Source organism: Phascolarctos cinereus, unplaced genomic scaffold (genome assembly GCF_003287225.1).
Source record: "Phascolarctos cinereus isolate Bilbo 61053 unplaced genomic scaffold, phaCin_HiC Scaffold_1;HRSCAF=81, whole genome shotgun sequence".
Classification (NCBI taxonomy): Eukaryota; Metazoa; Chordata; class Mammalia; order Diprotodontia; family Phascolarctidae; genus Phascolarctos; species Phascolarctos cinereus.
In genome coordinates this window covers 186659131-186731219 of record NW_027555514.1, presented here as the reverse complement: position 1 = coordinate 186731219, position 72089 = coordinate 186659131, and the positions used below count along the sequence as shown (strand labels likewise).

At 40.8% G+C, this 72089-nt stretch overlaps 1 protein-coding gene across 3 annotated transcripts; it reads right to left on the bottom strand.

The window, feature by feature from the left end:
* Positions 1-24209: 24209 nt before the first annotated feature.
* PEX5 (peroxisomal biogenesis factor 5) lies at positions 24210-62937 on the bottom strand. 3 transcript variants are annotated; one of them, XM_020994280.2, is made up of 16 exons: positions 62658-62928; positions 61710-61943; positions 61572-61607; positions 60934-61066; positions 60353-60484; positions 47964-48069; positions 47170-47260; positions 44239-44349; positions 43898-43990; positions 42425-42544; positions 32205-32348; positions 31604-31674; positions 29982-30194; positions 29125-29290; positions 25900-26057; positions 24210-25762 (listed from the first exon to the last, which is right to left on the bottom strand). In XM_020994280.2, the coding sequence occupies exons 2-16, from the start codon at positions 61854-61856 to the stop codon at positions 25561-25563; spliced, it is 1923 nt and encodes a 640-aa protein (XP_020849939.1). In that variant the 5' UTR covers positions 61857-61943; positions 62658-62928; the 3' UTR covers positions 24210-25560. The 3 variants fall into 3 exon arrangements, with proteins under 3 accessions (XP_020849939.1, XP_020849941.1, XP_020849942.1); XM_020994282.2 differs by lacking the exon at positions 62658-62928 and adding an exon at positions 62479-62503; XM_020994283.2 differs by lacking the exon at positions 44239-44349 and having other exon boundaries at positions 62658-62937.
* Between the last annotated feature and the right edge of the window lie 9152 nt (positions 62938-72089).

The following is a 72089-nucleotide window of genomic DNA, read 5'->3' as shown; positions in this document are numbered from 1 at the left end:
TGAGGATGGAATCTGGACCCCAGAAAGGAAAAACCCTGGACTTTCCCACATGGCCAAATCTCTGGCTTTTGCCTGAGGCTATAATCCCATCAATTGGCCTTTCTACATCCAATCTCCCAATTCTGTTACCCTTCACCTAGCCTGGCCTTCTTTTGTCTTACCTCCCTATGACCCCTGGCCATTTCCCACCCTTAATCCTAGCCAGGCTCTATTCTCCCTTGGCCTCAGGGTCCAAGTCCTAGGAGTTCTGTTCACCCCAGTTTACTGGCCACTCCTAGGTCCCTCCTACAATCTTTCTGTATATAAGGTCCAACTTGTCTCCATTAAGAGGCTTAGATTCTTATAATCTAGCCACTGCTCAGATTCTTAAAATCTATGCAATAGTTTACTAATGTTCAGACTCCTTAAGGTTCTGCCCAATATGATGGATGTTCTAATAAACCTTGTCTTTGGCTGAAAGAAGGCTTGGGTTGAATTCTTTTGGGCAGGCCTTGTGTGTTATGATTTTGGGGTTCCAGCACCCCTAAACCTCTAGACCTCATCAATCCCTCTGACTAAATGAGATAATAGCACAGTGCCTGACACATTGCTATATAAATGTTTATTCCCTTCCCTTCCCTTCTTCCATGTGCTAACCATCCTGAAATTCCTTCAACCACTGTTTAGATCAGGCCTACACAACATATGGCCCGTGGGCTGCAGTCCATGAAAGGATTTCAAGTGGTCCGCAAAAAAATGTAAAGGATGTAAAAGACAGTAAAGATGTAATGAGTGCTTTATCCATGCCCCACTAACCTGCCTTCCACAAGTCATTATAGTGTCCCTCTTATAACCTGGTGGGTATGTTGCCAGTGCCCACGCTGTCCCATTTGTCATGTGACCCACAGCAACCAACCATTGTCAGTCTGTCTCTAGTCTGAGAGGAGTGAGAGTCGTATCTTTTCACTGTGTTTTCTGTCATTACTGGCGTTGAACAGGGACAAGGTGAGTGCACGCCAATGCAGCTGACACCCACTATGTGGCAACCAAGTGAGGGCTTCTTCCCCACCTCACTGTGCAGTCGCCTTCCAAGTTATGTGAGTGTCTGGCACTCTCCAAGATCAGACACTCAGTTCAGTATTTCTTTGTAGGTGAGCCATTGCTGTGGAGATTTTTTGGTTCTAATGTTAAAGTTTTGGGGACGACTTTGTAAAATAGATGATAAAAAGAAATGGAAGATCGAATCAGAACACAGAGTGTTTAATCCAGAGTGGACAAATAGATACTTGTTTACTTACATGAGAGACAAAATATTGTGCCTTATTTGCTGAGAATTTATAGCCATTCCAAAAGAATACAATCTTTGTCACCATTTCGAATCAAAACATCCTGACTTAAGCAAACTGGACAATGAAAAACAATCAGTGTCCAAATTGCTGAAAAATCTCAGTAGGGAACAATGGTTTTTCAAGAAAGTAAACTTAGAAAATGAGATGGCTAGTAAGGTTAGTTTTCAGATTTCTAAAGAAATTGATTTTAAACATGATTCCAGAGTACAATAAACTAATTGCTGACAAGAAGTGAAATATATCCCATTAACTAAACATAAACAGTAAGAAAACCTGAAAATTTTTAAAACATTAATGTGATTGCATGATAAATAAAAATCTTAAGTAATAGGTATAATTAATTGATATTAATTGAAATTTCCATTTTTTTAATATGGTTTATGTGCAAAATAGTTTAATCATTAATTATACTTTTACTTGGAAAGTGAGCCACTGAAAATCTATCTGTGGCCTGAAGAAGTTTAGCCCATTTTAATTTTGGCCCCTACTTGCTGCTAAGTTGTGCAGATCTGGCTTAGATGCAGGGGTGTGTGCTGGTAATTAACAATCAGTTCTCTCTCTTTTTTTAATGTACACATGACACACTTTGAAGTTTAAATTGCATTATTAACATTTCCACCATTACTTTAAGTCTAGAGCAGAAGCAGCACCCATAACTGAATCTAATACTATAGATGTCACTGGACCACAGCAGCATAAAGAGGTACTGTTGTTGTTGTTCAATCATTTCAGTTGTGTCAGACTCTTCATGACTCCATTTGGGGTTTTCTTGGCAAAAATACTGGAGTGGTTTGCCATTTCCTTCTCCACAGTATTTTGTAGATGAGGAAACTGAGGCAAATAGGTATAAGTGACTTGTCCAGGGTCACATAGCTAGTAAGTATCTGAGGCCAGATTTGAACTCACAAAGATGAGTCTTCCTGACTCCAGGCCAAACATTCTATCCTCTGTGCCCCTAATCAGAATTTTAATGTCTTTAAAGGGTATCAATGGAATTAAAGAAGAAAAATAGAGGTCCTGGGGTGGGAGTAGGGGGAGGGGATTGATTCTTTTCCAAGAGTTTGAAAAGGAAAAAGAGAAAGGTTAGTCAAAAGATGATTACTCCAGTGTAGAAACAAGTAATGGAGTAAAAGGGGGTAGGACACTTACTAGCTGTGTGATTCTGGTCAAGTCACCTGAATTTTCTCAGCCTCAGTCTCCCCATTTGTCAAATGGAGATAACAGAAACTATCACAGAGGGTTATCGTGAGAATCAAGTGAGATAACATATTTAAAACACTGCAAACTTTAAAGTGCTACATAAATAAATGCTAGCTATTTATTATTGTTGTTACTGTACATAAGAAGAATCACATACAGTCTGGTATGGTACATGAGAAGAATATACAAGGTTCAGAGATAAATATTTCTGGATATGGCCATTATATGGATTCATTTTTCTTAACTATGTTTATCTGTTATAAGGGCTATTTCCCCCTTTCTTTTTCTAGGTTATTTGGAGGGAGGGGAAAAAGGGAGGGAGGGAGGCACCAGGGGAGGAGGGAATTCACAAAAGAGATGCCCCTCCCCAAATAGGGTCATTGTAACTTTTAATGCACAAAACAGAACAAAATTCAGAAGGAAGCACAGATGAGCAGGATAGCTTTGAAAGTAAAAAGCAAAAGGGATGAAATGAAGATTCATGGTTTCATAGAGAATCTTTTGCTTCGGTATGAAAATCCTCTTTTTTTAAGGTGTTTAAGGAAACATTCCAATGCCCAGGGCTGAAACAGAGGTGAGATGGGGCACCAGGGTGGGAAGTACCTTAGCAGGAAAAGATCCCAAGGGTTCCTTGAAATAACTCAGGTTGAAGGAACCAGAAGGCAAGGTAAAAATTTTTTGAAAAATCTATCAGTTACGTCCTGAAAGAAAATGCAAAATGAGGGGCAGCTAGGTGGCACAGTGGATAGAGCTCTGGCCTTGGAGTCAGGAGGACCTGAGTTCAAATCCGACCTCAGACACTTGACACTTACTAGCTGTGTGACTCTGGGCAAATCACTTGACCTCAGTTGCCTCACAAAAAAAAAAAGAAAAGAAAAAGAAACAGCAAAATGAAAACTCTCAGGAATATTATAGCCAAAATTCAGTGCTCCAAGGTAATACATATATTACAAGTAGCCAGAGAGAAAGAATTCAGTTACTAAGAAATCACAGTCAAGATCACACACAATTTAGCAGCCATACCTTTAAAGGAATGTAGAGCTTGGAATATGATATTCCAGATGGCTAAAGATCGAGGCTTACAGCCAAGAATAACTTACTCAGCAAAAATGAGTACAGACAGCTCTTGCTCTACATAAGGGATCATTTTGCAGACCTCTTTGTAAAGCAAATTTTACATAATGCAAATTCGCCCATGAATGTGGGGGAGGGAAAGAGGCAGAGAAGTAGGAAAGGAGTCACATGCCCTTAGAGGAAGGGGCTAGCACATGGTTTAAGAACACATAGGACAGAGAAATGAAAACAGGAGGAGGAACACACAAGAGCTGGGATCAGCCATGTGCAGGTCTTGCTAGAACTGAAGAATATGCTGGAAGCAGATACATGGGGGCCAGACATGGACACAGACAGGAGAGGATGGACAACATGTTGGGGCCAAGGATGGATATGTGGTACCTGAGCATGGACAGATGGAAGACAGATATTCAAGGCCAAATAGGTGAACAGAGCAGGGTAAAGGTCCCCTTTCTCAGACCAGAGATCTCAAGGCAAGTTTCTGATCTGTGGGAGCAATGATGGTCTCTCCACATATATGCTCTGCTTTCATTTGCAGGGTTGTTGCTTTTTTAAGGGTTTTTGTTTTGGTGGGGTTTTTTTTGGTGGAAGGGTGGGAGGCCCCAGAGTGCCAGGCTAAGGGGCAAGAATGGAGAAAGAGAGAACAGTACTGTACAAAGTAGTTAATTAACATAGGTATATTTTTGCAATGCAGATTTCTTTCAGAATACCTTAAACAAAGTCAAATTTACATAATGTGAATTTACATAAAGGGAGAACTGTCTGTATAACGCTACAGGGGGAAAATTGATATTTAATGAAGTAGAGAACTTCCAAGCATTCCTGATGAAAAGACCAGAGCTGCATTGAAACTTTAACAGACAAACATAGGAGTCAAAGCATAAAAAGGTAAACATCAATGAGAAATCATAAGGAACTAAACAAGGTTAAACATTCTTGTATATATAAGGAAATTATATATGTGTCCGCATAGAACTAATAAGATTAGGGGTCATAGAGGAGTCTAATTAGATAGAAGAGCTGGAAGTGGTTCTGTTATGTCTTGATGCTCTAAAAGAAGAATAAAAAGGGTCAGGTAGAAGGATACTCTGGGTATAGGGAAAGAAAGGAAGAGGAAAAATGGGGGAAACTCTCATATAATTGTGGTACATAAGTAGCAGTATAAACAGCAAAAAGAAGGTGATATAGGGGAGTGAATGACACTTGAACTTCACTCTCATCTGAACATACACACACACACACACACACACACACACACACACACAACACACACACACACACACACAGAGTTGCATACAGAAATACATTTCACCCAATAGGAAAACAAGGTTTTAGGGAAGCGGAGGAGGGATTAGTCTGAAGCAAAACAAATTCTTAAAGGGGAGAAAGAAAAGGAAAGAGAAGGAAAAATATAAGAGAATAGGAAGGAGGCAAGTACACAACCAGTGATTGTAACTGTGACTCTTAATGGGATGAAGTCATCCATAAAATGGAAGAGGATAGCAGAATGAATCAGAAACCAGAATCCAACAATATGTTGTTTACGAGAAACACAATTGAAACAGAAAAACACAGAATTTAAGGGGAGGAGGGTACAGCAGAATCTATTATGCTTTAGTGGACGTAAAAAAAAAGTAGGAGTAGCAATTGTAATCTCAGACAAAGCAAAAATAGACTTGATTAAAAGAGACAAACAGAAAAACTGTAGTTTACTGAAAGGTACCATAAGTAATGAATTAATGTTAATTCTAAACATACATGCAGTAAATGGCATGGCATAGAAATTCCTTTTTTTTTTTTTTTGGTTAGGCAATGGGGTTAAGTGACTTGCCCAGGGTCACAGAGCTAGTAAGTGTTATGTGTCTGAAGCCGGAATCGAACTCAGGTTCTCCTGAATCCAGGGCCAGTGCTCTATCCACTGCGCCACCTAGCTGCCCCCAGAAATTCTTAAAAGTTAAATGAGTTACAGGGAGAAATAGATAGTAAAACAGAAATAATGGGGGAACCTCAATTTAAACCATTCTAAGACATAGATAAATATAAAAACAACAACAAAGATATGAAGGATTTGAATACAATCTTTTAAAAGCTAAATGTGATAGATCTCTGGAAATAACTGAATGGGAATAAAAAGCAGTATACATTTTTTTTTAGCTGTGCATGACACCTTCCCCCAAATAGACCATATATTAGAGCTTTAAAACAGCACAAACAAATGAGAAAAACAGAAATATTAAACATGTCTTTCACCAATCAAAATGCAATGAAAACAACATTCAGTAAAGGCCCTTTAAAGCAAAGATTAAAAACTCATTGGAGACTAATCCTAAAGAATGGGTGAGTCAAAGAACAAATCATAGAAGCAATTAATAATTTCATCATTGACAACAATAATGAAATAATGACACAACATACCAAAATTTCGGAGATGCAGCCGAAGCTGTACTTAAGGAAAAATTTATAGTTCTAAAAATTTTCATCAATAACAAAGAACAGATGGATGAATTGACCATTCAACTAAAAAAACTAGAAAGTCAAGAAATTAAAAATCTTAATCAAAATAGAAATCCCGAAAATCAAAAAAGAAAGTATCAAAACTGAAAGCAAAAATAATACATAATACTAAAACCTAAGTTTTTGGGGAAAACAACAATAAAATATATGTCTATAGCTAATTTGATTTTAAAAAGAAATAAAAACAAATTGCCAGCATAAAAAAAAATAGAAAGGTGAATTTAGAACCAATAGGAAGAAAAAGAAATGATTAGGTCCTATTTCACCTAATAATATGCCAAGAAAACCAATACAAATGATGTAGATGTAGATGTAGAGCTAGGTGGCAGTTAATGCGAGTTTGAATAATACAAAATTTGATTTAGTGCAAATTATAAAATTATAGCAGCTGGCATTTAATATGAGCCAAAATTCAATTACAGCGATTCACATAAGCTATTTCATTGTTTTAATATGCTGATACTTCATCAGTCAGCACTTGCCTGTCATCTCACGTGGATGTGATGTGCCGCTGCATATCCTATTACCAACAGTTGTATTATTTTTTTTAAGAGCCCTTAACAAAATAGACAAAAGGAAGAATGCTTTAGATAGAAACACTGAAAGCACAAAAAAGAAGAGACTTATAATTACATTAGAACAAAAATGTGACTTGTAATTGAATGGAAAGAATGTAGCCATAGTAACTCTAAAATAGAATGAGATATTGGAACGCCTGAACCTACAGTACAGGATATAACAAAACATGCAGACGAAATAAAAGAAAAAGATAAAACTATGTCAGCTTTTTGTAGTTTGCAAACAGCTACAAGGAATATGTTACAATGACAGAAATGGAGCATATTTTAGCTGTATGGATTGAAGACTGATATCAAAAACATTCTTAGCAGAGCAACCTTTCCAACAAAAGCTGTAAATTTATTTAAGGCAGTGAAAGGAAATGGAAATGAAGTAGATAGTGAAGAAACTTTTTATTGCATGTGTTCCTTGGTTTTATCACATTAAAAATCAAGTTTAATTACATAATGTTGAAATTACTATAGAGGTGGCCATTGCAGATAAGACTGTGGCAACTAAAATATCCTGATGTTTTGAAGAAAATAATCAAAGTTGGATACACTTATCAACAAATTTTTAGTGTGTGTGAATAGGACTACTCTGGAAAAAGATGCCTCCCAGAACTTATATTTCTAAGAAAGAAAAAACTCGACCTGGATTTAAAGTGTCAAAAGATTGCCTAACATGTTTGTTAGAAGTTAACACCAAAGAGTATTTTAAATTAAAATCAATGCTTGCTTATCAGTCTCAAACTCTGAGAGGCTATAGCCATCATTCACTTCCAGTTCTTTGCAGTCAAATAGGGTAACTAAAGTTATATTCAAAGACTGATTTTTTTTTCAGTTATTTTATCCTAGTCATTGAAAAATACTTGCATTTAAAGCATTGCTGATTTTAGATAATGTTCCAGGTCCTTCAGCTATACTTGGTTCATCATGTGAGAATGTGAGAATGCAAATTCACAGAGATGTGAAGAAAACTCTTTACACCTACCAGTGTATGTATAAAGTTTTAAGGAGAAAACAGTTCAGTCCTCACAACTAAAATATTTTAAACAAAAATAATGATGTTTTGGTCACACTGTCAATGTGGGCTTATCTCTAGGTATGACATTCAGTACTTTTTAAATTTTTGCCTCCTGTAACTATATTTGTACTATACTGGAATCAGAAATACATCTTTCTTGTCTTTTACTGTTATATTAACAAACAGAAAAATGTTTTAAATTTTTCATTGCATTTTTTCATTAAGCCTATTCCCATATAGGAACCTACAGGTTCCTATAGAATGTATTACCACATTTTATATATAACTTTGAAAAATGCACATCTGAATAATGGGCCCATTTCATGTGGTTCATTATTTATGCTAATCAGGATTTAGCTGTAGATGTACAAGTGGCTCTCTGGTCTCAATTTCCCACAGCAACATCTCCTCAAGGTTCTAGGGGCACCTCTGGCTGTATCTTCTCTAATGCTGTTAGCTCTAGCCTCCATTCTGAAGTGGTTCCCTCTCTCCTACTGTTAACTGCCAGTAACTATCACACCAATTCCATTAACCAATGAAGCTTAAGTAGCTTTCAAAGGGACATTTATTTTGAAATTTTAGCAAGAAAAGAAATATAAACTCCAAAAATACCAGGGCAGGGTACACTCTTCTCTAAAGCATCTCATTCTCTGGAAAGAGTAGGCTCAGACTCAATCCAATTTCTAAATACTATTGGGTCTCACCAAGTGCATGCCCAAATGTGCCATTTTTGCTGGATGTGTCCTTATCTTGGATACCATTGGGCTAGATTCTGAAGGTTGCTCCTTTCTCCTTGAATCTCAAAGATAGATTGGCTGGATATAAACTCCAATGTGGACTTCACTCCTAGACCTCTGAGTGTTTCACTCTCTTGACCTTTCAAAACTCACAAGGTCATAATTTCATGAGGTCTAATCACTTTCATCTAAAAGAACAAATGCCAAGGCAAAAAGCTGAGGCACAAATTCATGGGCCATATGCAACCTTCGATGATGGCCTTGCATGAGGAAGGGACTAAGGCACCTCTCTGCTTACCATATTGCCTCCTTTCTATCACTGGAATGCCACCAGGAAGGGGATTGACCAAAAGAAAAATAGGTGCTGGTTGCCTAGTGCCATTTGAATGACTACCTGCCTTGTCAGTCCTTAGTAATTATTTATTAAATTGAATTGAATCTTTCCTGACTCTTTTACCCCAGAGAAAGGTACAGTGTTGTTCTTGGACCAATTGGGAATAAGTGGCAGTTTGAGACAGCAGCCCCCAGAGAAAGGAATCCATGTCCACAGCTACTCATGAGATAAGAGGTGTCCCCAGAACCATCTGCCACTCCATAAAGATAGTCCAGCTCCAGAGTACATAGCAGGGGGGAACAAGATACTTTGATTCTTGCTCTTCCCCAGGGGAAGGAGATTACAAGTTACTACGAGCTCCCAGATCAAGCTGGTGTGAAAGTAGACCTTGGCCCCTGTGCTAGACTAGAAGAGAGACTTCTGTACATTCCCAGATCAAAGTGCAGGTGGGAACAGACTTCTTGGACCACTCCAGGAACACGCAGTGTGAAACATTCAATGGGTAGCCTCTGGAGAGATAGGGTTGGTTGTATAAATCTGGGAGCCATATCCAAAGAGATGATAACCAAATCTACGAGAGTTGAGATCACTGAGAGACAGGAGAAAGCCTTGAAAGATAGACACAGTTAAGGCGTAAGGTAGAAAGATGATCCTAGGAAGATAACAGAGACAAAGCAGATGAGTAGGAGGGGAATCAAGAAAGAGCAGTGGCATGAAAATTCAGGGAAGCAAAAAAATTTGAGAGAGAGTGATCTAGCATCACATGCTGCAGAAATCAAGGATGAAGACAGAGAAAGGGTATCTTAATAAAAATCTGCAATGAAGAGAATCTGAGGCACAAAAGTCTGAGCACAATCTATTTATTAGCAAGGCTAGCAGTTGCCAGTAATAGAGGTCAATGGACCCTCAGTGACCAGAGACAAACCTTACAATCAGAGCAACTTTTTACATAGTTTGATGGTTACTTACATAAGGTCCAGTGAGTAAGACTGATTGGTCTATAAGAAAGACAAAGATGGGCTATACACCACACTTACTGGCAAGAGGGGTTCTCCAGAATCCATAGCAGCCATGGAGAAAACACAGGGTTGAACAACATTCTCTGGAAAGTCCCATGCCAGATGCCACTCAATACCAGAGAGATCCAGTGCTGGGCAAAACATCTTTTGACCAGGTTGACTCATCCACCACTCATGTTCCTTATCTCCCTCAAGAGGCAGGACCACCTTGTAGCCCTTAAAATTAGAGTACCTAAACTCTTACGAATTCTACAACGGAGAGCTATACAACTAAATCCAAATCTGATCCACAGATATTAATTTCAGTAATTAACCAAAAACTCTTAATAATCAATTTCTCAAAGGTCATTAGCTTTGGCAATTAAGATTTGATCACTGATCACTGGGAGTGAATGGTTTCAGTCTAGTGATAAAGTTAGAGACCAGATTGCAAGGGTTAGAGAAGAGAGGGGGCAGGAAGTAAAGGCAATGATTGTATAAAGCTTTTCCCATGAGTTTGGCTTTGAAAAAGAGTAAAGACATAGATAATAATTAAAGGGAATGGTATGTCCAAGAAAGGATTTTTAAGGATGGAGGTGAACTGGGCAGATATGTGGGCATCAGTGGATATTTATCAAAAATTGAGAGGGGACCAGAGTTCCCAGGTCAAGGAGAAAATATTATAAGCTGCCAGAAAGAAACAATTCCAGTACTGTGGAAACACAATCAGGATAACACAAGTTAGTAGCTTCTACATTAAAGGACCTCAGGGCATGGAATATAATGTTCCGGAGGGCAAAGGAGATAGGATTACAACCAAAAATAACATACCCAGCAAAACTGAGTATAATCCTTCAGGGGGGAAAATGGTCATTCAGTGACATAGAGGCCTTCAAGCATTCCTGATGAAAAGACCAGAGCTGAATAGAAAATTTGACTTTCAAATACAAAACTCAAGTGGAACATGAAGAGGTAAACAGGAAAGAGAAATCATAAGAGACTTAATAAGGTTGAAATGTTTACATTCCTGTATGGAAAGATGATATTTATAACTCATGAGACCTTTGTCAGTATTAGGGTAGTTGGAGGAAAAAAATTATATGTATGTATGTATAGATAGACAGATAGATAGATAGATAGATAGACAGACAGACAGACAGACAGACAGACAGACAGACAGACAGATAGATAGATAGATAGATAGATAGATAGATAGATAGATAGATAGATAGATAGAGGGCACAGGGTGAGTTGAAGATTAAGGGGTCATATCTGGAGAATAAAATGAAGGGATAAGAGAGGATTATACTCGGAGAAGAAGAAACGGAGAGGTAGAATAGGGTAAATTATCTCACAAAAAAAAACAGAAAAGTCTCTTACAGTGGAGGGGAAACAGGGAAAGGTGAGAGGGAATGAGTGAATCTTATTCTCATAGGATTTGGCTTAAGGAGGGAATAACATACACACTCAATTGGGTATGGAAATCTGTCTTACCCTACAGGACAATAGGAGGAAAAGGGGACGAGAGAGCAGAGGGATGATAGAGAGGAGGGCAGATTGGGAAAGGGGGTAATCAGAAGCAAATACTTCTGAGGAGGGACAGGGTCAAAAGAAAGAATAGAATAAATGGGAAGGCAGGAATGGATTAAGGGAAATACAGTTAGTTTTTCACAACATGTCTATTATGGAAGTGTTTTGCATAACTGCACATGTATAACCTATATTGAGTTGCTTGCCTTTTCAATGAGGGTAGGTGAGGAGCAAGGAAGGGAGAAAATTTGAAACCTAAAGTTTTAAAAACATATGTTTAAAAAAAATGTTTTCACATGCTACTGGGAAATAAGAAATACAGGAAAGGGCATACAGAAGCCTATCCTGCCTTACAGGAAAATAGAAGGGGAAGGGAATAAGAAAAGGGGGAGAGATAGAAGAGAGGACAGACTAAGGGAAGGGATATTCAGAATGCATGCTATCTTGGGATGGGGGGAGAGGTGAGATGGGGTGAAAATTTGAAACTCAAAATCTTGTGGAAATATTGAAAACTAAAAATAAATAAATTTATATTTTAAACAATTTTTAAAAATTGAAAGGGGAGAGACAAGATGGAAATGGAGATGATTGTGGAGGGCAAGCTGCCAAAGAGATGGGATGGGATGGGATGGGATGAAAGACACAAGTAGAGGGTAGGCATTAGTGAGGAAGACCATATCCAAGACTGGGATAAAAAAAAAAGTGGTGGTATCGATGTGATATGAAGTGTGGAATTGGTGGGGGGAAGGATTTGAGATGGATGGTTTCAATTTGTTCAGTAAAGTATGAGACGAGAGGCTCTCCTGAGAGGGAGGAGGGAGGAGAATGTGAATGGTTTATGGAGAGAAAAGAAGTTTTGGTGCAGCTGCCATGGGGACTAAGAAAGAGAATCAGTAAAAGAAGTCCCTTAGTAGTGGGAATCCAGCTGAAATCCAATAATATAAATTTGTAGTGAACCCTCTTGAGAGATTTCCTTCAGTATCACTCAGCAGAATGTAAGCAATAGCAGAGGACGCAGGTGATGGCTGTAATTCAGACATGGGGTTTATCAAGGCATGAGGAGAAAGGTGCAGGAGAAGACAAGATGTGAGTGTAGAGGATGTTATGAAACTCAGTTGGTCAAGATTAGGAAAGGATGAAAGTAAAACAACTTCTCCGATGCTTTGTGTTGTGGATCCTTAAATGCTATGTCTGCAGAAAACAAATTTTTGAGGGTCCTCCAAAACTAGATAGGCTTCAAGTACACCCCAGACTATATGCCTACCATTTGGGGAACAGATTAGCTAAATTCAGAAGGGCTTATTACCAAGTTGATTGTAGGATTATTTGGCCACAGCAACTCTTAAAATCTACCTACTAATGTTTCGCGTGACTAAATATATTTTTAACAGGGGTTTTGTTTTTCTTTCTTTCTCAAATTGGTGGGAGATAGAGGGAGAGAATGCAGATATGAAAATAAAATAACATTTAATTGTAAAAAAAGAACAAAAAACAATCTACTAAACCAGAATTCTTTTTACCTTTTTTTGGTGTCATGAACTTCTTTGGCTATCTAGTAAAGACTGGGAAGGGATAGAAAATAATGTTTTTAAATGCATAAAATATATAAGCTTATGAAAGAAAACAATTATGTTGACATATGGTTATCAAGCTTTAAAAAATAAAATTCACAGATCCCAGGTTAAGAATCTTTATAAAGAATAGAGTTGTGTTAGATGAAGGGAGACAGCCTCATATCATGGATCCTTAAAAAATATATATATATAGATGTATATAGGTATATAGATATGTATGTATGTATATATATATATATGTATGTGTGTATATATACATATATTTGGGGGGGTGAGGCAATCAGGGTCTATGTGTCTAAATGATATTTTTTTCTTTAATTTTTTTACTCTGAGCTTATAAACACCAAATAATATGAGTACATAAAAATAGCATGAAGAAGAGGGCAAACAATATGTACAGCACTAGTCTAGTTACTCTATCACAAAAGAAAATCAAGTTTGTCAGGTACAACCTGATCTTGAGGACACCATGCTGGCTCTTCATGATGACTGAATAGGAAGTATTTGGTGAACACCTATGTGCTGTGCTCTGGTCTGTGCTCAGTGCTACGGGATTCTTTAGCTATATGAGACATAGGTTGGATTCTTGAGAAGCTTAGTCTTGCAAGCTCCTGTAACCTTAGAGAGGCAAGATTAATACAGAGGGAAACAAAAGTGAACAACACAAGATGTTATGCAATTACATACTGAATCTTATAATTGAAAATGGTATATAGCAGATAAAAGGAGAAGATAAATGACAGATGGGAGGAACAATGAAGGAAAACTTCACAAAGATAAAATTTGAGCTGAGCCTTAAAAAATAACTATAAACACAATCACAATTCACAACATTTTCGAACTCAACAGATACTAGGTTTGGTGATAGTAACCATTAGTAAAATTTACCAAGTTGAAAACAGAAGTGACAATACACTCATCTAATTTACTCTTCTGGTTGGTAGATGTTAAAAGTAAATATTACAGAAATATAAGTAAATAATCAAGGAATTAATTTCTGTTCGTCAAACATGAAGTAGAACTGTTTTAGATCCGTAAATCTTAATTATACTCACTAACCACCTCATATTTTCAACAATTTGCACATTAGGAAGGTAAAAAATGGTGTCATTTCCCTACAGTTCTAAGGGCCGTGAACAGGAATAAGAGAAGCATAGAAGGAAATAGATGTGAACTAGGAGAATCTATTTCCTAATGTTGAAATGACCATTTCTGGCTCCATCTATGTCTTCCTTCCCCCCACCCCACCAATAACCTTTCTTTTTCCTTCCCCAATATACCAAGTAACTATCAGAGCCAGCTTGAACCTCTTGAGAGTTGATTGCTAAATTTTCAGTGTGAACATTTATACCTCAGAAATTTGTAGCAAATGCTATAAATCAGGACTTGATTTATTGTTTTATTGATTATCTAAGAAAGTAATGGAGAAAATGTTAATAATACAGGCTAAACTTGAAAGTGTGTCCTGTGCATATTTTTTTTCCTAGACAGCTGATTTTTGAACAAATATTTGCCAGCACACCCCTGCTAACAGGTAAGGAGGAAAAAAAGTGTGAAGATAGAATGAGAGTCACAGGAACATATATATTACGATGTCAACCCCGTTGAGGTAATGTTTATCCAATGAGGCATAATGGCTTGTAAGGTTCATGAGGATAAGGACGATGTCTTACCTAAACTTTGCATTCTCCAACATCCACTATTTCTTATGTCACTGGATTTTGCACAAGATAAGCCCTTAGTAAATATTAGAAAGAGCACTGAACTTGGTGTTAGAAGACATAGGTTTCCATCTAAAATGCATTACTAACTGCTGCTGATCCTGGATCCCAGGCTTGTTTTTGTTTTTGTTTTTCTTCACCTCAGCTGAAGCATAATAAATTCTTCTCCAGCTCTTTATTTTAAATCTATGTATTTATCTCATTTTAAATGTGTTTCTTGTAAATAGTATGCTGTCAGGTTCTAATTTTTAATCCATTCTGTTATCCATTTCCATTTTATGCGTGAATTCATCCCATTCACTTTCAAATTTATAATTACTAGTTGTGTATTTCCCTCCACCTTATTTTTCCTCTCTATTATCTTTCTCACCCTCTCTTTTCATCCTATCCCTCTTTAAAGGTATGATTTATTTCTAACCTCTACCTCCCTAACCCATACTCTTTTAAAAAAGCCCTACCTTATCCTCTTCCCCACTCTCCTACTTCTTGATCTACATACCCTTCTAAAAGTCCCTCCCTTATCCCGTCCCCTCATTCTCCTATTCTTTGTAAATTTAGGAAAATTTCATACCCTTCTAGATGTATATGTTATTCCCTCTTTAACCTAGTTCTGATGAGAATAATACTGTAACAGTCCTTCCATTCACACTTTGATCATATGACATAATTGCTCCATTTTACCTCTCCTTACCCAATTTTATTTGTTTAGAAGCATCACATCCTACTCAACTCAACCCCAAGCCTTTTATCTTTCAAAATACCTATAAAATAATTTTTTCTACCATCTTTTTTATTTTTTATTACTATTTTATCTTTCCCCAGTTAGATGTAAAAACCATTTTAACACCAGTTTTTGAAAACTGAGTTCTAAATTCTCTTTCTCCCTCCCCCCCATTAAGAAGGCAATTAGACATAGGTTATACATGTGTAGTCATGCAAAACATTTCCATATTAGTTATGGAAATATGGAGGAAAAAAAACCTCAAGAAAAATAAAGTAAAAAAAAAGTATGCTTCAATCTGTTTTCAGATACCATTAGTTCTTTCCTGGGGATGGATAGCATTTTTCATCACAAGTCCTTCAGAGCTGTCTTGAATCATTGTATTGCTGAGAACAGCTGTCATTCACAGCTGGCCATTTTATAATATTGTCGGTACTTTGTACACAGTACATTTCACTTTGCATTATCTTATAGAAGTCTTTCTAGGTTTTTCTGAGAGCATCCTGCTTGTCATTTCTTATAGCACAATAGTATTCCATAATGATAACATTTTTAAGAGTACAGATAACATTTTCCCACATAAGAAGTAAACAATTTGACTTTATTGAGTCCCTTACAATTGGTCTTTATGTTTACCTTATGCTTCTCCTGGATCTTATGTCAAATTTTCCATTGAGTTCTGGTCTTTTTGTCACAAATACCTGAAAGTCTTTCAATTCATTAAATATCTTTTCTTTTTTTCATTCAAGTTTATACTTAGCTTTGCTGGGTAAGTTATTCTTGGTCATAAAACTAGCTCCATTGCTCTTCAAAGTATAGCTTACCCCTCTGCCCTGGAACTGAAACCAATTCTGCTTTCCTGCAAGTGCCTATAGCCAGCAGGGTCCCTCCCCTTCTGCTACCTCATTCAGCAGGCATGTGCTTGCTTTTCCTTGACCACAGCCACAGTCCATGACCTCATCTGATCAGCACAACTGGGCCTGGTGTCCCACATCAGCAGATGGTTCTTCAATCTTCCCCTACTCAGCTGTCCAACCCCAAAACTGTTCATGGGATGAAAGTTCCTGTAGGGAAGGCTGCTACTAGACCTAGCTGCCCCCAGGGCTTCTTTGTTGATTCAGTGGAGTGTGCCTAGACGTGTTTGCACTTCAATAGGTATTGGTGGGGTCTTTCCTAAGGTCCTGTCAAGTTGTCTTAGGAGAACTGCTTTATTCCAATGCTTAATTCTTTCTGACACTCAAAGTTCACTTTGAAGAGAAATTTTATCTTGTTTGTAGGAAAAATTTGGAGAACCTGGTATAGTAACATCAAAATGAATGTACATAGTAAATTTAATGAGTTCAGTTCACAAAAGCTACGAATCACCAAAACTGTCTGTTAGCCTTAGTATCATAGGTTACTGATGTGAGAAATGAACTCTCAGAAATGAAGCCTCCTCAAAAGGTCAATAATTTTTGTTTATCATTTTCAAAACCCTCCCTCATTCAGACCCTGATTTTAAGCACGCAACAGAAAGAGTAAGCCCTGCCCCACCCCCAACCTGAGTGTTTGCCCTTGGCTTCCCGCCTCTTTCCTTGTCTTTGAATTTTGGGCCTGGAATGTAAGCCCCACCTTCCAGTTAAGGGGATAGGAAGAAATTTTCGAGCTTAGAATAAGCCCCACCTCCCAGTTAGAATGTAAGCCCACCCCCAGTTAAGGGGGTAAGGGATAGTGGTGGATGGAAACTTGTTTGCGTGGTGGGTGGTGATTTACTTTTATAAGGCGGGCCCCTGTTACAAAGGAGCAGACAGATATCTCCCGAGATTGTAGTAAAGGTAACCTTTGCTTTCCATCTTGAGAAGTCTCTGAGTTTAATTTGGATTAGGGTTGCTGTCCCATACACTGATATTAGATAAATTGTAAAAAGGGTACAATGCCCTCATAGGAGGTCTTGGAATGACAGTGCTCCTGATTTTGTCTCCTTATGAGCCCTCCCCACCTAAAAAAAAAAAAGGAGTAAAGTGTGTGAAAAGAAATGTAAATTATCCTCCAAAAGACACACCCTGGGACCCCCAGTTCTAAGTTGTAAATGCTCCCTCTATACCCACTGAAGAGGAAACCAAATAAGAATTTGAAATGAAGGAATTTTTATGTGGCCAATGTAACTTGTTTACTGGAACCATCATCCATAAAACATGTGTCTACAGTTGGCTTGGAGATAGAGGTTATTATCAAGGCTGGTGGACAAGGGTCCTATGGAAGAGTAAATACCTCTAGGAGAAACTAGATATTTAAGGCACCAAGCAATCACTTTCCTCTCAGGTGACCAACAGGTTTTTGCCTTAACTTGCTGGAGCCTCTGAAACTGAACCATGATGCTTCTCCTCCCCTTCCTGAGTTTCCAGAACATTCCTTCAATGTGTACATAGATATAGATACAGATATATACATATGTATATACCTATATATACACACATATACATGTATGTATACATATACATGCGTATGCACACACATGTGTATACATATACATATCTACATATACACGTGTGTATACATATGCATATATAATCATATCAATTTCATTAAATATTTCCCAATTACATGTAAAAATTTAACATTAATTTTTTAAAATTTTGAGTTCCAAATTCTCTCCCTCCCTCCCCTCCACTCCCCTTAAGAAGGCAAGCAATGTGATATCAATTATACATGTGATGAATTCAATGTTCTTGACTGTGTTCCTTTCTTGTAGTGTCTGCCTGAACCCATAAGGTGATCTCCATGTTTTAGACCCCAGCCTGATAACCGGATCCCAACTTCTGATTTTCAAGCAAAGGGAACAATTCTATTTTGTGAACTTGACCCAGCAACTCATCTTAATCCTGTCATAGCAGTGTACTGACATCTATATTTTTAGCAAGAAGGTGACGATAAATGTACCTGTAGGCCCTTGGTCAAAATGTCATTTTAGGTCACAAGGATGGCCAAAGGAAAACTAGTGCCATGACTCTAGGTATCCACTGCTCTTTAAAGTCAGGGACTGTTATTGCTTTTTCGCAGCCTCTTCAGTGTTTCCCATAGTACCTGGCATACTGTAAGTACATAATAAATGCTTACTGATTAACATTTTCTTCACCATTACAAGACAGAGTAATTAACTGGTCATCTGAACAGCAACAGATCTTTTAAAAGAAAATTGTTTTCCTACATTTTACATATAAAAGAACTTGCAAAAGGCTTATTTTCTTCTAAGAAGGTTAGAGGGAAGCTGAAATCTGGAGAGTGCAGTAAGGTTTGAGAGCTGAAAGCATTAGCTTTGTTGTTGTTGTTGGGGGGGGGGGAAGACAGCATATTACTTCACCAATAGTACGCTGTTCCATGCTGTATGGAAGTAGTTTTCCTAGGCAGTCACTAGACAGCAACCCAGGCAGTGACTTTAATAAAAGAAGTTATTACTTTAATAGAAGTATATCAGTCCATTAGGGCCTGTTCTGCCTCTTAAAAAAACAAAACATTCCATTTGTGGTTTATTCTAAAACACTTAAAAATGTCCAGAGTATCTGAGATCCCAGTTCTGCATATAAATGTTTATTCCCCAAGAATGAAGATGACCACTGTGATACAGTATAAAGAATCACAGACAGAGTCTAGAAATGTGAGCTCTGGCTCAGTTTCCGCTACTAATTTAGCTGTATGAACCTGAAGCAATTTAGTTCACCTTGACAAGCCTCAGTTTTCTTCTCTGTAAAATGAAAGGATTGGACTAGAAACTATCTGAGGTACCATTCAGTTCTCACCATGCTATTAAATGAAAACAGGTCTGTCACTACCCCTCTAGACACGAAAATATTTACAGCAGAACTTTTTGTGATAACAAAGAATTGGAAAGAAAGTAGATGACTATCAATTAGGGAATGGCTAAACAAACTGTAGTACACAAATGGAATGCAATATTAATAAACATTTAATACTTACTATGTACCAGGCACTATGCTAAGGCTGAGGATACAAAGAAAGACAAAAGACAATCCCTGCTTTTGAGGAGCTCACAATCTAATGGGTGAGACAACATGCAAACAACTGAATGCGATGTCCCAGTGAAGACTCCTCAGTATAATTAAGGTTTGGGATAAGGCTGAGTGGGATGAGAGGTCCCGTGAAAACTTCTTAGAAGCAAGGCAGGCATAGCAGCCTGACAGGCCTAAGTTTCAGTTTACTAGAAATCACCTGATTTATGGGAATTCAACCCCAAGTACCACCCCCCCATGCCACTGTTAAGTAGTTAAAGTTTGTCAAGCCTGAAACTCCTGAAGAAGACACTCCCCCGCCCCCCGTATTTTGTTGATACACCTGTTGCTATATGTCGGTCACAGTGACCTGGCTATACAGTACAGTGTCTAGCTTAACTGCACATCTTTAATTGCTTCTTCGGTATTACTTCAGCAAACTAAGAAATATAGATATGTATATTGTGTTCATTGTTTTGTTTTCAGTTTCTATGGTACACTGAGAATGTGAGCCAAATATTGGTCAGTTGGTGGGAGCTGTTCTAATAAACCTTGTCTTTGGCTGAAAGAAGGATTGGGTTGAATTCTTCCAGCCAGAACCCGCATGTTGTGATTTTGGGGTCCCTGAACTCCTAAACCACATCATTTGTAGAGCCTATATCAAATTGCATGCCCATTTGAGATGAGGAGAAAATTTGGAACTCAAAATCTTATGGAAGTGAATGCTGAAAACTAAAAATAAATAAATAAATTTTTTAAAAAGGGGGAAAAAAAAGAAAAAGACTTCCTGTAGAAGACAGGATTTTAGCTGGAACTTGAAGGAAGCCAGGAGGCAGAGATTAAAAGGGAAAGCATTCCAGGCATGAGGGACAGCCTGTGAAACTATCTGAAGTCAGGAGATGGAGTGTCTTGATCTAGGAACAGTAAGGAGACCCCATCACTGGACCAAAGGGTATGGGGGAGGGTGAAGCGTAAGGTGTAAGAGGGAGCTAAGTTATGAAGGGTCTTGAATGTCAGAGGATTTTACATTGGATCCTGGAGGTGAATTAAATTATTAAATAAGGGTGTGACATGGTTGGACCTGCACTTTAGAAAAATTACTTTGGTGGCTGAGTGGGGGATGGAGTGGAACATACAGAGATTTGTGGCAGGCAGACCAACCAGCAGGCATGAAGGGCCACATCATTATGAGAGATGAGTGAAGGACGTGATAGTGGTAGAATGTATTTAGTTGATTCGAAATAAGGAGGGGAAAAGAGAGCTCTTAGAAAATGGCCTGAAATTTTTCAGTAAAATATGAGGCAAGGTACTCAACTGAGAAGATCGGGGGAGGGAGTGCTATGGGAGATTTGAGGAGGAATGAAAAGATTTGAAAGAGCCTTATGATGAGTGGGATAGTGAGTTAATTAGGTAGGTGTAAAAGAACTGCCTAGCAACAGTGAGGGCCCATTTGAGGATGAATAACAATGTAGATTTGCTATGGACCCAGCCAGGATGGTTGTGATTTTTTCCACCTTTGTTCAACAGTACCACGTATAAGAACAAAGAGTGGGAGTGATCTAAGGCTGAAGCTCAGTAGGGCACAAATGGCCAAATGATAAGGGGGCAAGGAACTCAAGAAGACAGTACAGAGCTGAACTGGCTCACCAAGAAGTCTAGGGATTGGAGGTCATGATGTGGACAAAAGGCAGGGTTTGGTAATGGAAGGCCAAGGGAGAGGTGGAAGGTCAATACACTTTGATTAGATAAGGGTATTTCAGAGTTCCTTAACATGGAAATGGTGCATTTATGGATGATGGCAAGATCTAGGGTATGATCATTTTTATGTATGCTAAGGTGGGGTGGAGAGAGTTATAGGAAATGAACAAATTGATGAACTAGGAGATTAGAGTATTTGAGGGAGTATCAATATATATGCCAAAGTTTCCTACTATGAGGGCAGAAATTGGAGACGGAAGACTGTAAGCTAGGAACTAAAACCACTGAAGAAAGAAGGGGAATATCCTGGAGATCTGTAGACAACAGCTATCAGGAATTTGATTGAGTGAACCTCAAAGAAGATTTTACAGTGACATTGGTAGCAAGGAATATTCTAATTCTCTCATCTCAACCAGGGAATTGGGGGGAATGAATAAAAATTCAGCCAGTTCTGGAAAGGATGGCCAGGAAAGTTGTGTCATCAGTTGATGGGGTTGGGATCTGGACTCCCAGAAAAGTTCCCCTGAGGCTATAATCCCATCAACTGGCCTTTCATTGTGGCTACCCGAATCTCATATTCCCTTACCCTTAACTAGCCTAGCCCTCCATTGTCTTACCTCCCTATGGTCACTTCCCACCCTTAATCCTATCTACACTCCATTCTCCCTTGGCAACGTGATTCAGGTTCCTGGCATTCTATTACCTCACAGCCTCTGCCCCGTCCCCCAGCCTCCCCCTGCAGACTATTTGGCCACTCCTAGATCCCTCCCATAGTCTTTCTGTATATAAGATCCATCTTGTCTCCATTAAGGTACTCATATTCTTATAATCTAGCCAATAACTCACAGGTGCTCAGATTCTGGCCAATATGGTAGATCTTTAATAAACCTTGTCTTTGGCTGAAAGAAGGGTTGGGTAGAATTCTTCTAAGCAGGATCCACGTGTTGTGATTTTGGGATCCCAGCACCCCTAAACCTCAATAGAATGAGCCAGATCTTTGCAAGAGCCAGGAGATGGAAGAAGTGGGAAAGAAAAAGATTTAAAATGAAGGCAAATTTGTTGCCTATGGAGCAGTGGTTCCACAGTACGCAGTGAAAGGGGTGGGTAGCTTTTGGTTGAGACTGGGGGTTGAAGATGGGAACTGAAGAGAATAAGGAAAAGGAATCAGGAAGTGGGTGACAGAAGACATACAGAGAAGTATGGAAAGATCTACATGAAATGGAGGCAGACTGAAGCAATGTGCACAAGTACTACAGCAATGTAAACAGAAAGAACCACCAAAAAATCAAAAGTGAATGTTGCAAAATTATAAGGAACAAGCATGGCTCAAAAGAAAAGATATGGAAAGACAGTCCTACCCCAACCCTTGGCAAAGCTGGGAGGCCCACAAGCATCTTACATTGTACGTATTTCCTAAGTTTTTAAATGCACTGATCAGCTATGCTGATTTTGTCTTTAAAAAATGTTAAACAGGATTGCTCTCTGGGAGCAATGGACAGATGCTGGGGGAAACTATAGGGACGTAAAAAAATACATGAATTAAATTTTTTTTTCTTTTTAAAAGAAAGTGTTACCATGCAGCTAAAAATTAATGCTGTTCGGGAATGAGGGGTGGGGAGGCAAGGGTGGAAAGGATGGAACAGGAATTACACAAGGAAGAGGAAGATTCAGGTGTAACTTGTACAGATAAGTTCAAGAAAAGAGAAAGAATGCACCAAAGGAACTCAATTATCTAAAAAAGGACACTTAAAACAGATAGTGAAGGAAGCATTTAAAGAAGGCAACTGTGGTAGCATCTAGCAAAGTCACAAAAGAAAACATACTCTGACGATAGGGTCAAGAGGATGACTCAAAAATTTGGATCTGGAAATTAAAAAGATGCAAAAACAAGGAAAGTGCCCAACTTGGATTAATCCTAGAGCAAAGGAAAACTCGGGGCAAAGTGGGGACAAGGTAAAAGCAAAAGATGTAGCAAAAGCAGCAAAGGTGGGCCAGATAGTCTTATCTTAAAGATTTGAAAAACATCAAATGGATGCGTTGGCTCAGAATACATAATTTGCTTCTAGCTCCTACTGAACGAAAATCATTTATTTACATATTCTGCCCTAGTTATTTCAGCCAAGCACAAAAATGGCAGGGTGGGAGGGCCGGGGAATAGGATCCATTAGATATTAATTGCTAAATTTTATCTGGCCTTGTCAATATCAGTGTTTTTCATCTGATGTTGTAGTCACTGGGAAATGAACAACTAGGGTAGTTGTTACATGGTCTTGTACTTATTTGCACACATTCAGCTTGCACTTTGGGAAATTATGTTTGAAAATATAAGATTAGCTATGATTGAATTTGAGACAATTTGAGACTTCTAAAAAAGCTATCATGTAATTGCAGTGGTTTCTGAGACATAACTGTTGTTTATCTAAATAGAACTTGTGTTCCTGGAGTTTTTGTTGCTATGTTATTCAAAATAAATGATGGATATTCTGTATTTAGATCACGAAGTCTGAAAATTTTCTTTCAGAGTCATTAAGGCAAATAACTAAAGACTGATTATCTTGGTTAGTTACCTTCCCTTCCTCTCCACCCCACCCCCCTCAAAACAGGAACCTGTTTTGAAGATCACAAAGCAGTCTTTCAAGGCTGTCCTTTGCTCCAGCCAAGGTCATACCGGAACATCTAAAATTAGCTCTAGCATAGGCACAAAGGATCTTGACCCCAGATAAAAATCAGAAGGGAGAAGGTTCTCAGCCTTTGAAAAGCATGTGATGACAATGGAGGAAAACTGGCTGCTCAGCAGAGCTCATATTACAAACTAGGGGAAGCTTATAGGGAAGGTCATGAATAACCAATAAGGGGAACATCATAGAAATTAGAGGGGGGAACATCCCTACTTCTTACAGAAAAGGAAAAAGCCTCTGAAGGACTAAGTGGCCCGCCCAAAGGTACACAGGTAATATGACTGACTCTAAATCTGCCAGGCTTTCCACTACACTAGTTAGAGCCAAAGCTATGGAGAAAACACAGCTTTGCCAGATGTACCAGCGGGGCCTCCAGGCTACCTTATTTGGGAAACACTATCCAGATCAGTCAATTCTTATTTACTCAAGGACTTAGCTGATGACCTCAGGGAAGGAAAGCATTTTAGAGGACTCCCAAACCCAATCTTTCTCTTGAACCTAAAACCCCAAGAAGTAGGTAGAAAACTACAGATGCATTAGTTTCATTTATTCTTCATACAAATATTTTACAATTTTATTTAAAAACCATTTTTTGACAAAATCATATACACATATTTATACAAAGAAAAATAAAATTCTAGGATAGAACCTAGGGAGCAAGGTGGTTTAAAAAACAGAAAATTAAGATTTCCTTTTTTCTGATCATTAAGTAGCAACAAGAGGGCTTTAACCTTCATTTCATGGAGCAGGGGTTGTCTCCCTACCCAAGGGACAGTACAGGTATTAGAGGTTAGCGTGAGCTTTCCTGTCTTTACCTTATAAAACAGTGGCAGGGGTAGGGAGGAGGAAGTAGAATGCTGCTCTTCTCCCCACTCCCAGTGAAGTGAGAAAATGGGAACACAGTAACAGAAATCCACTGCCACACCCACACTTTCTAGGAATTTGGCAAGATCTCTACTTCTAGAACCTGTTCCCAGGGAAATGCCAACTCAGTTCCCAATCACAGCCCTTCTAACAACCAGGGCATTGCTGGCGGCCTCCAGAGCTAGCTCCAAGCACTTGTCCTAAATGTTCTGCCTACCCCCTCTCTCCCACACCCACTAAAGTGCTCCTTATTCTAATTCATTTTATACCCAGAACCAAATTATTCTGTAGGCTCACTCCACAGCATGCTTTCAGCCTCTAAACCACAGCACTCATTTTATCTAATCCCTTGACACAGCCACCTGAGCTTTTTTTTTTTCTAAAGCAGCCCTACTGTGAACAAACCAGTGCATGCAGCCTCATGCTCATAACCCCACAGCCAGGGGCAGCTCAAAAGGAACACAGCTTCAGAAAAAACCTACAAGAACCTCACCTCCACTGGGCCAAATATTTAACTCATACAGGGCACCCTAATGGGAATCCCATCCCAGAAATATATAGGGACTGATGGTGGAGGGGAAACCCACTATTCAAAGTCTGTGATGAGACAAACTCCCAGTAAAAGAGAATGGGGGTGGGAAGGGTCATTTCATGTGTGATAGTTTCTGCAATAAGTAGCTGTTGGGGGGGGGGCCCACCCTATTATGTTGAGCCCTACCCAAATGGCAGATCCAAGAAGGCAGGGCATGACAATCAGGGAGATAGATACATAGCTTGATGTGAAACCCTCTAATTGCCAAGAGGACCCAGGAAAAAGACAGGCTCAGTTCCCCACAATTACCTGGAGAATAAAATATCTGACAACCTGACCCTTCTCCCCTTCTTCAGGTACCTCCTGAGAAGCCGTACCGCATGTAGTTATCAGCCCACCCTCTTGGGAGGCCCTTTGGGAGGGAGGGAGTCACAGCAGGCGCGGGGACCCCTCAGGGAGAACACTCACAGGGCAGCCCATCCCACTGTCACTGGGGCAGGCCAAACGTACGAAGCAGAGTGGGCAGGTCCCGAGCATCTGCTGCCCCATAGACATCACTCTGGCCCAGCATAGACAGTGCCATGCGCAGAGTACTCCAGATATTCTCTGACATGGCACCTCCCTTGCCCCGGGGACCTCGGCTTTTCTGCTGCATGTTCAATGCCTCCAGGAAGTGCTCCACAGCTTCTCTAGAATGACAAGTGAAACAGGCCAAATGACCGGTTAATGCTGGCAAATCACCCAAAAGAAACAGTCACCACTAATTAGAAATAAAGGGAAGTCATGCATTAAGGGTCTAAAAAGTTGGAGAAAGATGTGCTCTCACCTGTGAGCTCCAAGATTAATGCAGCTTATCCCTAAGTTATATCGGGAGCGGATATAGCCAGGTTGTAGTTCCAGGGCCCGGCGGTACGCAGCCACTGCTTCTTCACTCTGATTTCCATTAGCCAGAGTGGCTCCCAGTTTATTCCATAGCAAATAGTCCTACAGGCATGAGAAAGTGGGAAATATAAGGGAAAAGGAAGAGAGAGCAAGACATGAGATCAGGACTAGTTCAATTTCTGCTCACTCTTCACTCACTCATTGCTCTCTGTAATTGTAATCTCATTGCTCTCTATAATCCAACCTAAGTAATTGCTGCCACCACCTATAGGATAGAATATAAACACCTTAACCTAGCATAGCATCAGAAGATTTAGGGCTAAAAATGACCTTAAAGATCATCTAGTCCAATTCCCTAAATTTACAAATGAGGAAACTCAGACCCAGAATTTAAGTGATTTGTCCAAGGTCATGCAGTTAAGTGTCAGAGCCAGTATTAGAAAGCAGATTTCCTCTACATACAGTGATTCTCTGAATTAGAGGTTAAGACTATTTAAGGTCTTACTCTTTGGTCAAGGTCTATAGCAGGAAATACTTGTAAACTGAGGTAAATTCAATTTTAACTTTTGGGTTTCCATTCAATATGTGATCAGTAGGTTCCTTCTATCTTTACTTTGCTCTCTAGTTCCAATAGATCTGGGTAGTATTTAGGCTTTTTTTTTTTAATCATGGTTTTCAGAGAGTCTGATTCTTAAATTATTTCTCCTTAATTTATTTTTCAAGTCACTTATTTTTTATACCAGATATCTTACATTTTCTTCTATCTTTTGATCTTGTTCTACTATTCCTTGTCTTCGCGGAATCATGGAGTCTTTGATTTCTGTTTGCTTTAGTCTAGTTTTCAGGGAGTCTATTTCTTGGTCTATTTCTCCTTCTAAACTCCTGTCAATTCTTTCCTTTAAAGCTTTTCTTTCATTTTTTTTTATCTTTTGTTTCATTTCTTCCAAGTATTCATGTAGTCCTCGTCAGTCCTTTAAGTCTCTGCTTGTAATTGTTAGGTAGTATGTTACTCACTCCTTTTTGGGGAATCTTTACACATTTGAGAATTTTTAATACTGAATGGTATTTTCTTTCATTTATCCATCTGTCCACCTTTAGATCTTAAATGCCAGAACCAGGTTCCTCCCTTCCAGTTTTTAGGTGGGGTAGTTGGCCTTTCTCTGGGTCTCCTGAGTTTCTACCCTGGCCTTCACAGACCACCTTGGATCTTCTAGCTTCAGATAATTGGGCCTTCTTTCTTTAGTAATTTTATTTCAGTGTTAGGAGCTAAATCAAGTCACTTTCAGCAGGTTGTACGACTTCCACAATAGAAGTCCATCTACAACCTGGTTCCAATTTACTTTCTACCTTTCTAGCTGTATTTCACCTTACTCTCCTTCCCATAACCAACCAATGCCCAAACTTGTCCTACCCTCTCCACATCACTGTACATTTTCACAGGCAATCAATCCGCTACATGAATGAAGTCCATCCCAATGGATTTTTCTGTCTTTAGCCTCCTTGACCTCTCTACAGTGTTTGACACTGCTGAAGACCCTCTACTTCTAGTATCCCCTCCTCCTGGCTTTTTTGTGATACTACACATGGTTCTCTTCCTACCTGTTCATCTACATCTTGCCCTCTATGCATGTGTGTCCCTCAGGACTCCGTCCTGGGGCCTCTCCTCTTGTCTTGGCAATCCCATCAGCTCCCTTGGGTTAGACTATAATCTCTAGGTAGATAATTCTTGAACCTATATACTCAGCCTTCATTTTTTTCCTGAACTCCAGTTCCAACATATCAAACTGTTGGCTAGACATCTCAACCTCAACATCCCATAGACACTGCCACCTCAATATGTCAAAGACAGATTTCACTATCTTCTCTCTAAACCTATTCCTCCTTAATTTCCCTATTTCTATCAAAAGTATCACCATTTTCTCAGTCACTCAGGTTCATTCTTAAGACTCTTCTCTCTGCCTTACCCCTCATATCCAACAAGCTGTCAAATCTTATTATTTTTCAATGATATCTCATGCATACATGCCCCTTTCTCTACTCACCTGGTAACCACCCTAGTTCAGGCCCCTATCACCTGGACTACTGCAACAGACAGCGAATTGGAGTCTGCCTCCAGTCCACTTTCCACATAGCAGCCAAACGGATATTCCCAAAGTACAAGTCTGACTGTTACTTCCTTGTTTCAGTGAGCTTCAGTGGTTCCCTATTGCCATTTATAATCTGGCCCCAGACTAGATGTCCAAGCTAACTGCCCACTACTTCTTGGTCTGCATGCTATACTATAGCCAAACTGGTCTATCTGCTGTTCTCTATACATGAATTTCCATCTTGAGATCTCCGGTTTCCTTCAAGCCTAAGTTCAGATGTCCCCTCCCTTAAAAGCCCTTTCCTGATTCCCCAGATATTATTTATTTCATAACCTTCATTGACCTATCTATAAATATATGGCATCCTTCCAGTAGAATGTAAGCTTCTTGAGGACAGGAACTATCTTACTTTCCTATTTGTATCCAAATCTAAGCACATAGAAGGTGCTTAATAAATACTTGTTAGCTAACATTTAAAATCCTCTTCCTTTAAGATGTACTTCATATGCTCCATTGTCCATGAAGCCTTCCTTTACTTCCCCCCAGTGATCTCTTTCTCCATGCATTTTTTATGACACCAATAAGTACATAGGAGATGTATTATAATTAGTCATATATATGTGCTACTAACTCTAAGCTCCTTAGCTCACAGTTTTATGTATAAGTTTGAGAAGCACAATGACATTTCCTAACCTTTCTGTCTCTAGCTCTCGCACAACACCTGATAAATAAGTACTTCAATGTTAGCTGAATTTTACCTTACACATAACTTTAATATAAGGAAAATGAACAATTCTGCAAGACTCAGGAGTGCTGATCAATGATCAGCTGTGACTCCAGAACTGAATTCCTTCTCCTCTCCCTGCAACTTTTTAAAAGTCCATGGTCACCTCCAACTCTGATCCCCACTATGCCCTTATGATTCGGAATGTGGACTTCATTTCTAGTTCTCCCAAGTGTGGAACATGGCAAGTCATACACCATGTCTTCAGGCTGGTGGGGACTAGTAGCTCTATCTGGGTCCAGAGCTGGCCTCACGTTTCTACATACCATCCCCCTTTCTCCCCTTGCCCCGGGCTCACATTTGGGCGAACACTGAGGGCAGCAGTGAAACAGTCTACAGCCTTGTCATACTCTCCACTCAAGTTGAAAAGGACCCCCAGGCCACACTGCACATCGGGGTCAATGGATGCAGGATCAAGTCGTACAGCTGCTAAGAACAATTCCTTTACCTCCACAAATAAGGAGCTGGGAGAGGGAAAGAAAAGAAAAATTAGAAGGGCATAGTCACCTTCCGGTTAGCTGATCCCATTTCCTCAACATACGCCAAACTGACCAACCCTTTTCCCTGAAAATTACCTCCCCTTCAGCCACTCACACCATCCCAACCTCAGTGGCTAAACACCCTTTTCAAAATCTCTTTTCATCCTTGCACCTTAGTATACTAATTGAACTTCTTGTTAAATGTAAGGTTTCCATTCCACCACTGAGACCTTGGATCTGAATCTCCCTGATATTCCAGTTCAATAACACCAACTAGAAGAATCATAGAATATCATACCTGGAACAAACCTCAGAGATTATCTCCAAGAGTTCTTAACCTGGGGTCTGTGAATTTTTAAATAATGTTTTTAAATCTACTCTAATTGAAATACTCTAATTTCAATATAATTGGTTTTCTTTATAATCCTATATATTTTGTTTTATGCATTTAAAAACATTACTCTAAGAAGGGCTCCATGACACAAAAAAGGTTAATAACCCCTGAACTAGACCTAGACCCTGCCTCATTTTGCATATGAAAGAAGTGAGGCCCAGAGAAGTAAAGGAGCTTGCCTAAGGCTGCACAATCAGCGTGTATCTTCTTGGATTCCAATTTATCATTTCTCACCCCAACCTTGGCCTACATCACACAGCTTCAATAGGACTCCACACTCACTCAGACAGCAAAGAACCCAAGATGCGCTTGCTTGGAGCCAGCCCTGCCCCACCAGCTCCCTCCTCAGCAGGTGTCACCAGATGGGCATAGGCAGGTGTGTATCGCAGCCAGTCCCGCAGGGTCTCACAGGCCTGGCGCTGTAGGGATTCATTGGTGAAGCTCACAGCCAGTGCCATTAGTGCTGTCAGATTATCTGGCTTTAGCTCTAGACACCTGCAGTAAGGTAGGAATGAGGGACAGGGGAGCGAGGGGGCACAAGAGAGGGGAAGGAGATAAAAGGTTAAAAAGTAAATTAGTCCAAATATTGTGTGTGCTACAGAGGTAAGGTTTGCACAACCCATCACATCCATGGCCACTGGGCACCAAAGCCTGGGATACACAATCAACAGATTCATGTTATGTTACCTAACTCACCTCAGACCAGAGGATTTTCTAGATTCAAGATTTTAAGGTATTAAAGAAACATTAGTCCGTCCTCCAGTCACAGGTCTAAGAGGAAACTGAAGATTTAGAGAGGCTTAGCTGGGGCCCCGCAGTGACATGGACTGACATGGGAATAGAACTCGTTCCCATCCAGATGCAACATTCACATTCTAGCATTAAGAATGTGTTCTAGGGGCAGCTAGATGGCGCAGTGGATAGAGCACCGGCCCTGAAGTCTGGAGGACCTGAGTTCAAATCTGGCCTCAGACCAAACACCTGACACTTACTAGCTGTGTGACCAAAGGCAAGTCACTTAACCCCAACTGCCTAAAAAAAAAGAATGTGTTCTATTCAATGTTGAACTATTCCCAAAGGGCTATCAAACTGCACATATCCTTTGATCCAGCAATACCACTACTAGTATCCTAAAGAGATCCAAAAAAAAGGAAAAAGGACCTATTTGTGTAAAAATATTCCTAGCAGCTCTTTTTGTGGTAGCAAAGAATTGGAAATTGAGGGGATGCCCATCAACTGGGGAATGGCTGAACAAGTTGTGATATATGATTATAATGGAATATTATTATGGTATAAGAAAGGATGAGCAGGCAGATTTCAGAAAAACCTGGAAAACCTTACATGAAGTGATGCAGAATGAAGTGAGCAGAGCCAGAAGAACATTATACACAGTAACAACAATATTGTACAATGAATAACTATGAATGACCTAGCTATTCCCAGCAATACAATGATCTAAGACAATCCCAAAAGATTCATGATGAAAAATGCTATCCACATCCAGAGACAGAACTGATGGAGTCTAAATACAGACCCAAGCATACTATTTTTCATTTTCTTTCCTCCTTTCATTTTTATTTTTTTGGTTTGAGTTTTCTTCCACAAAATATGGAAGTACGTTTTACATGATTGCACATATATAATTATATCACATTATTTACCGTCTCAGGGAGGGGGAGAAGAAGGAGGGAAAGGTAGAATTTGGAACTCAGATCTTAAAATCAAATGTTAAAAATTGTTTTTACATGTAATTGAGGGGGGAAAATATTATTTTAAAAAAGAAAAAGAATGTGCTCTTTTGAAGGACTAGAAGTAATTCAAGCAGCTCAGGTCTGGGCTCTCATCACTACAAGGTATTTAAATGGAGGATTGGTGTCATGTCTCTTATCATTCATGGTACTCACCTTCGAAGGGCACTGATAGCCAATAGTTCCTGTTCATTCTCTGCTTGGGTGGTACCCAGGTACTGCCAGGCCTGTAGGGAGGTCAAAAGAGGCCATAATTCCTGGATCTACCCTTACGATGTGCCCAGAGAAGGAGGAAAAGGATTGATAAACTTTTATTTTATTTTTCTAACTTTTTCCCCTAAGCTCTAGTCCAAATTACTTATCTATGATGTCTGAGTGCAGACTGAAGCATACTTTTTTCAATTCTATTTTTCTTTTTTTTTTTTAATGTGTGTTCTCTTGTAACATGGCTAATATGGAAATATATTTTGCAGGATTTCACATGTATAATAGATATCATACCGCTTGCCTTCTCAAAGGGTGGGGTAGGGGTAACAGGGAAGGAGAGAATTTAGAACCCAAAATTTTAAAAAATGAATGTTAAAAATTTTTTTACATGTAATTGGGAAACACTTAACAAAACAAAAATATATTTAAAAAAAAGAAAATGTGTAAGGCAAAAAAGAAAAAATATTTACCCATCTAGCTGCCACCCTGCCCCTCCCCAATGCTCTGAAGTAGGGGAGCCATGGGGGGCCCAGATGTAGAGGTCACTCACCTCTATATGCTCAGGATCCTGCTGCACCGCAGCCTCAAAGAGAAGGACTGCATTGGGCAGGTCCCCCTCCTGCAGCCGCAGCAGCCCCTCTGCAAATGGCTGGGGATGGTCCCGAAATGGGTTCTCTTCTTCAAACTGGTAACCCTAGAAAAGAGATGGAAGAATGAGATTAGCAGTCAGGGCTCTACTGTATGTCTAGAGGAAATCTTGTGAGGGAAATGCCCTCAGTCAGAGGGAAAGGGAAGAAGAAGAGAATATAACAGGAAGAGAAGTCGACTTGAAAGTGAAGACCTCAGTCCTGACAGAATTTTGGCAAGTTCTCTCTCTGCAGTCATCTGTGGAATTTAATCAGTTCAATAAATCCCTATTAAGTGTCTACTAGGTGTAAGGCACCATGCTAGGGGCTGAGGACACAAAAACAAAAGTCACTGTCCTCAAGCAGCTGACATTACACCTCTTGGTAGAGGTAAGTCATGTTCTAGGGCCGGGGCATCCATATCTGGCCAGTGGATCACTGCATGGAATAATGGATAACATAATATTGTTCTTCTGGGGTTATTAGTACTTAGGTAGAAGCAGATAAACCTTTTTCTACCCCACTTTTATAAATATTAAGAATGCATTTAAAAGTTCTCCTAGTCTGAAGCCTTTGGAAGGAAAAATTATGTCCAGTCCATCCCCGCCCCCACACCCACCTCACTCCAGATCAGCCTAGTGAAGACTGAAGGGCTTAAGGCAGCAATCAGACAAGGACTAAGGGCTTTTGATGAAGGCAACTTGACCATTTTAGTATAATAATCCACCTGAGAGAAGAAGAGCCTCTGGTACTAGAATCATTAAGATGGCTTACGTGCCATTGCTGCCATCTGCTGGCCATGAGAAAAGCACAGTGTCTTGTGCAAGTTCATAAACATTTCGTACTACATCCATGTCTACTTCAATAGGAGGCTTGAATTTTTCCAACCTTGCCTTCCTACCAACACTTAAACTTGCTTCTGAAACACTGACTTGTAGGGTAAAATAAGGACTTTTTAAAGCTGGGCCCAGATCACAGGATCATTCTTAGATTCAGAGATGGAAAGAATACCTCAGTAGTCACTTATTTCAATTCTTTCATTTTACAAATAAGGAAACTGAGGCTGAAAGATGTTAAGGAATCTGTCAGTTCACACAGGTAGGAAGTATCAAGTCAGGATGTGAACCCAGGATTTCTGCCCTACTATAACATTCTACCTTTTGACAATGGCAGCCTCAAAGACAGGGGACACATTTGTTCACTGATTGCTATGAGCAGAATCATAAAATATGGACAGAACTTAAAAATCAACTAGTATGAAGCCCTTGTTTTACAGATGAAGGAAGTAAGGCCAAGGGCAATAAAATAATCTGCTTAAGGTCACATAACTAGTAAATTTCATGATGATTAGAACAGTGCAAAAGCAAAATGAGATACTTCAGAAGACAGGTTTTTCAGGAAGAGGCTGCATGACCATTTCATATGTATATGCAGATTTCTTTTCAGGTATATCTTGGACTATATGGTCACTAAGGTTCTTTCCAACTCTAAAATTCTTGTATGGGTGCGTGTTTTCCCCAACAGATACTTATTTTTATCTTTAAATATTTCTCAATTACATATTTTTAAAAAGTATGCTTTGATCTGCATTCAGACTCCATTAGTTCTTTCTCTGGGGATGGACAGCATTTTCCATTATAAGTCCTTCAAAGTTGTGATTCTTCAGATCACTGTATTGCTGAGAATAGCTAAGTCATTCACAGTTGTTCACTGTACAATATTGCTACTATTATGTCCAATGTTCTCCTGATTCTGTTCACTTCACTTTGCATGAGTTCAAATAAGTTTTCCCAGGTTTTTCTGACACCATCCTGCTCATCATCTCTTATAGTACAATAGTATTCCATCACAATCACATGCCACAATTTGTTTAGCCATTTCCCAATTGATGGGAATCCTCTTAATTTCTAATTCTTTGCCACCACAAAATAAGCTCCTACAAACATCTCTGGGATACAGACCTAGCAGTGGTATTGCTGGGTCAAAGGGTATGCCCAGTTTTAAAGCCCTTTGGGCATAGTTCCAAACTGTTCTCCAAAATGGCTGGATCAGTTTACAATTCCACCACTAGTGTGTTAGTGTCCCAATTTTTCTACATCCCATCCAACATCTGTCATTTTCCTTTTCTGTCATATTAGCCAATCTGATAAGTGTGAAGTGGCACAGTGGATAGAGCACTGGCCCTGGAGTCAGAAGTTAGATGACTTGCCCAAAGTCACACAGCTAGTAAATGTCTGAGGCTGAATTTGAATCCAGGTCTTTCTGACTCCAGGCCCAACACTCTATCCACATTTAGCTGCCCTACTTCTATATCGGCATTTCAAACTGATGGGGGAAAAGAGTTCTGAGTCAAACTGGTGAATACATTTTAGGGGGAAAGGTCTGTACCCTTCATATCTACCTTTCCATTGTGAATCCCCACTTGGGAAGGAATCTGGCCATAAAAGGGCCCCTTCTTAACTGTCTGACCATTCCTCAGTCTCCTTTGCTGGATCATTATTCATATTCCTCTCCCTAACTATGGTCATACTCTAAGGTCCTGTCCTGCACCCTCTTCTTTCTGTATACCAGAGGTCCTTAAGCTGGGATATGTGAACTTTAAAAAAAAATTCAAATAACTCTATTTCAATATAATTGGTTTCCTTTGGAATCCTGTGTATTTTATTTCTACATTTAAAGACATTATTCTGAAAGGGGTCCATTGGCTAATCCAGATTGTCAGAGGGATTCATAACACACAAAAAAAAGATTAAGAACCCCTGTTCTACACTCTCTCATGGTGACCTCATCAGCTTCTATGTGTTTTAATTACATCTGGAGAAGACTCTCAGATATAGATATTTAGCCCTAGACTCTCTCCTGAACTGTAGTTCCACACCACCATCTACTGGACACTTCCACATGGATGTCCTGTAGGACTCTCAAACTCAACATTTCCAAAACAGACCTCATTATCTATTCACCAAAATCTACCTCTCTTCTAAGCTTCCCCTTTCTGGTGAGGTTCACAATTTCTGAGTCATATTCAGCTCCTTCCTTTCTCTCACCCTACGTTTCTGATTCGTTGCTAAATCTTGTCAATTCTACTTCCACAACATCTCTTTCACAAATCCCCTTCTCTCTGCTCACAGGGCCACCCTCCTGGTCCAGACTCTCATCACCACTTGACTGGACTATTACAATAGCCTCCTAATTAGTCTCTCCCTGTGGTCCTTTTCCAATCTCTCTTACACACACACACAGCTACCGAAGTGATAGTCCTAAAGCACAGGTCTGACTGCTCCCTAAGTTACAGCTGCTATTCATGCTAAGCCCAAATGGAAGCTTCTTTGTCGTTGCACATGCTACTTCCTGGCCTTGTTACACATCACTGCCCGTGACATGCTTTCTGTCTAGCCAAAACCTGGCCTTCCTAATGTTCCTCATACACAGCCCTTGGTTCCCCTTCTCTTCCCTCCATTCCTGGAAGGCATCTCCTCCCCGCCTCACCTCGCCTTTTCCAATCCCTGTGTAATTTCAAAGCACTGCTTGGATGTCACCTCCTACGGGTAGTTCTTCTTAAGTCCCCCAAGTGCTAGCGCTTCCCCCCTCCACCAAATCACCTTGTATTTATTCTGTACTTGTACGTGCATATTGGTATGCGTTTGGTGGTTTCCCCTAATAGACTCTAGACAATAGCTGAGTGGCACAACTCAATACTGAACTGGTCCCAGGTGACATTCAGGGCAGGCACAAGGACAGTGTGGCCAAAAACAACCTCACAGTGTTATATTTACTCTCTTCTCCACCCTCCCCATTTTGAAAGGGGCATCCCTGTCAGACTGGCTGTTCTGGACTCAAACTGCCTGAGAGCAATATGACTGAGGGAAATTAGGGCCAACATAGTCATGTACGTCTAGGGGAAGCTCCAGCAGCAAAGCTGATACTCCAGTGTGCCAGTGACAGAAGGCCTTACAGGAGGCAGTTTATGGGTGAAAGCAGGAGTCCCTTAATGGCCAGATTCTTTTCTAATGTGGCTTCCCAAGAGAGATTTCAATTTGAAGGGTACAGAAATGTTCCCTCTAAAATGTATGATCCAATTGAATTTTTTCTCCCATCATTCCCAGTGCTGCCACAACTAAATAAGAAAAGCAGTTACAGTGCTGAATTGTGGCAACACGTTCCGTCGGTAGGAGTTAGCTCCCCCAAATGTTACCGCTGCGCTGTTAAGTTTCACTTTGTTGAGTAAGGGTGCCCAGGCCTCCACACTTACCTAAGCTCACCTCGTCAGCCTAGGTTTGCCCAGAGGTTTGCTGCTGCCCCTAGTCAGCTGTTCTAAAGTTGTTCAAGTGCACACCCAGCCTGCTGAGAGGTACCCTGCTGGCCTGAGAAAACTTCTGGTTGTCCTGGTTTAGTCGTTCCCCATTCCACAAAACACCTCTACGCTGACACGTTCCCTGGGAACCCTTTTGTTGTTGTTCCGTTGTTTCAGTTGTGTCTGACCCTTGGTGACCCCATTTGGGGTTTTCTTAGCAAAGATACTGGAGTGGTTTGCCATTTCCTTCTCCAGCTCATATTATAGATGAGAACACTGAGGCAAACTAGGTTAAGTGACTTGCCCAAGGTCACACTGCTATTATGTGTCTGAGACCAGATTTATACTCATGAAGATGAATCTTCTTGACTCCAGGCCCAGTGCTCTATCCACTGGGCCACCTCACTGTAATCACCGATACCCTGATGTGTGCCGGGTACTGTTCAAGGTTCTAAGGACACTAAGACAGAAATTTTACAGATGAGGAACTGAGGCAAACACAGGGATCTGAACTCGGGAAGTCTTCCCAACTCCAGGCCCAGCACTTTATTCACCGTACCACTTAGGCACTCCTTTCCTCTTGCTCTATCCCTTCATTTCTAGAACAAAACAACCCCTACCTGGCCCCTTGGCCATCACGGATTTTCCTGCCTGGGACCTCGCAGTGGGGAAAGCAATCAGACTCAACTGAGCCAGACACCAAATATTCCTTCTTCAGTGAAGACGGACCCAGGAATCCTAGCAAGAACCTGGTGTAATGATGCTCCAAGTACGAGAAACATCATTTCTCTTATTGTTAGTTTTATTATTATTATTATATTTATTTTAGATAATATTATATAATTTATATATCATGTCATGTTTATACACTACTGTATGAAATTATCTTATTAATAGCAGTATTAAAGGAGCAATCTTTCATATGGTTATTAATATTTTGCAGTTTTTGAGATAATCAAATAATTTTCATAAAGTGCTTAACACAGTGCCTGACACACAGCAGGCACTTAACAAATACTTGTGCCTTCCCCTCCCCTACCACTTTGCTTCTTTTGAACTGTTTGTTCATGTGCTTTAACTACTTATCTACTGGGGAACAGCTTTTGGCCTTACAGATTTCTGTTAGGTGCCAAAATAACTGCGACAGCAGACCCTTATCCATGATATTTATACAAATACTTTTTTCCCCAGTTGCACTGCTTTTGTTAGTAGCACTATCTTATCTTACCTTTTCTCATAGGGTTCCTTTCAACACTCTGTGTTCCAGTTGGCTCTGGCCAAACTGGATACCCTGTGTTTTCCTACCTTCATTTCGTTCCTTATAAGTGACATGACTTCCCTACTTATGGGAGCCCTTTCCCTGTTCAAATGTCACCCCCTCCAGGAAGCCTCCCCTGATCTTCATAGCATTATTTATATTATTCTTATGCAATTTTTATACATATGCAATATTTGCACATAATGTTGTATTATGACTATTTGTGCAACTCCCACTGCCCCACCCCCCAGTTCCAATCCCAGAGTTCTGCACACTCAGGGAGACATTATCTAAATAACCAGGCCTCCAGAGCTCTCTCCAAACTTCCTAGGAAGCTCTGCCTCAGCCCCAGGACCACCCACCTCCTGGCCTGTCTTTGCTCTACAGCCTTCCCAGGGGACTTTGATCCAAGACTCTCCCTGCTCCACACCCTCCCAAGCACAGTCCACCTCACCCTCTCTCCAGACTTCTCAGGGGGCACTGTGTCAGCCCTGATTAAGGCCACCCATTTCCTGGTCTCTGTATTTGGCCCACGGAGCCCTGGCTGAGCCTTAGATCTATGCCACCTACCTCTAGCCTCTTTGCTTGAGACTTCTCCAGTTTTCTGGAGGCCTTTTCAGACCTCATCCTGGCTCAATGAGCTCTGCTGGGCTCCCTATTGATTCAAGGATCAATATAAAGTCCTCTGTTTGGTATTTAAAGGTCTTTATACTTTGTGCCCTTCCTACATTTCTAGACTTCTTATCCCTTCTACTCCAGTACAATTTAGCTCCACTGGCCTGACTGCAGTTCCTAGAACATCTAACTTCCTGTCTCTCCTACCCCTTTCACCTGCACCTCCTCTTAGCTCCCCCCGTCTTTCTCCATGGCTCAGCTAACTTCTACCCTTCAACAGGAGGCCTTTCTTAGTCCCTTCCCCTTCAGATTATCTCCATCTGCTCTGTGTAGAGGGCAGCTAGATGACACAGCGCCCAGTCAGGAGTCAAGAAGATTCATTTTCATGAGTTCAAATCCTGCCTCAGATACTAATTAGCTGTGTGACCCTGGGCAAGTCACTTAATCTTGTCCGCCTCAGTTTCTCATCTGTAAAATGAGCTGGAAAAGGAAATGGAAATGGCAAATCACTCTAGTATCTCTGCCAAGAAAACCCCAAATGGGGTCACAAAGAGTTGGACACGACTGAAAAAAACAAATACTCTATATATTTTATATGTACTTAGTTATTTACATGCTGTGTCTTCTTTACAACATGCACTTCTTGAGGACAGAGACTATTTTTGCCTCTCTTCACATTCCCAGGTACTGGCACACAATAAGTGGTTAACTAACAAATGCTTGCTGACTGAAGGAAAAGGAAGGCAAGTATATGAGTGACGTTGTGAAGGCAGAAACGACAAGATTTGACCACAAACTAGACATGGGGAGTAAGCTCAAGTCAGGGGTTAAAAAGCCTGGACAACTGGGAGGACTGTGGTGCTCTCAACAGTAACAGGAAAGTTAGGAAGAGAGGAGGCTTTGGGGGCAAAGATAATGAGTTCTGTTCTGGACATGCTGACTTTGAGATACTCACAGGACATCCAGTCAGAAATGTCCAAAAGGCATGGGACTAGAGCTCAGAAGAGAGATTAGGAGTAGACATACAGAGCTAGAAGTCATGTGCATAGAGATGAAAGACACCCATGGGAGTTTAAGAAATCACCAAGTGATTTCTTAATTTCTTACAAGATTTCTTACAAGACTGTAGAGAGCAAAAAGAGACACAAGCAGGCTCAAGACAGAGCTCTGGAGACCCCTCATTCAAAAAGTAGTTAGTCATGATTCAATGTTAACTTAGAAGGAGATGCTGCAGTGGGGTGTCCCAGCAATCTGTGCTTGGCTCCGAGCTGTTTCATTTTTCTAAATTGGTGACTTGGAGAAAGGCAAAGGAAGTATGCTGATCATACCTGAGATGACACAAAGCTGGGAGAGATAGATTTCATGTGGGATAGAAAGAGCTGGGATCCAAAAAGTTCTAGACAGGCTAGATAAGGTAACCACAGGACACTGAGTTCACTGGTATGGAGAACTCCGAAATGGAGAAATCTCCCTACCACCACAGGCTGGCATTTTCTCTGAAACAGAAGTCCTAGGGAGTTACCAAGAGCACATTAAGTGACTTTCCCAAGGTCACAGTCAGTATGTGGCCGAGGCAGGGCTTGAACACAAGCCCTCTTGGATTAAGGCCAGCTCTCTAGATGACCTAGTGGGCAGCCAGAAGGAGCAGTAGGTGGAGAGAGCAAGCACAGGGCCTACAGGCAGGAGGATCTCATTTCAAGTCCAGCCTGAGTTCAAATAGCTGTGTGACCCTGGGAGGCCCTTTAACATCTTGTAAAATAAGGATAATGACAGTATCTACTTCCCAAGAGGGTTGTGAGGACCAAATGAGAGAATACTTGTAAAGTGCTTAGCTCAGCACCTGGCACACAATATGTGCCATAAAAATGTTAGCTGTTTTTTAAATACATTTATAACATTTATTAAAATAATGCTATAGGTTAATAGAAACAGCAAAGAACCAAAGAATTAAAATGCAAACTACATAAAATCCCAATTAAATCCCTAATGTGTCTAACACATTCATTCAGTAGCTAACTAAAACCCCCAAGAAAGACAACACTCTCAATATAAGGTACTGCAAAACAACTGGAAATTCTCAGTTATCAAAACTGTGCGTTTTGCACTTTGTGTCCTTTCCTCAATCAGGAAAAAAATTTTTGAATGTTATATTACACACATAGAAAACAAAATAGAAAAATACATTATAAACTTGTAACTGGCAATGCATTATCTTCTGTGTTTCTCATAGGCTATATAGATTGGTTATGGTACATACACAGCATGGTACATAACATCTACTAAGATAATAAAGAACAGACAAAATACATGTAAGCTGTACAAAAATGTTAGCTATTATTATTATAACTATTATTTTATAACATGCAGCTGCTCAATCTAATAAGATGAAATTTAATAGAGATAAATATAAAGTCTTAAATGTGGATTCATAAAAACCAGCTTCACAAACACAGAATGGGGACACTTCACAAGCACAAGGAGAGCAACAGTGCCAGTGCAGTGCACAGAGTGCTGACTTAAGTGAGGAAGACCCAAGTTCAAATCTTGCCTCAAGCATGTCCTATCTGTGTGACCCTAGGCAAGTCACTTCTCTTCTTTCTGCCTGTTTTCTCATTTGTAAAGTGGCAGCTGAAACACCACCTGCCTTGCAGAGTCATGGTGAAGATCAAAAAGATCACGCAGGGAAAGAGCTTCACAAACTTTCCCCATATTGCTTGCTATCCACAGGGGGAGAGGGTAGACAAGGAACCCTCTGAAAACGGGCCAGAGGTCTTAGTGGACTGCAAACTCAGCATGAGCTGCCCTGTGATATGATGGCCAAATCCAGCTCCTGGGAGCTCAGGCACCATCGAAGGTCCAGCCTCCATCCAGAGGGAGAATGGTCCCTCTGCACTCTACCATGGTCAGAGCACATCCAATACCATGCTTAGGGGCAAGTGTCACAGTATATGAAGGACGCTGAGAAATCTGGGAACATCTAAGAAAGGTAAAGACTACTCAGAGTGGTAAAAGGCTTTGAGAGAAGACTGAGGAGAGACATGACAGCTGTTCTGGGATATGTGAAAAGCTGGGATAGGGAAATAGATTAAGATTTATTCTGCTTGGTCCCAGAAGGCAGACCCGGAGCAACTGAAGCTATCCCAGACTGGAATGGGCTGCCTCCAGAGACAGAAGGTTTGTCTCTCATTGGAGGCCTTCTAGCAGAGGCTGAAAGACTATTTATGGGATACGTTAGAGTGGGAAATCTTTTCTTGAGTACATGTTGAAGCAGATGGCTGCTAAGATCTCTCACAACTCTGAATTCTATGATTCTCTTTTTTATCCCAACCCTCATTAATTAAGGACACTACCTTGGTTGGAGTAGCTAACATCTGGAGAATGAGATTAGAATGGAAAAAATTTGCCACTTTAAGTATGACAGATAGTTAGTTAGGTGTTTGGAGACAAGAAGATAAACTACCATCTACCAACCTCTGAACACGGAGGATTCACAATCTGATCCTATCACTCTTGATCCTTCATTCATAGCTAACTGCTATCCCCTACTAACAGAGGACCCTCCTCTCCTCAAAGCCACTGGGGCCAACACTCCATAGATCAAGACTTCCAGTCTTCTGCATAATCCTGTTTCATTTCAAGAAAACCACATCCTTTCTAAAGCCTAGAGATCCAGACTAGACACCAAAATATCTTCCTCTCAGTGCAGGTATTCCTTACTTCTCCTGAATGGTGCCAAATCCCATATATTGACAGCTTTGATAAAGCAGGATGACAGACTTAAGCTACAACCAATGGCATTCAATATTCATGATTTTCTATTAACAAAGGAAGACAGTATGATTGTTTAGGCTTCTTTGCATGTGAAGGTTCACAGGAAAATAGTATTTGCAAAGTGTGCACTTAGTAGCTTTCCTTTTATCACCAGCTTGAAGAGAAGATTGAAAGAGAAAAGGCCACTGGAGAACAATGGCTCTTACCTTATCATAGGAAGAAGAAGTGAGGTCATCATAGTCAGAAAGCCAAGGATGGGCCTCGGCATCCCGTTTCGCCATCTCTTCCCATTCTGCCTGCAGCTTATCCCAGAAGTCAACATCAGACTGTAGGAAGGTACGTGTGGGGGAGAAAAGGAGTCAGCTATCATGGCCTACTTGAAATCTACCCTCTAAGATTATTTCCTAGGAACTTTCCTATTTGGTCTTACATTTCCACTGCCTGGGTTCCTATCCATAGAAGAATTACTCTAGAAGGGGTTCTTAACCTGTGGTCCATGACTTTTAAAAAAAAATTATTAACTGTATTTCCATATAATTGGCTTTCCTTGTTAATCTATGTATTTGATTTTACGCATCTGAAAACATTATTCTGGTGGCAGCTAGCTGGATACTTACTAGCTAGCTGTGTGACCCTGGGCAAGCCACTTAAGCCTAGACAAAAAGCAAAAGACAACAGCAACAACAACAACAAAAAAAACCCCACACTACTCTGGGGCAGCTAGGTAGTACAGTGTATAGAATAACAGCCCTAGAATCAAGAGGACCTGAGTTCATATGCCCAAAGGGCTACACAAATGTGCATACCCTTCGATCCAGCAATAGCACTTCTAGGGCTATATCCCAAAGAGATCAAACAAGTGGGAAAAGGACCCACATGTACAAAAATATTCATAGCAGCTCTTTTTGTGGTGGCAAGGAATTGGAAATTGAGGGGATGCCCATCAATTGGGGAATGTCTGAGCAAGTTGTGGTATATGAATGTAATGGAATACTATTGTGCTATAAGAAATGATGAACAGGCTGACTTCAGAAAAACCTGGGAAGACTTATATGGTCTGATGCTGAGTGAAGTGAGCAGAACCAAGAGGACTTTGTACACAATAACAGCCGTGTTATGCAATGACTAAGACTGTTAAACTGAGCCCTTCTCAGCATTATGAGGATCTAAGACATCTCCAGAGGCCTTGGGATGGATAATGCTGTTCACATCCAAAGAAAGAACTATGGAAGTCGAATCGCTATCACTTATTTTTACCTTCTGTTGAGTTTTGTTTCATCTTTCTGATGGTTCCTCGCATTGGTTTTAATTTTTACTTACAACTTCACTAATGTGAAAATATGTTTAATGGGTATGTAAATGTAAAGCCTATTATCAGATTGTGTGCCGTCTTGGGGAGGGGGAGGGGGAGGAAAAGGGAGAAAAATTTTCAACTCAAAAGCATATGGAAAAAATTAAAAAATCAAAATTTTTAAAAAAAGAGGACGAGTTCAAATTTGACCTCAGACACTTGACACCTACTAGCTGTGTGACCCTGGGCAAGTCACTTAACCCCAACTGCCTTGAAAAAGAAAACCAAACCAAAATAAAACATTATTCTGAGAAGGGGTCCATGGATTTCACTAGACTGCCAAGGACTCTATAGCATAAGAGGCCTTGCTTCTGGCCTCTGTTCTCACCTCTACGGCTGACTTGGCTCTTTCAAATTCTGTATCAAGGGCAGGCACATTTGCTGGCCGTGTGAACTGATCCACCCAGGCCTCTGATGTGCCCTGTGAGAAAGAAAGGGTAGAAGGCCAGTCAATGTTCTACCACCCACAAATTCTTTATCCTCTCAAAAGGCCCCTCAAGCTGAATATTATCAGCTCCCACTGCCACCCACGCTGGGAGCAGGCACTGACAGAAAAAACTGTCAATGACCATCCTCTCCCCACTTGGGATCAGAGAACACTGATAGGGAAACCTTAACTTGGAGCAAGAACTGACTCTGAGGCTGGACTGGATTGGGACAGGGTCCTACCTGCTGCTGTACAAACTCTGCTGCCCACTGTTCTGCCTGCTCCTGGCTGGACCCCGAATTGGCATCCAGGGACACCCGTCCCTCTCCGATCTGCCGCACGAATCGCAGGAACTGGGGCACAGAGACACACACAGGCCACTTGGGACAGGACTGCCAAGTGTGTGCCCTCAACCATGGGTGAAAAGACCCTGCACACTCCCTTCTCCTTGTATATACCCAGCTAAAGGCAAGATATGATAAACACTCTGAAAGGTAGCCAAGAACAAAAAGGAGAGGATCTCGGGCTCCATTTTGGGGGACAGGGTTGAGAGGGAGATAAAAGAAAGAGCAATTGGGGCAGTGTGGTGGTACACTGGATAGAGCACCAGCCCTGGAATCAGGAGGACCTGAGTTCAAATCCAGCCTCAAACACTCATTAGCTGTGTGACTCTGGGCAAGTCACTTAATCCCAACTGCCTAAAAAGAAAGTGCGGGGGGGTAACTGTGGGACAAGTCTCAAATCTCATTTCTTTGGAAAGAAATTCAATTATCACTTAATAGGTGCCTACCATGTACAAGGCACTATGCTGGTATCAGGAATAAAAAAAAAAAAAACAATTCCTGTCCCCAAGAAACTTACACTCTATTGTGGGGATATAATATGTACCCATACAAGTTATTACAAGATTATCTGAAGTGAGGGAGGGTCCTAATAACTGGAGGGATGGGGGGTCAGTCAAGGCTTTACATAAAATGTGACATTTAAGCTGATACTTGAAGAAAGCGAGGAATTCTAAGGCTATCAGGGTTCCAAGCCTGGAGGTAGCCTGTGCAAACAAGGCCCAGAGACAGAAGGAATCTCTAGTTTGGGGAAGAGCTAGCTGGCTGGTGTGTCTGGAACACAGATTACATGAAAGGGAATAATACAAAAGGAGTCTGAAAATAGAGATCAGAGATAGATTTTGGAGTCCATTAGTGCCAAGCTGAGGAATTTGTATCTTATCCAAAAGGAAACAGCTATCCACTGAAAAATGTAGAGCAAGGGAGTACCATGGTCACACCTGTGTCTTAGTAATATTAATCTGACAGCAATGCAGAGGACAGATCAGAAAGAAGAACCTGGAAACAGGGAGACTACACTAATAGCTCAAAGGAGAAATTATGATGGCCTGAACTAGGGTAGTTGCAACCCATCTAGAAAAGACACAGGGATATAAGTGAGAAGCACTGTCAAAGCTGAACTGACCAAACCTGGCAACTAACCAGATAAGGGATGCTGGAGAGGAAAGAGTCAATTGTGATTCTGACGCTGCAGACCTTGGTGACTGGAAGCAGGAGATGCCCTCAAAAATAAGTAGGCAGGGTGGAAGGAGGTAGACTGAAGTAGGGAAGACAGCGAGAGTTCTGTTGTGGACCAGTTGAGTTTCAGAGGCCAGGGGGAAATCCAGGCAGGGTCATTCCACAGGTAGTTGGCAATGATTTAGGAGATTAGGGATCATATCTATGAGATGGCCAGGACAGAGACAGTCTGGAAAGAGACAGAGGCCTTGAGAGCCACCAAGATTGGTGGCTGGGAGATAAATGATTATACTGCAAAGGAAACCAAAAAGAAATGGCCAGATAGGGAGGAGGAAAACCAAGAGAGAAGAATGTTACAGAGTCAGGGAAAGTAAGTGTGCTCAGAAGGAGGAAGTACTCAGCAAAGAGGGGAAAAAATAGAATGAGGATGAAGAAAAGTCTATTGGTTTTAGCAGTTATGAGACCCTGAGATCCATGGCAAAATGGATACAGCACTAGACTTGGGAGTAAGCAAGACATGGGTTCAAATCCCACCTTGGAGGGAAGGGAAGGGGTCAGAAGCCAAACTGCATAAAGTTTAGAAATAAGTGGGAAATACAGAAGTAGAGACAAGAGCATAGGCAACTCTTTCTGGGTGTTAGCTGTGCAGGAGAGAAGAGACGTGTGATGATAGCTTAAGACGGCAGGGTTTTTTAAGGATGGGGGAAACTTGTGCACATCTGTAGCAAATAGGGGAGGAAACAGCACATAAGAAGAGACTGATGATTAAAGAAAAAGAGACTATAATTGAAAAGGTAAAATTCATAAATGGGAACAGAAGGGAGAGGATCAAGGACAAAAAGTAGAGGGGTTGGCTCTGGCAAAGAAGAGTGACCTCGTCCTCAGAAACTAGAGGAAGTGGGGAAAAAAAAGGCTAAAGGAATTTTGAGGGGTCAAATAGGGAAAAAAGGGAAAACACAAATATGACTTCTATCTTCTCAGTAAAGAGGGAGATGAGATCCCAGGGTACTACAGCGGGCTTGAGGAGAGAAAGTTCATTGTAGGAGAATATGAGGAAGTCAATTAGAGAAGAATAAAAATGTTGCTAAGAATATTGCCATACGGGGCAGCGAGGTGGCAAGTGGATGGAGCACCGGCCCTGGATTCAGGAGGACCTGAGTTCAAATCCGGCCTCAGACACATAACATTTTCTAGTTGTGTGACCCTGGGCAAGTCACTTAACCCCACTGCCTAACCAAAAAAAAAAAAAAAAAGAATACTGCCATGCAGCCATGAGGGCACAGTTGTGATAAAATAACAAATTTCTAGTAGACCCCTTTGGCAGTTGTGTAACTATCTAGCAGCCTTTAACGAGTAGCACATAGTTAGGATCAAAGAGGGAGACAGTGGGAATAAGCCAGGCTTGGAGCTGGCAAGGGGTGAGTGAAGACAAGGGATCCAAGTTGAACTGATCAACTCCAGCCTCAAGACTGAAGGGAAGAACGAGAGCCCAGAGCAGGGCTGACAGCCTGGAAGAGACAGGAACGGAGGGGACTAGAGGAAAAGACCTGCTGTCTCATCTCCCTCTCCCAGGACAGAGCACGGTAAAAGAGCACACTCCCTACGTTCCATGCTCAGCTCTCCCAAACAGAGAAGTGGCGGGGTGAGGCTCACCTCAGAATTAGCTAATTTCGGGTCATCCACCTTGGCCACGAAGTCGTTGGCAGTGGACTGCAGGTCTTCATCAGGAAGATATTCCTTGTGCCTGGGCCAGAAGAGGACAGAACGATCTGAGGCTCTTTATCCACTTTATGCACACCCCTCCCAGCTCCTCTCAGCTGAAGAGACATGCATACAGATATTAAAAGGGGACAACGAGGGATGGAAGAAAAGATGAATCCCCATATTCTATTATCTTCTTTTTCCTAGGGCTAGGTGGTGTAACAGACAAAGCTCCAGACCTTCAGTGAGGAAGACCCAAATTCAAATCTGGGCTCGAATACCTACTAGCTCTGTGATGCTGGGCAAGTCAATTAACCTGTCTACCTCAGTTTCCTCAACTGCAAAATGGTGATAATAATAGCACCTACCTCACAGGGTTGTTATAAGAATCAACTGAGATAATATTTGTAAAGAGTCTAGCACAGTGACTGGCATATACTAGGTACTAAATCCTCCTTCCCTCCTTTATTTCCTTCCCTAACACACAACCTTGAAGGAATGAGGAATCACAAATGATGCAGAAAGGCCTTAGGGCAGCTCTAGACTTATAGTGAACTAAGGGCAGGACTTACAGAGTTTTTATGCTGGACATAATACAAGTAGGAAAAATTAAAGAAGCTAACTAAGGAGGAATAAGAGGCTACGAGAAGACGGCATGTAAAAGTGAATGAGAAATGCTGGAAGGGATAAAAAATATTGCCTGAAATCTTTCCTCGGAAGTACAGGAAGGAACAGCCAGGACTCACCAGTGGTCAGTGGTGGTTGTTCCCTCAGGCTCTCCTAGCCAGAGTTTCTCTTCAGACTGTTCCAGGTACTCCTCAGCCCAGCGGGCAGGGGACACTGATGAGGGGTCTGCAGAGATTAGGGGAGATTGGAGAACCAAGAGAGTCAGCCAGAGAATGGGGAAATGAGGAATGCTATGTACAGACTAGATGGCTTCCCTATTCTTAGTATCTCAAAAAATCCTATTCACTTCCCTGGACTAACCATGCTAATGGAATTTCACTTTCAGGAAGCTGGAGGTAGAAGGTTTCTGAAGGTCAAAGAACAAGTCCTGAGGCCACACAGGGGGGTCAGGCCCAGAGCAGCTACAAGTACAAGCCAAGAGACATGGGCTCAAACTCCAGCTCTGATATTTTTCAGCTATGCGATCCTAAGCAAGATATTTAATTCCCCAAGCCCCGGTTTTCTCATTTGTAAAATGTGGAGAATAATCTTTACACTACTTACCTCACAAAGGAGTGATAAAGTGCTGGAAGGAAAGCACTTTATAAAATTTAGAGCACCGTATAATAGAGAATGACCCAAATATATGACAGAAAGAGCCAACCCCAATAGAGAGGGGGCAGAGGAGATCAACTTTTTCAAAAGAATTGCAAACCACAAATGACCCCATTAAAGCACACTGAAACAGTAAGAGAAATTCAAATTAAAATTCTAAGATTTTACCTCACACCATGAAAACTGGCAAATAATTAGGAACAGTCAATATTGGCAACAGTCAATACTGAAGGGGCAGTGGGAAGACAGGCTGCAAAGTAGAATTTAATTTGGAATTACATAATAAAAATAACTAAACTAACCAAACCCTTTGACTCAATAATGCCATTACTGAACAAGTACCCCAAGGATGCCAAAGACAGAAACAAAGGTCCAACATACACTAAAATGTTCACAGTGGCCCTCTTTGTGGCTGCACAGAACCAGAAACAAAGTAGATGCCCATCAAGTGGGGAATGAAAAACTATGGCACATGAATGTCATGCATGTGGCAATGATTATGCAGCAAGAAATGACAAATAGGAAGAATTCAGAGGAATGAGCAAGGTTTATATGAAATAATAGCAAATTAAGTAATCAAAACAAGAGAATGATATACAACATCTAAAAAATGTAAATGAAAAGATGACTAAAAGGAAATCAAACCTTGAGTAATGGAAAAACCAGTGACAGTCCCAGTGAAGAGAGAAATAAACATAATCTCCTCCTGGCAGAGGAGTGCAAAATTACTACAAGAAAGTATTATAAACATTGTCTGTATCAGATTTAATTGCTTTTCTTTGTTTGAAGAGGGGGTTTGCTCTGGAAGTGGAGGTGGGAAAGGACTGTGATATGTAGACAAAATGCATCAATAAAACATGTTTGAAAATCAAAAGTTCTATAAAAATATAAGGTACCATCATAGTGGACATCTCACTGAGAAGAAAAAGATTGTGAGGTGGCAGAGAGGGAAGAGTTAAGGCACAAACAGAAGACTTCCTATTCCTTATTACAAACTGCCTAACCAGTTCTCCCCCTACCCAGATCCAAGAACTGACAGAAGGTCATTATCTGCTGTCTTCTCCTCAGTGGCTTTTGGAGTACAAAGATATGATCTCATTCCCCGTTCTGAACAGAATGCTCATAAAGTGGGAACCACATGCCCCAGCAGGAGGAGCTGTGTCAGTCCTACCAGTTAATATTGTTCCCGACGATGTGAGAAACAAAGTAGCCACCTGGGAGACAGGTAATCCGAACTGTTATCCCTGCTCTGCAAGCATTTATTCTAAAATCTTTTCATCCAGTATATTTTCTTAGAGGCAAGCAGTACACAAGATCCTGGTGAAAAAGAAAGGCAAAGACTCTAATATACAAATCAAGACAGACTGCAAATAGAATGCGACACTGCCTGCCACACACATGAACTTTGTCATTCATTTTCCTCATGTCCAGAAACAAGTACAGCAGGATGAATACCCTGAAAAAGATCCTAAACGTCAAATCAGTGAAGACATAAGGCTAGGGAGTTATTCCTTGACTAGGGGAAGTCCACACCTCCCTAAACAACAGCAAAAGTAACTGGATCATCAGAAAAACATATTCAATACCTATCTAATCCTCAACGCAATGGCAAAGATCAAAATAGAATCAACACACACACATGCACACGCACACTCACTCACACTCACACACACACAAATGCATGCACGTACACACACCCTTGAGGAGCTACAATTGAGATTCTTTGATTCTACAGTATTGCTGCCTCCGCAGTCCACTTAACAGGTGACCTAGGCAGAGTTCACTCCTCTCTTCCTTCACTATCTACCTCACTTTCTCTACGTGTAAAACAAAAGAACACAAATCCTAGTCCCTCTCTACTCCCTAGGCAGGTCAGAAGTATAAATTAGGAAATATTAAGAATATGCTTAACTATTTGGAAGACATGCTTCTCCAAACCCTTGAAAGGAATCAAGAGGTAGTATTTTGATTAATACAATCATTTAATTTTAATGATACCTGATCCTAAAGAATATCATTTTCATCAGCCTACAGAATATGAAATAAATATGAAGTAAATTGTTGTTATTATATGATAAAATGTAACATTGTTAACTACAGAACATGACAAATATTTGTTACCAAGGTTTTGCTTTAATTTTAATTATTCCTCTCCACATGATTTGGAGTTGCAGTCTGAAAACAGTGGGCTATGAAGGGGAAAAATTTTTCAAAGGACCACACACACCCCACAGGGGTAAAAAGCAGAGTGGTGCTTATATACTAGAAAATATGGCCACTCTTCCTACTAAGGTAGTACATGAATCCTTCGGGACTATATAGAAAATCACAAAACACAACTTTCCATGGCACTTCCACTATCCCTTAGAATCTACTTAACCATTGAGTAATATCTAACATAAAAATGGATGCTTCCCAAACTTTTTTTTGCCCAAGACACTGTCCCCCAGTTTCAGATACTGCCTTTTAATATTAACATGAAGGTTCTTCTCCCTAGATAGCCCAGGCAACATTTCTTTACCTTATTCCTAACTAAAATTAAGGAGTAAAAAATGGCCTTTAAATGGCCACTAAAGTCACATCTAGCTCTGTTATCTATGATTTTATAATCCAAAACAATTCCTCAAGGTCAGATCCCATTCTATTGAGCTGTATATACTAAGTGCTTAATATTTACAGTACCAATTTCCCATCATCTAGCCACTTGCCCCATTCTCATTGATGAATAAAATAACCCCCAATCCTTCCCTTCTTGTTTCTAGTCACTCCCTACCCAACACTCCACTGTCTCCTTTGGTAGCTTGTTATTAAGTTTCAAGAAGCCTTCATAAAACAACAGCATATGCCACTTTTCAGAAATACAATTTTAGAGAACATTCAAAACAGCTAGTTAGGGAAGAACACAATGTAACTTGTCTTAGGAGAAGCCTACAGGAATCAGACCCCACTGTTATATTAGCTTTGAAAAAGTCACTTGCAAGCTCCTCTAATCTCAGGGCCAACAGAGTAAGCATAGGCTGGCTGTTGACAAGGGCCAACAAGGGATCTGTTACATACACATCCATCTCACAGGTCAAAAATAAGAGGATAAATATTCTGCCTATAAAAGTTTCTAACTTTGATAAACTGTCCACTTATAACAAAATCACATTGATAATGCAAAAAGTGTACCAGCAAGTTTTTACTACATGGAAGCTTTCTTTAGCTTTCCCTGGGCTGGCCCTCTTCTACTGATTGCACTTCTTACAACTCAACATCTGTCCTATAAAAGCAAGTAAGACGAGAAGGAACTACAGTAGGGACGAAAAAGAGTGATGAAAAAGTGACTAAGAAGCAGCTTCCTTCTACCTTTTAATGCATTTCTTCCAACATTTATTGAATATTATGTGGTACAAAAGGACTAGTTCCTAGAGTGGGAATATTCAAGGAAAGAAGAGCCCAAACAACTGCACTCTCCACCCCCATCTATTTTAATGCTTTACAGGAGCAGCTGGAGAAGAAATAAATATACTACAAATCACTAGCTGTCTAAGAAATGCAGATAAAAACAGTTGAAACTTCACCTCACACCATGCAAATTGACAAAGATGAAAAAATATGGGAACAGTCATTACTGAAGGGGTTACAGGAAGACAGGTGCACTGATGATGGACCTGGAAAATTCTCCAATAATTTTGGATTTCAATTTGGAATTATGGAAGAAATATGTTTAAATCACAATGACCCTCTGACCCAATAATTCTACTACTGGGAATATACCCCAAGGAACAGAGAGCAACAAAGTTCCAATAGACTCAAATGGATCTGTGCTCTCATCACTTTGGGATTTCCAACAATGCAGATCACAACCCACCTACACCTGCCTACCCTGTGCTACTTTTAACCAGGTTCAACCAAAAATTCATCACAAGAGGATCCAACTCAATGAATTGGAGTCTTTCCATGCTTCTTCCTGACATCATAAGGATACAGGTAGAGTAGTCTGGTTGGCCTTGCTCTTGTCATGTGAATAGCCCATCTTCTCTTCCTATCACCCAGTTTCTTGATGACACCATTTGCTCGTGCTCATCAGCATTTCTCACTGGTTATGTGGTACAGCCTGCTGACACCATGATGAGACTCTCTAAGACTTTCTGTGTGATACACTCATCTTTAGCTCTTAAGAGGCACTGGTATTCCATGTCTTGCTGTCATACAGCATCACTTGCAAGTTTTAGTACTGAAAAAAGATAGCCCTTCCATGAAAAATTTGGGATGAGTGAAAGATCACTGCAATTTACTAAAGGCAATCCAGCGTGCTGTTTCTTTTTAACTCTAGAACCAGCTCAGTGTGTTATCAGTACTAATTGTCCCAGATATACATAACTATTAGACAAGTTCAATTGGGTGTCTATTCATATCTAGACAAGACATCTTTCATCTATTTTGTCTTTCCTATATATACGGTCAGGCTAAACTCATCTGAGTGATTACAGATCTCTTTGAGAATGTCCTGGGTCTTGATGCAGCTAGCACATTAATCTGCAAATAAGATGATCTGGAGGCTCTCACCTTGTGCTAGATCTCCTCCATCACAATGGTCAATGCCTTTGGCAAGAGCTAGGTGTGGTGGCACATGACAATAATCCCTAGTTCAAGGAGCTTCATCACTTAAGTTTGGAGGTTCTGAGTTTCAACTGGACGTCTGCACTATGTGTGTCACTAACATGGTGAGCTCCCAGGAGCGGAGGGCCACCAAGCTGCCTAAGGAGGGGTGACAAAATCCAGGTCAGAAAAACAGAGCAGCTTAAAATGTCCATACAGATCATCATTGAGATCCTGTCTGTGACTGGCTGCATAGCTTTCAGCCTAGGCAAGATAATCTCAAAAACAAAACTCTAACAGCTCTAAAGTAACAGTAACAGCAACAACAAAAAAAGCCTTTAGCAAACATACATTTTTGCCTCATCTGATGCTCATCAGAGACTTACTGAACAAGGTTGTCTCTGCTGTTAAATCTTGCAAGGATCTTGAATGATTTTGAGAAACCTTGAGGTTGAATTGTGTTCTACTGGATCAAAGGTTTTTTTGTAATCAATACTAAGAATGGTGGTATATTCTCTACATCTTTCAGTTCATTGTGAGATGGTAAAGATGTGATCCATTGTTGAACACAGTATGCAAAAACGTATTTATTCCCTACTAATATCCTCACGGATGTTCCTGATTTGTATATAGATGACTCTCAGAGATCTTAAATAGACAGAACAGTAGGCATATAGGTTTGGTAGTTATTAATGTTCTCTTGGTCATTTTTTCTTCAATATTGAGTCCAAGATTTTTCCCTACACCTTTGGTATCTTCTCCTCCTTCAGATACCTTGCATATTGGTCAATGTCTTTATAATCACATCTCCTCCAGGACAGATCTTTATCTCTTTACTCTGGCTGGCTGTTTGCTTTAGTGTTAACTGCTACATCTCTATAAGTACCTTGTGGACTGTGATGTTAGAGTTTCCAGTATGGTAGTTCTACTATCTTTGATGGAGAAAACAATTTGCTAAGATGGCTTTTGCAAATACTTTACTTTTTTTTTTCTATTTGCAGTCCTTCCATTTTCAGTCTTGGATGCCCTTGAGATGACTGCTTAGTTGGATCTCTTGCCAGGCTTTCATTCAACTGGTTTTGCTCTCCACTGCTTTTGTTTTATGAGACAATAACGCTAATAATCATCCATCATCTTCCTTTGTAAGATTTTACAGATGCATTTATATTCTAACCCGCTCTTGTTATTGGCAGCTAAGAAACATAACTCTTTTTAGCAAGTTAGATGTTTGCTGACTGAGGCACTTACTGGGTTCTTTTGGTTTCCTTGTGGCAATTAACGCTGGTTAAGCTTCTGGACAAAATTATTATAGTCGGTGTTGACACAGATTCATTGTCCATTTCCTATTTTTAACTTTCAATTACATGTTTAAATAATTTAGGATTAATCATTTTAACTGCATTCCAATTTTTTATTATTATTCTCTCTTTTATTTCTCTCTCTTTGCAAATTCTGATCTTAGCTCTGATGAATCAGTGGTCTAAGTGTACACACACAGCTGACTCACGGATAACTATAACAAGTTTTCTTCCTGTTATATTAAAAAAAAAACACTACCATTGCATTCTTCATGGTATTATTTAGTGCTCATCATGTCCACCACCTATTAATTGTTTGAAAAAAGAAAATATGGATGACATAACAGTATGAGGCTTTCATGTAAATAATACATTTTTGGCTTCTCTCATTTCTCCTGAACTACATTTGCCCATATTTCTCTCCCCATCCTCACCTTTTCCCCAGTGACCAAAATCACCAATATCAGAGTAGTGGTTAATTTTATTTGGAGAATATTATCAGGTTCTTTATAGAATTTCTCTACTTTATCCTCAGCAAAAGAGGTCAGTGCATAAGCTGCAAATGTCATCATAAACTTCTTTTAGCAAACATCATTAGTACTGTGCTACGTGATGACCAAATGTCCCATGAAATGCTTCTTACAGCTGTAGGAGGTATAATAAAACCCATTCCATCAACTTCTTTTTTTTACCTCTTCAAAAACTATTTCTTCTTTCATCTTCTTTCACTTATAGCAAGAATATCCAGATGGATGTGATTTGGCTCATCTTACAATATGTCTACTCCTTGGTCACTGGACAAAGAGCTCACACTTACAGTATTAACAGTCAAACTGAAGTTTGTCATTGGTCTAAAGACCATGTAATTCTTAGCACCATTACACTTTTCCTAATACTCTACTACTTGAATCACTACAGGAGCAGAAAAAAGCCACACATAATTGAGAGTCATTTAACAATTTTGTCTCAAGGGTTGCCACAGCCAAAAACATTTCATCACCAGGTGGCCAGCCTACTAGTGATGTACTTCTCCATCATGAATTGGTTTGGTCCTCAGAAAAAAGACACAAGTCTGTTACCAGGACCACACTTAAAGTCTTTCCAGCTCAGCAGAACCTGCTAGAAAGCATACTCTGATGGCATAATTTTCAGAAACCCTGGGCTAACTCCATGAGTAGGTATCAGAGTAGGGCTTTGTAAATAGAGGAAAACTCCAATGTATACCAAAACATCCAATCAGCACTCTTTGTCATAGGAGAAAAGGGAAACACCAACACATTCTACTCTATGCTACAAGAAGCTCAAAACAGGGATGTGACCTGAATATTAAATAAAGGTCGTAGGAACAGGGATTTAAGTGGCACAGAGAATTTTCTAAGGAGGAAACTTGCTCTACCAATGCAGGTCAGCACCTTCTTGACAATTTAGTCTTCAAGAGGTGACTAGAGCACTAAGAGGGTCAGTGACTTGCCCAGGATTACACAGCCAAGTATGTGTCAAAGGCAGGACATAAATCCAGATCATTCGGGTTGTAAGGTCAGTTCTCTATCTATTACGTCATATTATCCTCTCTAAAAACAAGTTACAAGACAACCAATTCAGCTCTGTCATGGGACAGACAAGCAAGGGATTACAGTTCTTCTGACAACTATTTGCTTATGTCCTTTGACCACTTATACATTGGGGAATGACTTCTGATCTTATATATTTCTACTAGTTCCCTATATATCCTAAACCATATCCTTGTTATAAACAGTTGCTACAAGGATCAACCACTTTCTTTCTCACTCTAGTTGTATTAATTTTTTTCCTTACAAAAGGCTTTCAATTTCATGTTATCAGAATTATCAATTTTCTCTTTTATGATTGCCTCCAACCCTTGTTTGGCTATCCCCACAAATAGAAGTAAATACCTATATTCCATAAGTTAGAGCTGAGTATGTCGAAATGCTTATAATCTTGTCCTAACATTACACTGATGCTCTTTGCTTCCTTTCCCATCCATTTCTATATACTGTCCATTTATTTTTGCTCATTCTTAATATATACCTGGCTTACCTCCTTTTCTGCGTCATACACGTGTCTTTTGCATCGCTTCTCACTTGCTGCAGGCCGCTTACATCTACCAGCTGTCTGTAACCGTGATTCTCTTGAGATCAAGGTATTCTTCTATTCGTAGCCAAATAGTATCACCAGGAAAATATTGGTGTTAATGAAAAGATGGACTTTTGAGGCATGGTGGGAGCACTGAAAGTGCTGCATGCATAGTCAAATTCAATTCAGCCTAATCTCCACCTGGTGCCAATTCTGGATTCAGCTCACTATCCACCTGCAGTGTTGGCCCAGGATGCGTATATTGTTAAAAGAACAACAGGCTGTCCATCCAACTGTGTGTTATAGTCCAGGTAAATGATATTTACATAATCCTTAAAAAGTCTCCTTGGTTGGCTTCTGTGACATGGTACTGTCTTTTTCTATTTGTTTTAAAGTCTTTATCCACTTGGCATCTTAGTGACGGAGGCCCCAAAGGGTTTTGGCACTCAATACAACCAGAATAATGTCATTCACAAATAGAAACATTTAGTAAACCTCCCCATCAAATCTCTCTTTTATTTATAGTCCGTCAAAGGCCATCTTCCATGACACTGGCAAAGGCTTTTGGTGAACATATGACTTGTATCTACTAAGTGTCAATATCAAACAAAACTTAAAAATACAGAATAGCATTTGACACAGTCTTATGGAATATTATTGGATCAATAAGGGAATTGCCTTGTTCCACCATCTTTTCCATTCTTTTTAGTATCTTTCCTTTTTTAGGTTTCTTGAATCAACTGCTGAATATGTTTAAATGGGATCAGCTCCAGCCCAAATCTTTTTATATGAATTAGCCTAGCTCCAGCTCTTCTTAACCCTTTTTACCAGTGCTCACACATTGTATCTAGTCCTGTGGTGGCAGAGTCCAAATCCAGGCAGTCCACCAGCACTATTATTTGCTGACCCCACCCCCACCCCCCTCCAGCTTCATCTACAAATGTTCTCAGGTAATTTGGCTTAGATGAGTCACAGGACTGGAGTTATTTCCCCAAATTTGACAGAAAATGGCAGAAAGTCTTAGAAAAGACTTCCCATACCAGCACATGTAGCATTTTTGTGGGGCTTTTTTTTTCCAGATGGCTTGCTAACAATCAAATTCTGATCCTTTCAAAAGAAAATGACAACCTCACGGATATGTTGTACCAAAATAAGACAGAAAAACACCAAAACAAAACAACAGGCAGAAGAGGGCCTTCTGGTCCCACTCTCATGACCTAGAATTAGAGGGCAGCTGTGGTAACTTAAACAACATAACAGAACCCCAGCACTCACTTCTACAAATCCCCCGGATCTCCCAAAGGGGCAAGAGCAGAATGGGAACTTTCTGTGCTACTACACTCAAGAAATCCCTGCTCTTTGCGGTACCACCAAGAGCCAGGGGAAATAACAGAGGAGGTAGAGAGTCTTCCATACTGTTTAAACTTCAGAAGACAAATCAAGAATGCCCAGGGCTTTCTTGTCACTGCCCTGATCCTAGGGAGCTTCCTATCTCAAGCTGTAGGGGGACCAAAACATATTCAAAATGACTAGGCAACATAGCCAAGAGAACTTATAAGCTCATAACCTTACTAGAGATGGCTAACCACTCATCTGTAAGGAAACTACAGTGATAAGGGTCTAGAATGGTGACTGACATCTAGCTCTCTACAACCCTAGCTTATGGTTGGCCCCCAAAGAGCAATGAATCATCACCTTCTCAGACACCAATACAAACCAGTTTTCTTGGTCCAAGACCAGTTTCACTGCCCTGCCATCATACAGATCAGAGGTTCTTAACCTTTTTTGTGCCATGTACTCCTCTGGCAATCTAGTGAAGCTTATGAACCCCCCTTCTTAGGATAATGTTTTAAATGTATAAAGTACATGATTTTTAAAATTAGTTATCCTAACTATAAAACACTCTTTACAGAAATAAAGACAGATCTAAATAATTGGAGAAACATTAATTGCTCATGAATTGGTCAAAGCAACATAATAAAAATGACAATACTATCTAAATTCATTTTCTGTACTATTCACACTCTCAAAAGAATATTTATAGACCTATTAGGATATTTTACATTTCATAGAATATTTCATTAAAATAATAATGAAATTCATACGGAAGAACAAAAATTCAATAATCTCACGTAATAATGAAAAAAAGTGGGAAGGTTGAGGATGAGGTCATCAGTATCAGATTTCAAACTACTATAAATCATTAAAAAGATTTTGTACTGGTCAAAAAAAAGAGAGGTCTATCAGAGGGACAGATTAGATACATAACATAGAGAAGCAAACAAACACAGTAGCACACTGTTTGATAAACCCAAAGACCCCAATTGGTGGGAGAAGAACTCACTATTTGACAAAAACTGCTGGGAAAACTGGACAGAAGCTTGCAGAAATTAGGTTTAGACCAACACTGCACACCATACACCAATATATGCTCCATATAGAAACCTGACCTAGATATAAAAAGTCACATTATAAACAAATTAGAGGAGCAAGGAAGAAATTACCTTTCAGATCTATGGATAGGGCAAGAGTTCATGACTGAAATAAGTATTAAAGAGGATCACACAAGATAAAAAGGACAATTTTGGTTAAGTAAAATTAAAAAGTTTTTACATAAACATATCTAATATAGAAAACAGATAAGTAACTGAGGAAAAAAATCTTCACAGCAAGTTTCTGATAAAGGTCTTATATCCAAGACACATAAGAAATTGATTCAAGTTTATAAGACTAAGAGCCATTTCCCAATAAATAAATGGTCAAAGGATATGAACAGGAAATTTTCAAAAGAAGAAACCAAGTTCTCAACAATTACATGAAAAAATGCTCTAAATCACCAAGAATTTAATGTAAATTAAAGTAATTTTGAGTTTCTACCTCATACCTATCTGACTGGTAAAGATGACAAAAGAGTAAAATGACAAATGGTAGAGGGGCTCTGGGAAAAAGTATACTTTTTATACTTTTTACCCTGTTGGTCGAGCTGTGAACCAACTATTCTGGAAAGCAATTTGGAACTATGCCTAGAAAGTTACCAAACTGTGCATGCCCTTTGACCAGGCTATATCACTACTAGGCCTAAACCCCAACAAAATGATTTTTTTTTAAAAGAGAGCAGCTCTTGTGATATCCACAAACTGAAAACTAAGGGGGTATCCTCCGATTGAGGAATGGCTAAACAAACTATGGTATATGAATGAATGGAATATTATTGTGCCATAAGAAAGGATGATGAAATTAACAATTTCAGAGGAAATTGGAAAGACCTCTGTGAACTAATGCTGAGTGAGGTGAGCAGAAAAAGAATAATTTATAATAAAATAACATCATAGAGGAAAACAATTTGAAAAGCTCTGACCAATGCAATGATAAAAGATTAGTTCAAAAGAATGTGGATGAAACAAGCCACTCACCAACAGAGAAGTGATGAACTTAAGATGCAGAGTATGACATACCTTTCTGGACAAGGCAAATGCAGCAATTTGTTTTGTTGGACTATGCAGGCTATGTATTGAGGACTTTTAAAAATTTGTAAACAATGGAGGGGTGGTGGTAGGAGAGACAGATTGATTTTTAAAATGCTCACTAATTGAAAAAAATAAATGTAATGATAAACTCTATTTTAAAATTATTTTTAAAAATACAGTTATCAAAGTATTTTTAAAAAACACAGTCCATGGTCCACAGGTTAAGAACCCCTGACCTAGATGGAAGTCAAAGGCCCATCTTCCTATAAAATTGAGCTACTGGACCTAAGGATAAAGCTGTTGGAAACTGCATTACATCCTGATTGGGGAGCGATGGGGAGGAAAAAGAGGAAAAATGAATCTGAATGCTTTACTGAAGAGGGTTACAGACTCCCTCATTTAAAGCCTCACCTGTAACTTCAGGTATGAATTCCTGAGACCAGTCAGCCTCATTGTAATCTTGAGCTACATCCACGGCATCTCCAGCTGCCAGGAACTCTTGAGCCCAGTTCTCAGACAGTGCCAGGTCAGCCACACCTGGGGCTAAGAGAAAGAGATGAATAAAAAATCAAAGATGAAAAAAAATCAAAAAAGAAAAACAAAGCTCAGCAACTCAAGTTGAGTTCAACGGATAATACCATGACTTCTGTCTCTTCCGTTACCTCAAGTCCTCTTGCCTACGACCAGCCCTTAGAAAGGGTCTTCCAGGGGCAGCAAGGTGGTGAAGTGGATATAGCACTGGCCCTGGAGTCAGGAGGGCCTGAGTTCAAATATGGCCTCAGACACATGATACTCACTAGCTGTGTGACCCTGGGCAAGTCACTTAATCCCAATTACCTTACCACAAAGAAAGAAAGAAGGAAAGAAAGAAAGAAAGAAAGAAAGAAAGAAAGAAAGAAAGAAAGAAAGAAAGAAAGAAAGAAAGAAAGAAAGGGTCTCTCAAAATGGCACAAAAATTGGCCATCTCCCCTCCCAACGGGCCTTTGACCCACCTCTCTGGGGAGCCTGGCGGAAGCTAGACTGTTCAATTTCTTGCATTTCTGCCAATAGATCGTCCATCTTGAAGGTCTGGGGAGCCCGGGATACAAGTGGGGCATTCTGGTCCTGAAGGAATTCAGCCACCAACTGTCAGGAAAGACACCATTAAGAAGCAATAGGAAAACTCTTGGGCTCAAAGTGAAAAGGGGCCAAAAGATTGGGGAGACAGAAAGGCCTGCAAACTAGAGCATACAAAGACTACAGGTGAGAGAAAAGAACACAGAAACTACAGACACAGAAACAAAGAAAACTAGAAACTCCAGAGTCAGAAGCATGCAAAAGGATAGGAGAGGAAGCCAAAGCACATCAGGCCAGTGAGGGAAAAAAAGTGGAGTAAGATTCAGAGACAACGCAGAAAAGAGGTGAAAAGGTATCATAGGATCACAGATTTAGAGCCATAAAGGACCTTAGAGGTCACCTTCTCCAACTCCCTCATTTTGCAGTTGAGGAAAGTGGGCCCAGAGGCCCAAGGTCACGCAGGTAGTAAGTAGCAAAGACAGAATTTGAACTCAGGTCCTGTAATTCCAGCGCTCTTTCCACTGGGGCAAGGAGACAAGAGAAGAGGTGGCAGAAGGGAGTCTTGTATGTTTACCTCATTTTCAGAAGCCACTCCCAAAGGCTTGGAGACCTAGGAGAGAGAGAAGTAAAAGAAGAGTTATAGTGGTACATAAGTTCCCCCCCCCACCCCACATCCCACACATCCTGTATTTTCCACTGCCAGAATACTTACCGATTCAGGTGCTGGAGTTCCTGGGGGCCAGGGGGCAGGATGCAGCCCTTCCTGCTGCAAGGCTTTGTCTTGGGTAAAATGACCTGCCAGCTTCATGAGTGGGTTAGCCCCACCACACTCTGCCTCCACGAGCTCCCGCATTGCCATGTTGACTGCAGGCCTTCTCACGGGCAGGAGGAAGTTTTCCACTCAGCACCGTCCTAGGAGGTGACCCCCCCTACCCTAACTCCAGCCCTAAGTTGGTGGGGAGAAAAGGGAGATCCTCTCTGTATCACAGCAAGCTGGCGATCTGCACCCCCTCAGCAAGCTGGCGATCTGCACCCCCTCTGGGCATCTGCTCTGTCCCCACAACCTCCACTTCCGACAGGACCCCCCACCCCCACCCCCCAAGCCAGGGGTCCACCCACCCTCCCATCTTGGGAAGGGACTCCTGCCCAGGCTTGGAGTGGGCGGGGAGGGCTCCCTATCCGCAGCTATCAGGTGCCTGGAGGGGTGCCAATCTGCAGCTGCTTGGCCAGGGGTCAGAGGACAGAGATCAACAGGCCCCGTTATATCCCCACGAAGGCTCCAGACCCCAGGGAACGCCAAGCCCGGGACATCTCAGAGTCAGGGCAGGCTGGGAGCCCTATGCTGGACGGGGCTCTCCCCTCAGGGGTCCAGAATGGAGACCCGACGGGAAGAAGGGACGACCCCCACCACCAGGACCCGAGCCCGCCCCTCCTCCGCCCCCCGCCCCGGGCCCTCCCCCCTTTGCCCACGCAGCCCACACCTGGTCTAGCTCCCCCGGCCCGCTGTCTGCCCTGGGGTGCCCCCCCCCACCCCAGACGTCACCTGAACGCCCCCTTCCCTTCACTCCTGCCTCCTCCCTCTTTTCCAGCCCCGCCCCCGGGGTCCCGCGAGGACAGGGAAAAGGCGAGAGGAAGCTCCCCCTCGGCCCCCTGCGCTCACCGCCACGCGCCGGCCGCCAGACCTGCTCCGGGCGCGGGGGTGCGGCTGCGGGGCGGGGACGGGGGCGGAGGCCGGGAGCCGGCCGAGGGTGGAGAGAGGAGGGGGCGAGGGGGAAAAGGAGGGGAAGTGGTGAGGAGAAGGGGAGGTGAGGAGGAGGGGCGCCCCCAAGCGGGCGCGCGCTTAAAGGAGCCAAGAGCCGAGGAAGAAGAGAAGGTGGTGGAGGAGGAGGAAAGAAGGGGCGGGGCCCATCGGGGCGCGCGCTTAAAGGGACCGCGGCGCGGGCACAGAAAGGTCGGGTTCTTAAAGGGGGTGGCCCCTTAAAGGGGAGGCCTCAGACCGGCGGAGCGGAGACCCGCCCCCCGGGCCGAGGCCTTCCGGGATAAGCTCCCGCCCCTCCCGGAGCTTAACGTCGGTTACCGCCTCTCTGCCTCAGAACAGGCCTCGGGCGCCTCCACCCCGCGGGCGGCTGGGCCGTATCCCGGACCTCCCCCACCCCCCGGCTGGCGCGGCTGTTAGTGCCAGCAGTCACCGGCCCTGAATGCCCACGAGTGGGGTGGCCAGAGTGCAGCATGGGCCGGCCTGGGCCTCAAGTCTCCTCCTCCGTAAATCGTAGGCTTGGCCTCACAGCCGGGCTTCTTACCCTGCGGTCCCGGGACTTTTGGATGACCGTTTTCAAGCAATCTGTTTGCTTTGTACTATTGTGTATTTCACTTTACGCCTTTAAAAAAAACATTCTGAGAAGGGAGTCCATAGGTTTCTAGCCTTGCCATGGCATTGACTTCACATATGTTAACTCATTTGGACCCTCACAACAACGCTGGGAGGTTCTAGCTGTTTTACAGATGAGGAAACTGATGCAGATTTAAGTGACTTGCCCAGAATCATACACCTAGGAAGTGTATGAAGAAGGATGATGGCCGCTGCGCCACCTAGTTGCCCGATAGCTAGCATTTATGTAGCCCTTTGCGTACATTTCCTCATTTGAGATTCCCGGAAGGTTAGTAGTATTCTTGTTCTCATTTTACAGCTGAGGCAATAGAAAATGACAGAGATGAAATGACCTGCCCAGGGCCACGCAGGTAGTGTCTGAAATATCTTTAGAACTGGAGTCTTGCTGAACTTAAGGTCCAGGGTTCTATTCCCGACACCTCCTCGAACTGGCTTACTCTGCTCCAGGCACTGTACCAAGGGTTGGAGATAATTATTAATAATAATAATGATAATACCACTTAACAGTTTGCAAAAGTGTTTTCTATGTGTTTCCTCATCAGATCCTCACAATGGCCCTGTGTGCTTTTATCATCATTTTGCAGATGAGAAAACTGAGGCAGACAGATTAAGTGACTTGCTGAAAATCACAATGCTAGCACAAAGAAAGACAAAAATCCCGTCGTTGCCTACAATGCCTTGCTCCCCTTATAATGAGGGAGACAACATGCATACAACTATGTACATAGGAGTTATATACAAAGCTGCACATTGAGACACACATTTTGGGGGAATATGGCCAATGTGGTTGTTTTGCTTGACTATGCATATATGCTACAAAGGCTTTGTTTTTTTATTTTTGAAGTTGTGAAAGCGGTAGATTTTGGTCTCTGAAAAATAAGAGGAGATGGATTTTTGATCTCTGAAAAAATAATTTTTTTAAAGATACAGGGTAAATTGGAGGTAATCTTAGTGAGAAGACACTAGCATTAAGGAGAGCCAAGAAAGGCTGATTTACAAAGGTGGAATTTTAGCTGAGATTTGAAGGCAGAGATGAGGAGGGAGAGCATTCCAAGCAAGGGGGACAGTCAGACTGTCAAAGGAGCCCTACATGACACACTGAAAAAGGTTAACCTCTGGAATAGATGATGTGTAAGGTCTATTAGCCCCTCCAAAAATCCTGTGAGCCTCAGGGCAGTAGTACCAGACTTATTTCTCTCTCCTGCTACAATATTGCCTTCTTTTCTTCCCTTGGGCCAGCTTTATCTTTTGCTGCTTTCTTGTTTTTGGTTAATGCTTCTAGTGGCTTATTCTCTTTGTAAAGGATTATGGTTGTAGTAAGACATCTCCATAATCTTGGAAGGGGAACCTCAGCAAAGATATTGTCTTATTATCAGGCTTCCAACCACTGTCAAACCTAGGTTCTCCCCAGGGAGCAGAACAGAGGCACCGTGGAAAGGAGGAAGAGAGTAAGGAATAGCGAGATGGACAGGTAATGTGCCCTAGCTATCAGGAGATAGCAGTAATTAGGCTCACAGGACCTAATGATCAAGAATATATCTGTATTCTAAAATAACTTCATGGTTTTTTTAGGGAAATCCATTGAGTTGGGGGAAAGGAAAGAAACTGGGAGTTTTGCCTGAGTTTACTAAATCTGTAGTGGATTACAGAAGATGAAGGTGTTAGATGGCACTCTGGATATAGCAGAGCTCACCTTAGAGATCATCTAGTCCATCTACTTCATTTACAGATGAGGAAAACTGAGAGCCAGAGAATTTAGGTGACTTACCTAAGGTCATTAAGATGGCAACTAGCAGAGCCAGGATTCTAATGCAGGTTCTCTCCAAATTCAGTGTTCTTTCATGGTCATCTAGTCCAACCATACCTGAAAAGAAGTACCCTCTACAATATCTCTGATAAATAGTCATCACAACTCTGCTCACAGACCTAGAGCAATGGAGAACCCATACCTTCTCATCCTACTCATCTCTAATTGTTAGAAAGCTTTTCTTTATGTCAAGTTGCTCCTATTTTTAGTCTGGGACCAAAAAAAAAGACCCATCACATGTCCAAATATGCTATTATGCAAACTCCACCCACCCATACCCACTACAGTTGCTTTTCTCTTTCCTAAATGACCCCAGTTCCTTCAAACAACCCCTGTATGACCCCATTCTGGAAACTATACTTAGGTTAATGTAGTCTCAGGTTCTAATAGCTTTTCTGACTGCCATGTTAAATTACTGACTTGAGTCTTCTAATCCCTCTAGGCCAATTTTACAGGAATTATTACTGTCTACTCATACACCAGCGTCCACCTTCATCCCCACCACCATTTTGTACTTGTGCGGTTGATTAAAAAACAAACAAGTGTAAGATTTTATATCATCCCTATTAAAGTTCATTTTATTTCTATAACAAGTATTCCTAATGCCTTCTCACGCTGGGAAAGTAAGTCTAGAGTTGCAAGGGAGTTTGAGTCCACCTAATACAACCCCCACATTTCACAAATAATGAAATTGAGGCTTGGGGAGATGAAGGATTTGCTCCCATAGGGAGTATCAGAAGTGAGATCAGGGGGACAATGGGAAAGGCAGGAAAATATGCAGATTTGGAAATATACCCCCAAAGTCACTGAATTGTGCAGTGAATAGAGTGCTGGACCTGGAGTCGGGAAGACCTGAATCAAATCCTACCTTAGACATTTAACTAGTAGTTATGACCCTTGAAAAAGGGAAAAATATACCCAACTGAATGGAGAATTCCAGAGAATAGCAAGGAGAGATAAGAATGTTTTCTTAAATGAGCAATACAGAGAAATAGAAGAAAACTATAGGTTGGGAAAGATAAGAAATCTCTTCAAGAAAATTAGAGACATCAAGGGAAAGTTTCATGTACAAATGGGCATGATAAAAGAAAAAAATGTATTTAAATGTATTTTAAAAGGTGTTTAACAGAAGCAGAAGAGATTAAGAAGAGGTGACAAGAATACACAAAAGAACTATACAAGAAAGATCTTAATGTTAGGAATAACCAAAATGATGTGGTTACTGATCTAGAGCCAGATGTCCTGGAGAATGAAGTCAATGGGCCTTAGGAAGCATTGCTAACAACATGGCTAGTGGAGGTGATGGAATTCCAGCTGGGTTATTTAAAACACTAAAAGATGATGCTGTTAAAGTGTTGCACTTGATATGCCAGCAAATTTGGAAAACACGACAATGGCCACTGTATTAGAAAAAATCCATTTACATCCCAATCCTAAAGAAGGACAATGCCAAGGAATGGTCAGATTACTGAAGAACTGCACTCATTTCACCAGTCAACAAGGTTATGTTTAAAATTCTGCAAGCTAGGTGAACCAAGAATTACCAGAAGAGCAGGATGGTTTTCAGAGAGGCAGAGGAACTAGAGACCAAATTGCCAACATTAATTGGATTATGGAGAAAGCAAGGGAGTTCCAGGAAAACATCAACTTCTATTTCATTGACTATACTAAAGCCTTTGTGTGGATCACTACAAAATGTGGCAGGTCCTCAAAGAGATGAGAGTACTAGATCATCTTACTTGTCTTCTGAGGAATCTGTATGCAGACCGAGAAACAACTGTTAGACCTGAACGTGGAAGAGCTGATTGGTTTAAGATTGGAAAAGGAGTATGATAAGGTTGTATAGTATTACCTTATTTAACTTATATGCAGTACCTCATGTGAAATGCCAGGCTGGATGAATAAAAAACTGGAATTAAGGTTGCTGGGAGAATAATCAACAATACCAGATATGCTAACAATTCCATTGTGATGGCAGAAAGTGAAGAGGAATTCATTTGAAACCTCTTGATGAGGGTGAAAGAAGAGAATGTAAAAGCTGGCTTGAACCTTAATGTGCATAAAACTAGGATCTTGGTAACTGGTCCCATCATTTCTAGGCAAATAGAAGAAGAAGAGGAAGAAGTATCAGATTTTATAGTCTTAGGTTTAAAGATCTGTAGATGGCAACCACATCCATGAAATTAAAAGATACTTGCTCCTTGGAAGGAAAGCTATGGTGAATCTGGACAGCATGCTAAAAAGCAGAGACCATCTTGCCAACAAAAGTCCATATCAGCAAAGACATATAGACAAAGAAATATAGACAAAGTCCATATAGTTTTTCCAGTAGCAGTGTATGGCTGTGCCAATTGGACTATAGGAAGACTGAGCAACGCAGAATCGACACTTTCAAATTGTGCTTGAGAAGACTTTTGGGAGTTCCTTAAACAGCAAGGCAATCTAGTCAGTTAATACTTAAAGAAATTAATTCAGATTATTCACTTGAAGGTCAAATATTGAAGCTGAAGCCTAAATACTTTGTCCATATAACAAAAAGATAGGATTTATTGGAAAAGACCCTAATGTTGGGAAAGATTGAAGGCAAAAGAAAAGGAGGATGGCAGAGGATGAGATTGGATAGATAGTATCATGAAAACAACAAACATGAACTTGGACAGACTTCAAGAGATAATGGAGGCAGGTTCCTTGAGAACTATGCCTGCTCTATGGCATTACAATAAACCTTTGCCACTTGACTTAAAAAAAAAAAGATAATGGAGAATAGATCCATCAGGTCACAAAAAGTCAGACACAACTGAGCAACAACAGATATGACCCTTGACAAATTACCTAACCTCTGTCTTCCTCATCTGCAAAATGGGAATTGTTGTTGTTCATCCTTCATTCTTGAAGAGGACCAGTGACATCATGTAGCACTTAACCCCCAAGGTTATAGTGAGAATAATGAGATAATATTTGTAAACTAATAAATAGTATTTGTGAACTAAAGTGTTTTATAAAACTCAAAGTACTTATATAAAATGCTAACTATTATTATTATCCAGCAATAACATTGGATATATTTCTCAAAGAAAAAAGACATGGACCCTCATATGTATACAAATTGTTATAGCAGTTCTTTGTGGCAAAGAACTAAAAAACAAGAGATGTCCATCAATTAGGCAGTGACTGAACAAATTATGGTGACATACACACATACATGCATACATATATATATATATAATGGAATATTATTGTTCCATAAGAAATGGTGAAAGGGGTGGTTTCAGACATTTCTGGGAAGATTTATATGAACTAATACCAAGTGAAGTGAGTAGAACCTGGAGAACAATTTATACAATAACAACTTTCTAAAGAAAACTAGCTTTGAAAGACTTAAGAACACTAATCAATGCAATGGTAAGCCACAATTCCAAAAGGTCAGTGATTAAAGAGCGTACCCACATCTAGACAGAGAGATGAAGAATTCAAGGTAGATTTGCAAAGACAGAGGATGAGCCAAGTGGAGAATTCCATGATTTTAATATTTCAGAGCAATATTCCATTTTATTTTACATAGGTTAGTGCTGATTAGAGGACTAGGAAAAGGAGAGAGGTATTCCTGACTCCCAGCATCAACCCTGGCCAGCCAGAAGTAACTTCTCTGAATAGCGTTTCATATACTTAATGGCACTTACCACTTTTTAAATTGCATTTATAGACATCTGTATACATGTCTTGTGTGCAAAGTCAACTACTTGTGCAGAGTCAGTTTGAGTTGACCTCATTTTGAAACCTTGTTTAGACTTTGTGCATATGTGCAGCCACCCTGCAGGAGATAACCATCCAGAAATACCTCCACAAACCTGCCCTGATCCATGCACAGCTATTTGAGATATGCACGGGAGGTACTCACCAGACTCCTGAAGATCATGGACATTGCCAAAAGACTTGACCCCATAAAGCTATGGCTATATGAGTTTCTTTATTCATCCTATTATAATTTTGCTCATTTTACTAGTTTCGTGTGTGTTATGGACCTGTTAGCCTTTCTGTAAGCTCCTTATCATTTCTGCTTGGACTGATACCAATTTAGTAACTGAGGCCCTTGTACTGCAAGTTTGCCAGTCACAGTTTGCATTGATGAAAGGCCCATCCTGTGGTCTTTAGCTACCTCTCTTGTCAACAGTTTAACTCTTCGCAGGAAAAAAAAACTGCGCCAAAAGGCGGGGAGGAAATAGGTGATCCTACCATTTAAATACCTGTAGATTGACTTTATTACCTCTACCATTTGTATACTCACAGACTGACTTTATTAAACTGCCAAAGTCTGTGAGCTACAGATATGTTTTAGTGTCCAGGCTTTTCACTTTTCCAGATCCTGCTGACCACTAATACTGCCACCAAGGTTGTTGAATGGACGACCTGGATACATCACTCCCATGTGAAGCCTACTGTGATTAACCTGAGCCCAGCAAAGGACACAACCCCTGAATAGTCCCTAGACTCAATTAGGGTAAAAAGAGACCCCAATAACAATCAGTGGTCCTTGGCCACCTGTTCATTTGTCCCTGATAATCAGGACCTTCCCCCTTACCTGACCTATCTACTGTGCATTTGTTGCTTGTATTTTATGCCTTGCTTTGCACTCATGGGGTTGGGACAGCAGGAGATCCTAACACTTATGTGCATCTGAACCAACATACTGGCTATGCTTTTAACTAGACCCCAACTGCTAGGTATGTGTACATGCCCTTTTGTCTTTGGGGGAAGGGATGTTCCTGGTGGGTGTGGGAGCAGACATCAAGAACTTGTGTGATTATTATTTTGCAATCAATAAGGCAAACTTAGGTACACCACCAATGTACTGCCATACCCTAGAAAAATGAGTCCTCCCACTCATTCACTTTTAATTGGGAAAAGATCACTAACCTTTCACAATTCTTAAACATCCTCCCCCTCCCCCCTTGAGCTTGCAACATATTGTCAGGCTACCAGTTCTATGTTATGAGCAAAATGAAACGCAAGGTCAGGAAATGGCATGGCAAATGGAATATAATTATGCCCTATCCCTAAAATAAAATGTGACCATTCAGGACAGAAAAGGCCTTCTGAGAATTTTTCTTAAGCTGAGAGGCCTGGCAGACACAAGGAGATTTTTCAAGATACCCCCACAGAGATTTCATTTCCTGTGTAACAAGAAAGCTTATTACTGGCTCTCCTTAGATTGGATGGGCAGGTGTGGGTTGGGGAGGTGCTTTTTGGCCTCCAGCCCACACCTACTCTGTCTCTTAGCACACACTAAAAAAAGCAAGTATACAGCCATCCAAGTTTCTGCTGAATCCCCCTTTAGTGAATGACTGAATGCAACTTTTCCATCCTATTACCCGTGTATGGAACTGGATGCAGTCTGGCGCTTCTGAATAAAATAAACAATTATTTACAAGTATTTGTTAAAGAAAACAGAGGCCCAGTGGAGGATCTTAGTACTGAGGTCCATGCCTTACAAAATAGGCTGGCTCTAGATTCCTCCTGGTAGAGAGAGGAAGGGTATGAACACTCATAGGTCAGGAGTGCTGCACCTGGAGTTCCTGATCAATGATATTCATACCCATATGGACCAGGTTTGGAAAGCCTGGAATAAGTTCCAGGAGTATGGGAAGAAAGCCTAGTCCCCATGGGAATGGCTAACCTTTTGGCTCCCCAATCTCTCATGGCCAAAGTATACATTTGTGGGTTTTCTCTTATGTGTCCTTATAGGGATTGTGTTTGTATTTACAATGCCTCCCTTGGTACAAAGAACAGATACCCAAATTGACTCCTAAATTACAAACAGCAGAGATTAAGATGATGCAGTTGAAGATAGAAGATCCATATAGGTCTGATTTGGTGCTGTACCATAAGTATGGTTAGTACCAAAGAGGGGATTGTGCAAAGTCACCTACTTGTGCAGAGTCAGTCTGAGTGACCCCATTTTAAAATCTTGTTTAGACTTTGGGTATGTGGGCAACCAGCCTGCAAAAGATGGTGGTCTGGAAATACCCTTGCACGGTGCACTAATCCCATCTCCTCATGATTACGTGAACCAATCAACATACTTTTGCCCTTATATGGAAGTTGTTTACTCCTGTCTATAAAAAGCAGCATGCTGTTTGAATCTGAGCCGACAGCCCCCAACTGCTTGCTGCCTTGGTATGCTAAATAAAATACATTTATGTTTCTTTTCCTGACTTTGCTTCATTGACCAGGGTGAGGCCTAAACCTAGATTTCTTTTAACATTTGCCTCGTCTAATAAACTGTAGACTTGTTTACAGCAGTGATGCCCCATATCTTATTTAATTTTTGTATTAACAGCTTCTCTCCCCAATACCTAGCACAGTATCTGCACCCAGGTGTTTGTTAAATGGAAAATTAATTCACTTAAACCAATTTAGGGACTTAATGTTATCCCATTGATGTTTGCTTCCATTTTAGAAGGGACCTCTCTGGAAAGGTAAGCATTTTATCTAAAAGAAAGAATCACTGGTGATATGTCAGGCGCCTAAATGAATGGGATATTTGGAAACAGAGTGATCTTTCCAGTGCACCTTAAAATTGTACCTCTTGGGCAGCAAGGTGGCTCAGTGGCTAGAGCACCAGCCTTGAAGTCAGAAGTACCTGGGTTCAAATCCGGCCTCAGACTAGACACTTGACACTAGGTGTGTAACATGGGGAAGTCATTTAACCCCGATTGCCAAAAAAAAAAAAATTGTACGCCTTAGGTACCTGTTCCCTCCATAAAGCCAGCCCTGTGAATATGGTGATTGAGACTGGAAATTAAATATCAAGTTTACTTAGTATGTACCCAGGACTGCTAGGTACTATGGAAGGATGTAGAAAAAAAAGTATAAGCTCTTCAAGATCATAGAGTCCC

What these genes read in the sequence shown, in the direction of transcription:
- PEX5 (XM_020994280.2), bottom strand. Translation starts at nt 61,856, where the DNA reads ATGGCAATGCGGGAGCTCGTGGAGGCAGAGTGTGGTGGGGCTAACCCA. An exon ending in CTTCTTCTTCCTATGATAAG is followed by an intron (nt 32,349 to 42,424) that starts GTAAGAGCCATT and finishes TCTCTTTTCTAG; the next exon opens with GGTTACCAGTTTGAAGAAGA. An exon ending in ATTAATCTTGGAGCTCACAG is followed by an intron (nt 25,763 to 25,899) that starts GTGAGAGCACAT and finishes TTGTCATTCTAG; the next exon opens with AGAAGCTGTGGAGCACTTCC.